At 52.4% G+C, this 60,948-nt stretch overlaps 1 protein-coding gene across 2 annotated transcripts; it reads left to right on the top strand.

The window, feature by feature from the left end:
* Window positions 1–2,211: 2,211 nt before the first annotated feature.
* Pald1 (phosphatase domain containing paladin 1) lies at window positions 2,212–60,621 on the top strand. Of its 2 annotated transcripts, none has more exons than XM_060369481.1 (20): window positions 2,212–2,338; window positions 28,292–28,505; window positions 30,902–31,004; window positions 32,261–32,440; window positions 33,079–33,243; window positions 34,027–34,187; window positions 34,333–34,408; window positions 35,131–35,282; window positions 35,528–35,627; window positions 35,834–35,938; window positions 38,897–38,992; window positions 39,323–39,451; window positions 39,858–39,974; window positions 40,055–40,210; window positions 40,456–40,638; window positions 41,577–41,717; window positions 41,909–41,980; window positions 44,895–45,035; window positions 57,970–58,125; window positions 59,149–60,621. In XM_060369481.1, exons 2-20 carry the CDS (start codon window positions 28,321–28,323, stop codon window positions 59,299–59,301), a joined length of 2,571 nt encoding a protein of 856 aa, XP_060225464.1. In that variant the 5' UTR covers window positions 2,212–2,338; window positions 28,292–28,320; the 3' UTR covers window positions 59,302–60,621. The 2 variants fall into 2 exon arrangements, with proteins under 2 accessions (XP_060225464.1, XP_060225463.1); XM_060369480.1 differs by lacking the exon at window positions 2,212–2,338 and adding an exon at window positions 2,428–2,663.
* The last annotated feature ends 327 nt before the right edge of the window (window positions 60,622–60,948 follow it).

Here is a 60,948-nt window from a genome sequence, read left to right on the forward strand (position 1 = left end):
CGCTTCCCGCTGGCATTGTAGAAGCATCTGTAGCAGTTGAAGAAGGGTCCAGACTGTCTTGGCTGGAAGAGCTGCTTTTTGGTCTTTGATTTCTGCTGGGCCTTGAAAGAATACTGAGTGTCTGCTCATGGTGCCCTAGGCTGCTCTGTGGCTTCTCTCCCTGTCTCAGGCCAAAGTGGGGTGACTTTGGTCCTCAAGGCTTGACTAGTTCTGTGGCTCTTGGGATTTCCCTTGTCCCAGCCAGGGCTGCAGAGCTTACCACTCGGAGCAGGGGCTTAGGTGGTGACTGGTAAGGCCTTCTGCTGGGGCACTATGGCTTGCACTGTCTGTGGTCTGCCCCTGAGATGTCGCCAAGTCTCTAAGCCCTGTTTCTGGGGCTCTTCCACCTAGCTGCAAGGTGCTCAGTCAGAAGGGCTGTGATTTACAGCTGTTGTTGGGGCCTCCATGCCTTCTGTTTGTTCAGCAAGAGCAGAGGTGTGTGAGAGTGAAGATGTACCAAGCATGTGCTGGTCCAAAGACAGGCCGCACACGCTCGGACCCTCCAGGCTCTGTGTGGAGAGGCAGGCGGTGTGGGTTTGTGTACGCATGTGCGAGTTTGTGTACGCATGCCCCTGTCTGAGTATTTGTGCCTTCTATACTGTGTGTTTGCACATGCCTGGCTATAGGACTGTGACTGTACACTGTTCTGAAACGCGTCCTCGGGCCTGCAGGGGAACCATTTAGGACTTGGTCAGGTGGGGCTATGGAGCTGTGACAGAGGATCGAGGAAGGACACTGTGTCCAAGGACGGAGTCTGACAGCATGCATCGCACTGTGCTTGGGTCTTGGGTCCCCAGCTCAGTGGCTCCTCAAACATCTCTCCCAAAGATGAAGAAGGTGGAGATCAGAGAGCTTAGTTTATGTTCCTCAGGCCAATCTAAGCTAAGCTTGGCTGGTGTGCTTTTTGAGTGACTTTTTGGGCTTTCTCTTTCCTCTATTCCTCAAATACCCTGGGTGGACAGAAGAGTGTCTGACATGGTGGGCAAGTCTTTCCTGGGCCTCAGTTTCCCCGTGCATTAAAGTAGGGATAGTGAGGGCTGTGGATATGGTAGAGAGCTTGCTTGCCCAGAGCACAGGAATACTTAGGTTTTGATTCCCAGCATTGTATAAGCCAGAATGGTGGCACATGCCTATAATTCCAGCGTTCAGGAGGAGGATCCAAATTTCTAGGTTAGCCATGTGGTGGTGGTTTCTCCCAGCCCTCAGAAGGCAGGGCAGGAAGATCTCTGAGAGTTTGAGGCCAGCCTGGTCTACAGAGCACAGCCCGGGCTATACAGAGAAACCCTGTCTCAAGAAAACAAAAACAAGATCTTCCAGGTTATTCATTGCTAAATATTGAACAAGGCCAATTTGGGGTATATGAGCTCCCTCCATTAAAAAAACAAACAACAACAACAACAACAACAAAAACAAAACCAAAAACAACAAAAACCCCAAGGATAGGTACCTTCTAAAATTAGGCAGATGAGACACCACCACAGAAGATGCGCTGGGTATATCTGGCCAGACCACCCTTAACGAGTTCTTTTAGGGGTAAGTCCCTCACCCTGCATGATTGTCTTCATCCTGGTCACAGTTCCCTGCGTAGCGTGCCAAGGCCTCTCTAGCTCTGACTGAGGCCAAGGCAAGTAGAGGCAGGTGAGGAAAGATCCTCAGTGTAGGGTGTGAGGGAGAGGGTAACCGGCTCCACACAACAAAAACGGTCTCCTGAGATGGAAGCAGAGGTGAACAAGTGCACGTGCGTGACCCCATGACCCGAGGTCAAGGGTCGGGTAGGTTGCTGGACCCAGAGCTCACCGGAGCCCTCAGGCCCACCACCACTTGGAGGTGTTGGGTATGGGCAGTGGGTCCCCTTCTCTTACAAAGAACGGAGCTGCAGTTTTCCTAAGCTGACAATCTGCATTTTAAGGGGTCATCCTTGGACATCTTCAGTCCCCTAACTCAAGCTGCACAGGAGAAAGGCTGATTCTGTAATCCAGGTCTGGAGAAGCAGAAAGAGGAGTGGGAGGCCAGGACTCCAGATATCCCGGGAGCTGGAGTCAGGGAGGGGGTGTGGCGCCACCGGCCTATGCTGCTTTCTCCAGCCAAGGAGGCTGGAAGCCGGCCTTGGGTATCTTCCAGAAGTTGCCAAGCCGACAAGAGAAGAGGAACTGGCTTCGAGGAGGGCAGTGTTTTCCGCCCCCGACTTTTCCTCCAGGCTGAGGGCGAGCAGACGGAGGAAGCTGATCCGGAACCAGCCTCTAGGAGCTGTGGTCGAGGGTCGGGTAGGGGGGCGGAATGCAAATCGGGAAGCGGCGGGGTGAGTGTGTCTTTAAATCCGCGCCCCCCTCCCCGTGGGCGGTGGCCGGAGCTGCGGCTGGCAGGGCAGACCGAGCTTGCCCGGGCGTAGGGGGATCCGGACTCAGGGCGGGGCTCCGGGGGTGGGGGGTTGATCCTGGGCTCCGTTGCCGCGGGCTGGCGGGGTCTGCGCAGCTTGGGTCGGCGGGAGCTGCCTCCGCCCCCGGATGGGCCGGGAGGGTGGGCGGAGCTAGCTGGAGCCCGCGCGGGGCGCGCCCGCAGCCCGCCTCGGCGCTGGCAGTCCCCGGCCGCAGAGCCCGAAGCTCCCTGGGAGCTGCGGCTGCCAGGTAAGCGCGCGTGGGCCGCGCCGAGGGCGGATCGGGGTCCCTTGGGACGGAGGCGTCCGGGCCACCCAGGCCGGCCCCGCAGCTCTCTCCCAAAAGCCGGAGCTGCTCCCGGGTCGTGCGCAGGTCGATCCCGTGCTCGGCTCTTGTACCCTAGCTTCCCTCGGAGTGGGGACAACGTGGGCTGGCGACACCCGCTCCTCACTGCCAGGCCTGCGAGTCCTCCTGGTCAGATGGGCTTCCGAAGAAGTTAGGAAACAGTCGGGTCGCGATCCGGGCATGGGGTCCCCATACTTACCTGCAGGGCCCTTGAGGCCCAAGGACAAGGGAGCAAACTCAGGGGCCTGGCAAGCACAGGCTTTGATTCGCGCTCCGTTTGGTCTCTTCTGGGTCTCCTGGGTGTGAGCGAGCGTGTGCATGCAGAGTGTGTGCGTTCATGTGCCTGTGTATGTGCGGTGTGTGGCCATCTGTCCTTTTATCAAGCTTCAGAGGACCCCCTGAAAGGGCATGGACTTGGGGGCCGACTGTTCCAGCTTCTTGCAGCGGCCAGCGTGCTCTTTTTTTGGAAAGCAGACTTGACGGGGCAAGCTTGCGGCGCCTCTGCTCTCCCAGCCAGAGTCCGGGCCAGTCCTTGGCTGCCCACAGCCAGTGACAGAGCACCTGTGCGATGTGGGCTCCGGGCCATGCACGAACAGTGTGGGAGGTGGGAGGATTTGGAAGGATTCTGTCCTCAAGTGGCTGTGCCCTGCAAGGGAAGACAAGACAGAAGCACACAGCCAGTTCTCTGATAGAGAGTTTGATACTAGCCTTGGGTTGGTAGAAAATGCCAGGAGGCTACTCAAGGGAATTGCAAAACACCAGCGCTGCAAGGGTACTTGGACTGGCTGGGAGTGTCCTGAGACTTTTACAGATAAATAGATGTGTTTCAGTGTGCTGGTTGGGCCGGTCCAACCCTCCGTGTTAGCATTACTAATCGGGACCTCTTTCCACCTCAGGGGCAGCAAGCTTAGGGCTGGAAGGGACTTCCTGTCCCGTGTGTCCACCCAACCCCAGATTTTGTTTGCTTTGGGGGTCTAAACACCCGTTTGTTTTCTCCAGTCGGATGGAGCACAGGCCTGGGGCTGCTGAGGTTGGAGCCAGCCCTACAGGAGGAAACCCTGACTTCCTTTTTGAAGAGCCTTCATCTGGGGGCAGTCGGGGAGGGTGGGAGGCATTGGCCAGACGCGGTTTCCTGTGAGGGCAGACGGGCCTGAGGTGGCCTACTAAGCTCCCTTCTCTGGTGTTGGGGAAGCCAGCGTGGGGCTTCCCACGCTGGGGCAGCTCGGACCTCCCTGTGGGACTCTGCAGTATCTGCACCTCTGCTCTGTTTCTCTCCCCATTGTCCCTGATACTCTGGGGGAGGGGGCAGTGTACCTGTGTCCAAGGCCGTGGGTGCTATTGTTTTAGTGGAGCGCCATGTGGGCGGAACATGAGCTAACATTCAGGTGTATGGTCTTGTGGGCAGACACAGGGAAGAACTGGACATATTTACCTGAGAACAGGTACAAAAGGGGGTGGACAGGTACCCCAGGATCATGTGAGGGAGCAGGTGTATGTGAGCATGTCAGGGAGTACTAGTGATAGCACTAGTACTAGTGATAGTACTGGACACTCTTATAGACAGGCGTGTGTAGTCATACTTGGCCGCAGATGTGTACTTCGGCAGACAGGTGGACCCAGTGAAGAACAGACATGAATTTGAACTGACACTTGAAGATACAAGGTTCTCAACTACCTAGGAAGACATGGAGCCAGCTGTGGATCCCCAGAGAAACACAGAGGCACCTGCCAGTCGAGGCTAAGGTCTGGCTGGCCTTTGATGCTGAGACACCCCAGGTGAATGATGCTGTGGGTCTGGCAGCTGAGCCAGTCAGCATCTTGTTCAGTGTGGAGGGACAGGTGCTCAGATCCTGGGTGGTATGGCTTCCTTCCTTCCTCATGTATCCCAGGCTAGCTTTGAACTCACTCTGTAGCCAAGGATAACCTCAGACTTCCTGATGCTCCTGCTTCTACCTCCTGGGAACTCAGGTTACAAGCATGCTTCACCACACCTAGTTTATAGGGTGCTGGGAATGGAATCCAGGGCCTCGTGCATGCTAGGCGAGCACTCTACCAACAGAGCTCCAGCCTGATTGTGGACTTATCTCTAGACCACACTGGGGACGGTTAGAGGACCCCTAAGGGCTCAGTGTTCTGTTTTACTCTGAAAGCGTGCGACCTCCTACCCGCTCATTTACGGGGCTAAGTGTCTGTCGGCCTGGGGCACCATCAGAAGCTTCTGCAGCCTTTGATGGCATTCTTTTGTGTCCCTTTTGGTCGCCCTGTGCCGCTGTGTGCTGCTTCAGCAGCTGCCTGCCCCAGAGACTGGCTCTGGGACTTTCCTGCTGAACTTACTTGAGCCCTTGAGCTTCAGGTAGTTGTCTCTGCATACCACCAGGAGATATGTGAAGGGTCTGGGATGAAAGCTATCTCTCCCTCTGGCTTGGACAGAGCAGAGTTTCCCACGTGCTGGGCTGTGCTCACGCCTCCTCTGCCCAGCCTGGCACCTCGGAGCCAGCCCTGACCCTGATACAGCTTGACACCACATGCTCTTGTGACCTTCCACAGTTACTTAATGCCTCAGTTGCCTCATCTTTAACCTCAGCTCCCGGGAGGGCTAAATGGGAGACAATTCATGGAAAGTTAGTGACTTTCCATCAGTCAACAAGGGTACGACCAGGACTGGCCTGAGTCACTTTGGCAGCCAGGTACTTGGCCGGGAGCCTGGGCAAGTTGGGCATGTAGGCACTGGGCACCTTTTTGTTGAAAGTGGCAGCCCCCTCTGTCTTCTCTCTCTCTCTCTCTCTCTCTCTCTCTCTCTCTGCCCATAGCCCCCCCTCAACCTGGGGTCCTCTGAAAGGGTCAGGAAGTGGCAGGCTGGGCTTGTGGAAGCTTGGGCCTTCTGCCTGCTGGGCCTCTGGGAGGCGAGCCAGTGGTTCGCTAAGAATAGGCCCAAATCATGGCTGTGGCCTCCCGGTGGGCAGCTTGGCCTCTCCCTGGCCCAGAGCAAGGCACTGGGAGACAGGCTTTGCATGTTTCCTGTGGCCAGCATGGCACAGGGATGGGCCTGGGGGCTGGGAGCTGCAGGCACTTGCCTGCCAGCTGGCTCTGCCACTTTGCAAAAGCCTTTGTCTGGAGGCCGGGACTTGGGAAAGGAAAAGGGAATGAGCAATATAGTTTGTCGCTTGCAGGTCTCCCCCCACCCCCCACAGCGTGTCCTGACAGTTCCAACCCTGAGTGGCTTCCCTTGACTTGAAGAATATGGTTCTGTAGCAGCCCACCAGCTCTGAATTCCTGTCCTAGCTCTGTGACCCGAACGAGCACACCTAACTTCTCTGTGCCTTAATTTCCCTATGTAACAGTGTAGGAAGAGGGATTCCCCTGTAAGACTGTCATAGGAATGTTAGGTAGTTGTGAATGGACTGGCTGGAGACTGGCTCACAGGATGTGCTAGGGAGACAATGGCTGCTGTAGCCATCATCACGATCACATTTTCTGGCAGGGTCACTGGTGACACCAGAGAAGTCCGAGTTGCACCATGTTGAAAGGGGACAAGGACTGAACGTCATTTTGATTTGGGTTCTTCAGTGTGGGTTCCGTGTGAAGTGTGGAGGTTGTAGTGGTCATATGGGTCAGTTAGGAAAGTCGGGTCCCGTGCAAGAACCAGGGTCTATGCTCCATCACTAAAACCCACTAAGTGCTGGCTGCGGTCACGTGCAGTGCTAGGGAAATGGGGACAAGGCGATTCCCGGGGCTTGCTGGCCAGCCTGCCTAGCCAAACTGCTGAGAAGAAGGTTCTGTGAGACACTGTCTCAAAAAACATAAAAGAGTGATTCAGGAAGACATCCAGCCTCAACCTCCAGCCTTCACGTATGGCACCCACGTGCACATACACAGATGAAGTACAGGTGTCTAACCAGAGGTCTGTCGGCTAGGAGACAAGCAGGACACACACATCTGCCTGTGGTTGGAGCTTCGGACACAGTTTGCCTGGGTAGTCAGTCGGTCACGTAGGCTTCGAAAAGGCTGGATGGCTTATTCCAGCAGCAGGTCGGGTGGGGCAGAGGGGGGATGCCAACGGCTGTTCCTGTAGTACTTGTGACTCTCTGTGGCTCAGTCTGGCCTGGAGCAGGGGCAGCTCTGTGCCATAGCTGTGGGGCGTTTGGGCTTTGGGAACTGGGTTGACTAATGGGAGAGAGTCTGCTGGCTCTCAGCAGTTCCCAAAGAAGAGAGGACTTGGAAATGGATGGCTGTGACTCCCCAGAGAAAGGGCCTCCTCGGGGAGAGTGTGGAGCGTCCTGAGATGGCCTGGAACGCTTGTTTCACTTCTTGGTGGCACCTCTCTCCAGGCTGTGCCTCCTGGGCTTCCTCTCCCCAAGTAGAGGACACAGACTGGGGTGTTTTGGAAGATCCTCTTTGGAAGGTGCAGAGGGGAGTTTTCCCTTTTCCTTTTCCTGGACTGAGAATGCCATGACTGAGTTAACCCCTCTCTTGCTGGTCACTAAGGGGTCAGTGGATGTGTGCCCTTGGACTGATGCTGGTAGTGGCAGTGCCCTCCATCTTTGGACCCCTTTTGTTCCTTCCCAGGCGTGGTCACCCACCAGGGCCTCACTCTGGTGGTAGGACCTGAAGACCTTCAAGCCAGCCATGGTAAGGTGTGTGCGCTGGCCTTGCTCTGGCTTCCAGTTTTCTGCCTGTCCCCATGGCCATGGGACCTGTGGGGGACCTGCGTAGGGGGCTCCTGGACCTTTGGAGCTTCCTGTGTGGCTTGGCCTGACTCCCCAACGACTTGTCAGCAAGCTTAGGGTTCCTGATGCCCATGGCAGAGAGCCATCTCAGGACAGCAGCTACTGGGCTGTAGAGAAGTGTGGGGCAGGCCTGTCCCCTGGGGGCTCTGATGGGCCTCAGCTTGGGTGGTGGTCTAGTCTGCCTGCTCTGAATACACGGGCTCATCTGCAGAATGGGTGGGAAAATTTTCTCTGCCTGCCATTTTAGCACGCATGTGAACGCAGAGTTCAGAAGATAACTCGGAAACCATTCCTTGGGTGTTCTCCCTCGGGCAACACTCACCTTGTTTTTGAAACAGGATGTTTTACTGGCCTGGAGTTTCCAGAGTAGGCTAGCTAGGCTGGCTGGCCAAGGATCTGCCTCTCCAGCCTTTGGATAACAGTCACATACTGCCAAGCTCAGCTTTTTTACCTGGCTTCTGAGGATCAAATTCAATTCCTTGTGCTTGCAAGGAGAGTGATTTATCAACTGAGCCGCCCTCCCCCGCCCTCCCCCTGCCCCCTCCCCCCACCCCCCCCCACGCCTACCCAGTCTGATCTTATCTTTTGTGTTTGTATTTACAGCCTCATCTCCAGTGAGTATATGGATATTTGGGTCATGGGGTGTGTGTGGGTGTGGGTGTGGGTGTGGGTGTGGGTGTGGGTGTGGGTGTGGGTGTCTCACAGGACAACCGGGATGTTGGTCTTTGGATAGGCCTCTCTATTGCCTGGCAGCACCCTTCTCACAGGAAGAGCTCTGGGTTGCTCGGTGTGCATTACTGGGTATGGCTTTTACATGGGCTCTGGGGATTCGAACTTAGGCCCAACAACTTTAGCAACTGAGTTATCCCTCTGGCCTCTTTTTTTTTTGAGGCAGAATCTCACTTTTATTGCCCAGGCTAGCTTGGAATTTATTTGTTGTCTATCCAGGTTGACTTCAAACATTTGGCAATCATCCTACCTCAGTCTTCAAGACCTGGGATTACAGGCATGTGCTTTGCCAGAAACAACTAAATAGAATAAAAAATTAGCCAGGCTCGGTGGTACATGTCTGTGATTCCAGCACTCAGGGAGGCAGAGCAGGCAGATCGCTGTGAGTTCGAGGCCAGCCTGGTCTACAGAGTCAAGGATACACAGAGAAACCCTGTGTAAAAACCACACACACATAAACATATATATATTTCCTGATTAGTCAGTTCTTTTTTAGTGTCTTTCCTCGAACCTGAAAATGAACCATTTTAGGATAAGTGAGGTGGATCAATGGCTTGGTTAGGTTCTTGCTCCAGGCCTGACCAGGCTTTAGAATAGAAGCATTTGACCTATACACACTGCCTGGTGGTGATTCATCCTGGGGTGGTTAAGTTGAAAGTGATGGTCTGTGTGGATGTGTCCTCTAGCCAGCAGCTAAAAGCAGGGTTCCTGCCCCATTTCTTATCTCTGTGAGGTATTACTAGAAGGAATATAGCCCTGCGGAGGGCAATTGTTGGTGTTTAGAAGAGCCTTGAGGTCTTTGAGGAGAAAGAGCAGGTGCTGAGTTTCCTGGAAGCCCCAGAGCCTGCTTGCTTAGCCAGCTCTTTGCTGGGAGCGATTGGTTGGAGCCACAGCACAGGAATGCTTTCTGACATGTGTGTGGGTGGAGGGCTGGGCCTGCCTGCACCTCTGTGGGAAGGGGCTCTTTCTAGCAGGGGTGTCACCACCAAATCCCTGACAGTCAGTTCTGGGGACTCTGAATCTCATTGGTCACGCTTCGCCCTTGACACTGTCCTAGATGGTAAACACCACCCTCCCCCTCTGGCTGTGCAGCCTTAACGTTTCCTTAGTTTGATAATTCAGTGTAGTGTCTTAACACTATTGCGGGAAGTGACTTTCAGGCAGGAGTCCTGGGTTGAAGTAACCATCTGGTGTAACCACCTACTTACTTGACAGGGTCAATTTGGAATTTAGGGACACCAAGGGGGGCATGGGAGGGAGCTCTCACTGAGAAACCCCACAGGCTGGCACTGCTTAACCTGCGTCATTAAAATACTATCCATCCTTCCTTCCTTTCTTCCTTCTTTCCTCCCTTCCTTCCTTTTGACAATGTCTTGCTATATAACTCTTTGAACTCTGTGAAGCTCAAGCTAGCCCAAAACTTACTTAGAATACAAGATTTGACCTGCACACACTGCATGGTGGTGATTCGTCCCGGGGCGGTTAGGTTGAAAGTGATGTTTGGATGTGCCCCCCAGCCATCAGCTAAAAAGCAGGGTGCCTGCCCCACTTCTTATAAAACCCTTCTGCTTCAGCCTCCTGAGTGCTGAGATTTTAAGCATGTGCTACCACAGCTGGCTTGGGAGTAGCTCACATGTCATTCAGTTCATCCTTGAGGTGTTCAGTTCAGTAGCTTCTACTCAGTATATTCCTCTATAGTGCACCTGTCACCTGTCAGACGGCATTTTTACAACCCCCCAAAGACACCCTGTACTATTTATAGAGTCTCCTCACCCCAGTCCTTGAGTTTGTGCTCTGTCTCTATATTTTCTGATCCTGGACATTTCATATAACTGTGTGTGTGTTTGTAGATTGATTTTTTTTTTAACTTGTGACACAGAGTCTGATATTTATCAGGTTGGTTTTGGGTTACTGTGTAGCAGAGGGTGACCTTGAACTCCCTGTTCTCCAGCTTTCACTTTTCAAGTGCTGGGATTACAGGCAGATACCATCTTGTCCAGTTTTTGCTGCACCGGGGCTTCACACATGCTAAGTAAACATTCTACTGACAAGATAGAAACATCCCATCCCCAGATTCCTTTTCTTTTTAGAATTTATTTTATGTACGTGGGTGCTCTGTTTTCAAGTATACCAGAAGAGGGCACCAGATCTCATAATAGATGGTGTGAGCTACCATCTGGTTGCTGGGAATTGAACTCAGGACCTCTAGAGGAGGAGCCAGTGCTCTTAGCAGCTAAGCCGTCTTTCCAGCACCCAGGTTCCTTTTCAAAGAGATTCCTTCTTCAAAGAGATAGGAAAGAACTTGGTGGTTCACTTTACAATAGGAGTAACTTGCATATGTGTAGCAGACCTAAGCTCCTGAAAATTCAGTTTTCTTTAAGCAGGAAACAAACATGAGGTGCTTTGAGTGGGGCTCAGTGGTAGAGTACTTGCCTGTTATGCATAAAGCCTTGGGTTCCATCCCTAGCACTATCAAAAAGCAAACACCTATAAAAGCAGGAATAGGAAGGACACTGGAAAGCCGGCCACCTGCTGTGAGCACGGCTGGGGAGGGGAAGTGGGCCAGCCGCTCCCAGAGGTTGCCCTTGCTGGGTGGCTGGCAGAGCACTGAGACCCTCGCCTCTCCTGCCCCTGCCCCTGTTACGTGGGCAGACTATGCATATCAGAGGCTTGGGACTTAAGCCCAATTGCCTGTGAACGCCTCTGCACGTCTTTCTCACTAGGTCACCCTGGATGCCTGGCAGGCTAGTGTGTTGGCTTGCCGATACGGACAGAATAATGGCACTATTGAAGTTGTACGTAGCGCTGCTTCAGCCCACTTGTGGGAGTCGGGATTTGGCACGGCAGCCATGGATTTGCCCAGGACACGCAGGTGTTCTCCACCCCATTGTTGTCCAGCCTGCTTTGCCCTCCCAGTCAGGCACGGCCATGCTTCCCCACTCCATGTTCTGACAAGAGCCACAGTCTTTCTTTGTGTTGTGTGTGCTACTGTCATGTGGCCTCGTGGAGAAGGAACTGGGCTGTAAACATGGAGACAAACCCCAGCCCAGATTGCTGGGACTGGGAGGTAGTCCTTATAATGGGGGTGATTTTTTAAGAATGTATATGAGGTTTTACAGGTGTATGTCTTCGCACCATGTGTGTTTGTGGTGCTCCTCGGGGTCAGAAAGGGCACTGGGTCCATAGAACTGGAGTTACCGAAGGTTGAGAGCTGCCATATGAGTGCTGGAAACCAAACCTGGGTCCTCTGCAAGAGCAGCCACACATTGCGTCCCCTTATTCCTTCCTTATGCGAGTCTTGTTTCTGAATTTGGGCGTTGGAATAAAGCTTGCTGTCTTGAGTCTTCACAGGGCTGGGAGTGCTTACCTCTCTAGGGAGATGCCTAGGAGTGAGTTGCTGGAATCCTCATTTTACCAAGAAGGAAGCTGAGGAGCTTCCAGAGGGCCTGCAACAGGAAGTGAAGTGTCACTCAGTCTGACTTTCTGGTCTTCTCCACTTCCACCCTGGCTGCAACTTCCAGCTCAAGCTGGAATGGGGGAGGGGACTGTGCTTCTGGGTCTTGTGGTAATAGACATATCCTCTCAGCAGTAGCCACCTTCTTCCTCCTCCTCTGTCCCCATCCCTGGTCCCAGCAGGGCAGGTGGTCAGGCTTCAGTTTGCCTCTCTCTCCATTTGTCTGCCTGCCTGCCTGCTTTCAGCAGGCTCTGGTATAGCTCAGGCTGGACTCAGACTCAGTATGTAGCAGAGGCTGGCCTTGAATTCCTCATTCTTCTCCTGTCTGTAGCTCCCCGTTCTGGTCCACCATGCCTGGAATATGCTGTGTGAAGGAATGAGCCAAGGTTTGGGGTATGCTAGGCAAACACCTTGCCAACTGTGCAGGGTGCCACGTCCCCAGCCCTTCTAGAACAGTCTCATCTTCTCAAACAGCACCGTGGCCATTAGACACCATCTCTTCAGTCCCTGGAGCCAGTGTCCTGCTTCCTGGCTCTTCCTGGACTGCTATAGGGATGGCAGGAAGTGGAGCCACACAGGGCTCCTCCTCAAGTTTCTGGTTTATTCAAACAGCACAGTGTCCTCATGGTTCCTCCACGCAGCAGCACCTGCCAGAATTTCCTTCCTTTTGGGCCATAATTGTTCTCCTTGTTTTCCTTATTAGTCTTGTTGTGTAGCCCAGGCTGGCCTTGAACTTTTCTGCCTCCATGTAGCTATTCTTTTAATTTTTAAAAAAAATATTTATTTTTATTTTATGTGAACAAGCATATTTATGTGTTGTATGTGTGCCACTGCACACAAAGTCCAGAAGAGGGCATCAGATCCCCTGAAACTGGAGTTACAGGTGGTTGTAAGCCATCATGTGTGTGCTGGGAACCAAACCCAGGTCCTCTGGAAGAGCAGCCAGTGCTCTTAATGGCCGAGACATCTCTCCAGCCTGGTGTAATTATTCTTTTGAGCACCTCACATTTGAGGACTGAGTGAGGAGCCAGCCTTAGGAAAGAAGATGACGGCTGCTGTTATTTATCAGATGCCACCTCTTCCTCGTGTGTTGTTATCCAAAGGAGAGAGAGCCTGGCTCAGAGAAGTTCATAATATAGCCAAGGTCACATTGCTGAGCAGGCTTGGACGCCAGGCTACCTGAGTGCATAGCCTAGGCGTTGTATTCCTGACGCCAGGTCCCTGCCTGGAATCCTTCTTGTCACCTCTGCCATCTTTTTGTGGAGCAAACTGATGCCCAGGGGGAGACAGACCTGTCTTTCCAGGCCCAGGTGCCCCTTACCTGATGCAGCTGCTATGGGAATTCCTTCTGTGAAGCATCCCCAGAGCCGGGAAGGGGTCTGCAGGCAGCGGCTGGCCCTTGGAGCCCCCAGCGCCAGGCTAGCAGGGAAGCCCAGCTCAGAGTGGCTGCAATGCAGGATGTCCCTCTTGGCAGGACTTTCCCTGAACAAACAGTGCCAGGAGCTCCAGGATGGTGAGGACAGATAAACAGGAAGAGGAGAAACCAAACCCCATCTTCCCGTGCAGCCTGGCGCCTCTCCCTGCTGCTCTCTTGGCCTAAAGTTCGGAAGGCCAGGCAGAGGCCTGGGGGCTGGGCTTAGCCTGTCGGTAGTACAGTTTATTCTGGTGAGTGGGGTGAGCCTGGCAGTCCAGTCTGAATTTGGTGCCAGTATTCTTTGTCTGCGTTTGGTGGCCAGTGGGGTACGGGGACCAGCAGCCAAGCAACAGGTGTATGTGGAATGCTAGCTTGGGTATCTCAGCCTGGCTAGCAGCATCGTTATTGAAATTTTTTATTATTTCTTTTTATGTGTATTAGTCAGTGTTCTCTGGATTAAGAGAACTGATAGAATGAATCTGTATCTATATCTTTATATAAAGGGGGTTTGTTAGAATTGCCTATGGGCTTCGGTCTGGCTAGCCTTCCCACACAAAGTCCAAAAATCCAGTAGGTGTTAAGTCCATGAGGCTGGATATCTCAGCTGGTTATCAGTATGCCTTGAAATTCTGAAGAAATAGGCTCTATTGCCCAAGTCAAAAGAATGCAGTTGCCAGCAAGAGTGATGTCAAACAGACAAAATGCGAATCTTTCCTTCCCTATGTCTTTTTATGTGGGCTGCCACTGCAAGTTGTGGCCCAGATTTAGGGTGGGTCTTCTGACCCTGAATGATTCAATCAAGAAAAACTCTCATAGGTGTGCCCAGCTGCTTAGGTCTCAGTTAATTCCAGATGTAGTTGACAACCAAAAATGGCCATCACAGTATGGGTGCTTTGCCTGAGTGTATGCCTGTGTACTGCATGCTTGCTGGACCCCTGGGAGGCCAGAAGAGAGCCTTAGATCACCTGGGACTGGAGTTTCAGACTGGGCTGACATGTGGGTGCTGGCAATTGAATCCTGGTCCTCGGAGCCATCTCTCCAGCCCCAGGCAGCATTATTTTTGTCTGACAGACTCTAGCCCAGAAGGATAGAGTGCTTCATTTAGTCAAGGCTGCAAGGTGCTGGGGAGGAGGCTGGAGTCTAGGGGCTTGTCCCCCAGTGCCCTGATCTGGTTCGTATAGACCTAGCCTGGGCTGCTGTTGCTATGGGAATTCCTTTCTCTTCTCTTAGTGCTGGTGGGGTGGTAGCATGAAGGATCCACCCCTCAGGATCCTTGTTAGGGTGCCTTTCCACATGCTTCCTCCTGTGCATGGCCTACGGCTGACTCAGGCTGTGGCCATGCCTCCATACTATCGCCGAGTCTGGGCAGCACATTTACAGAATCACACCTGACACTTTGGTACAATTCCCCAGGCACTTGGGGTCCCTCTCCCACCCTCTATTTTAGTCCCAGGTACCATATGGTTCCTAGTAGGCCCTGCATAGCACTGAACATTGTTTCTTCTGGAAACCACTGTTGGGATTCAGACCTGGGACAAGCTGCTGTTGCCTATTTAACATACCAAATCACGCCTGGCCTCCAGGTACTCCCAGCATTCTTCAGTCCCTACCTGAACTTTCCAGCCCAGTGGGGGGCTTCCTCTCCTTCAGAGGCTCTTCACTATATAACCCAGACATTTCTGTCGTCCCCCCTCCCTGCATCAGCATCATATTCTCCTCCTTTCATCCTCTCTTCCCTTCTCTGCCTCCCTGTCTTCAAGGCAACTTCCCTGGCTGGTTCCTTGGGACTGGTAAAGCCGCCTGAGACCTGCCCCGAGTAAACTTGCCTTTATACTTTAATTTGGCTTGAATTGGCTCATTCTACCTGTCAACAACATCAGTATTTTTCTTTCCAGGCTCTATTCCCTTGCCTTCTCTGGCATAGATGATGTCTCCTGCAGCTCAGGGTAGAGGGAGAGGTGCTGGAATCTCTGGCTCGCTACTGTTGGCCAGTCTTTCCCTCAGTTCCCTCACTGGTGTGGGGAGAGGAGAAAGCCTGCATTTTCTGGTTCTGGCTTGGGTGGAGCTGACCAGGACTTGGAGGGTTAAGTCCCTTCCGTGCTAGAGGCGGAAGCAAAGAGGACAGAGTGTGAAATGAAGTCACTTTCCTGCCCAGGAGCTGCCCTGTGGCTGGCTGTTGCAGTAACTCCTGTTTCCTCCTCAGTTCCGTGTGCCCACACACTCTCAGCTCCCATGACCCCGTGGGTCACTAGCAGGTGGGGGCTCCTGATGGAATGCTGGCCTGTCTTTCATCCGGCAAGTTCACTTCCTGTCTAAATAAGCCGTCCACCTTTCCTGCCTGGAATTCCACCAGTGGAGTTCAAGGAAGTTGTGTGACTGTGGTCCAGGCCTGCACTCACAGGCCAGTGGTGTGAAGTGAGGAAGCTACATGGCTGCCCTTGGGGCCCATTTCTTCTGGGGAGCCTTGGCTCCCTGTGTGAACAAGAGTGCTTGCTGACCTGGACAGGACAGCACAGAATGACCTCATTCAACCTTTACTACCCTGCAGGAAATGGGGTGCAGAGAAGCAAGGCCGTGGCCAGGCCTCTGGAGCAGGACTAAGCTGGCAGGGAACCCAAGTCCTGACTTCAGGGTCCTGGTTTTTTCTACAGGAACACGTTCATGAGTCCGTCCACGGTATTTGAGGGCGGACCTGCTTCTTGAAGGAGCTAGCCTCTCTTTGGTGATAAATTTGCACCATGGCTGATCACCCCAACGGCCTTACTGTACACGGGTTATGTCTGTGGTGGGAGAAAAAGAGACCAGAAGTGTAACTCTATGGAGGCTTCATTCCCAAGTACCACAAAACAAACAAAACCAACAACCACAAAAAAGCAACCAGCCAACCAAAAACCCTCAAAAAATCAGAGAAGACAAAAAGTAATTGGAAAGATGAGAAAAATCACCTGGAGCCCCCAGAGACTGTACTCACTGTACTCATTTTTGAACAGTTTCCTTGCAGGCATGTGTTGTGTATGCACTCCTGGCTGGAGTGAATTGTTTCAGTTTTTCAAGGCCCTTATATGTCTGGCTCAGGAGAAGCCAGAATGCCCAGAAGTCCATTTCTGCCTCTGTGGTCAACCGTTTGGTTCCAGTGTGTGGAGAAGGCTCATCGGCCCATGCATTCATGGTGGAAAGGGATGTTTTAGTTGCCTGGGGACGGCTTTCTTTGACTAGCATATTAGCCGCAGTAGATTCTGTTTATTTTAGATAGGGCCTCACTATGTAGTGCTGGTGACCTGGAACTCAGTAGGCAGACCAGGCTGGCCTGAATCAGAGATTCTGCCTGCATGTTTCTTAAGCCCTGAGAGTCACAGCAAGGTTAGAGGGCAACTTTCCTGACTTTCTCTACCTTCTGGCTCCTGGGAACCCAACTTAGGTCTTCTGGCTTGGTGTCAGGTGCCTCTACTCAATGGACCAGCCATCTCCTTGGCCCAGGAGCAGATTGTTAGAAGTAAGCAGAGAGTCTGGAAACAGTAGAGATTGCTGTTACATTCGGAATGGCTCTTCTGAGACTTTGTTACATCAGGTACAGGCCATTGGGGAAATACCCTCTTGCTAATAAGGAAGACAGGATACCACCACCCACCCAAGCACCAGGTGGGGTCTCTCTGCGACTTCAAACTCAAGAGCAATCCACCTGCATTTACCCCCTGAGTGCTGGGATTAAAGGCGTGCACCATTATACCTGGCAGATCATGTCGTCCAGGCTGGTCTTGAATTCTCTGTGAAGCCAAGGATGGCCTTGAACTTCTGGTCCTCCTGGCTCCACCTTGCAAGTTCCAGGCTTGTACCACCGTGCCCAAATTTATGTGGGTGCTGGGATTGAATGCAGGGCCTTATTCGTACTAGGTAAGCATTCTACTGATTGAGCCACACCCCCAGCCACCCGTTGGTTACTGTTACTATTGAATGTATCCCCTGAGTAATCTTTCTGCTTTGAGAACCTGTACATTCATGGCGCCTGGTGCAGGTTTTTCCCACTGAAAGCTCTGACTTTACAAGTGGCCACAAATGTGTTCACTTCTCTTCTTTTTGAGAATTATGCTGTTTTCTCTCAAGTGAAAATGCACTTTTTGGGGGTTGGAGAGTGACTCAGAAGCAAAGAGCACTGGCTGTTCTTCTAAAGATCCTGAGTTCAATTCCCAGCTTCTACATGGTGGCTCACAACCATCATAACCATCTATGAGATGTGGTGCCCTCTTCTAGCGTGTAGGCATACATGCAGACAAAACACTGTATAAATAAATAAATAGAAAGAAAGAAAATACACTTTTTGGACCAAAAAGGCCAGCTTAACTGTGGCTCATAACCAGCTCTGGTACAATGTTCTTCCAGGCCCCTCTTACACTGGGGTGGGCAGCTGAACTGGGTGGCTCCAGGTAGCTTTCACCGCCTCACTGAAGGCACTCTTAGACGATATGGAGTGTATTTCGTCACGGTGAGCTCGTGCCTGTGGAGAACATGGGCCAGCCTACGTGCCACAGGCACTGTGTTCCTCATCCCAGCTAAAACTGCACCTGTGTTGTCTTGATACTTCTTACCAGAGTCTCCTATGAGTCCAACCTTTTGTTCTGTAAAAAAATCTTCCCAGCTTTATTCATTCAAGTGACCCCTTGATGTCATGCTCTGGCCAGGCCCTGAAGGCTAGCCCCAACCCCTGTCTACAGACTTGGAGACTCTGTGGGGGAGGGCAGGTCTGGATGGGAGGAGAGGGGGTGGGGCTGGGCAGGAAGATGTGGAATGAGTGAGAGCAAGACTGAGAGTGAGGCCAGCTGGAGAGAGGTCCTATGCCTTCCAGACTGGCTGGGCCTGCCGGCGGAGAGGCCACCCACCAGCGACTGGGATTTCCTGCCTTGTAGTAGGATGTTCCTCTGCTCCGTGTCTGTGACTGATGATCTACAAAGGCTTGCTGCCGTTGCTGTTCCTAGGACAGTGAATAGTGTATTGTGCCAAAGTCTTGGGTTCTGGGAGCCACAGGCAGGAGGAGGCATTTGGGCCAGCTCAGGGAAGTTCTTCCTCTATTCTCTTCCTGGACTCCTTTTGATAGGCATCTGTTCTCGACACCTGCTGGAAACAGGTGTGCATCCTATAACAGGGCCTTCCCTGGTCCTGGTCAGGCAAGCACATAACCAGAGCTGTGCAGGGGACGGACGGGTGGTTTGGAGATTCCTGGTCCCATCCCATTGTTTTCGAGGGTGCGAGGGTCTCTGTAAGCAGAACACAGTGGAGTCTCTGGTGCACCTTTGGCTCTAATTCTAAGACACATGTTGGTTCCTGAGGGGATTCTGCCTCTACTATGAGTGTTCACAGACACGCGTGTTTGTGCTTGTGTTTGGAGCTGAGGGGCAAGGCCTGGGAAGGAAGGGTCCAGTCTGAGCCCTTACTCTCGGTATAGACCTGAAAGTGTGTGTGTATATGTGTACACACGTGTGAGTATGTTTATGCATGTGTGTTGTGTGCAGGTGGGTTTGGAGACTGGCTTAAACCTTGGGTATTTTTCTTCAGGCACTGTCTACTGGTAATAGTTAAAAATATTGAATTATGTGTGTCCATGTCTATGTTTGTATGTGTTTGTATGTTTGAGTCTGTGTGTGTCTCCGTGTATATGTCTGTGTGTTTGTCTGTGTATATATTTGTGTGTGTATGAGTGTGAGACTGAACCATCTTCTCAGCACTCTCTGCCCACCCACCCTGAACGTTTTATGATTCCACTCCAGTCCTTTGGTCCCCTAGCAGGGGAACCCTGTATCATGGTGACTTCCCTTTATTTGTTCTGAAGCTGGGGCAGATGTTTCCTGCAGCTGGCCACTCACTCAGCCACTGTCCTCAAGATGGATCAGCCTATTTTTAGCTCTATTGTTAAGGCCTGAGCATCTGCTTCCAGCAGCATGTGGGAGGCTGTGGAAAGGGCACTCCTCTGCCCAGCATGCTCTCTGCCTCCTGGCAGTCCAAGGAGGCAGATTCTCTGTGTCTCATGAGAAGCTAAGTACCTTCTCAGACAGTGAACTGTACACCTGTTTGTTCTACCGGCTGAATGGGACAATAGCCTTCTTCCTCATAGGGCTTGGGAGTGACAAGGATGTGAAATTCACCCAGGAAGAGACGTTTTGGAACTACATGTGTCGGGGGTTCAAGTCTGTGGGCTGCTGTGCCTGTCGCCACCAAGTTGACCTGTGTGGGGTTGGGGCTGTGGGCTGAGGAGGCTTGTTACAGGTGCTGGAGCATGGGCTGAGAGTGGTAAGGCTTGGGGCATGTCTGGTGGGTATAGGTGGAGGGGGTGAGAGTAGGGGTAGCACTCGTTGTGTGGAACCCAGGAATGTCACAGCACAGAAGCAAGGAAGAGCCTGTGTCCTAGGAGCTCTGCTCTGTGTAGGACTGTGAATGCGCTCCAACACCAGATTTTGAGATTTTCTTTTCGTATTCTTTTTCTTTTTCTTTTTTTTCCTTTGGTAACTAAAGTGCATAGTTCTGGACAGTGCACTTTATAGATGACAGCCTGTGTCCCAGTGTCACAATATATGTCTGCATTCTCTCACAACTACAAGCCTCAGGTTGGACACCCCTATGCAGCCCATGACAATTCTTCATCCATTGTGGCCCAGAGAAGCCAAAAAGATTGGCCATCTCTGCTAGAGTCTCTTTCCATGAGGGTCTGTGGAGCAGTTCTGGGGATAGAGGCTCTGCAGCTCTGCCCTGAGCCAGAAGCCAGTTCAATGGCTCCCCATTTGTTTGGCTGAATACTGACTGCGCTGTCAGCAAGTGTTGATTTGCCTGAATGATTCAGCTGGCGGGTGATCAAAGGCCACCCATCTGGTCCATATCCTCACTGTAAAGGCAAAGATGGCCCACAGAGGAGACTAGGCTGACTCCAAGGCCTGGCAGGAGGTTAGGGCTGAGGGACCAACAGGATGGCTTAGTGAGTAACGCCATCTCTGCCAGCACCCACTGTGGAAGGAGAGAACCAGCCCCCCGACTTATTGTCTTCCAGGAAAGCACCCCCCCAAAAAAAATAAGTTTTAAAAAAGTTTAGTTGGATGTGGTGATACACATTTTTGATCCTAGGTAGAGTTCAAGCCCAGCCTGCTCTACGTAGAAATTTCCAGATGAGCCAGGCAGTGTTGGCTCACGACTTTAATCCCAGCATTTGGGAGGCAGAGGAAGGTAGAGCTCTGTGAGTTCAAGGTCTAAAGTGAATTCCAGGACAGCCAGAGCTATACAGAGAAACCCTGTCTCTTAAAAACAAACAATAACAAAAAGAAATAAATTTCTAGGCCAGCCCAGGCTACATAGTAGGACCCTATCTGAATAAAACAAACAAAGAAACAAACAGATATTTAACAAATAAATAAAACTGGGGCTGGAGAGATGGCTCAGATGTTAAGAGCACTACCTGTTCTTCCAGAGGTCCTGAGTTCAATTCCCAGCAACCACATGGTGGCTCACAATCATCTATAATGAGATCTGGTGCCCTCTTCCTCTTCAGGTGTGCAGACGTATGTGCAGGCAGAACACTGTGTACGTGACAAATAAATAAATCTTAAACATAAATAAATAAATAAGAGCAAGTCAAGGCTGAGATAAACTATGGGGTTTCTCCTGGGGAAACTCAGTGTGGTTTTGCCTAGAATCTTGGACTGGGGGAGGAATTGTGTATCATTTTATTATTTTATTTATTTATTTATTTTGAAACAGGGTCTTATATAGCCCAAGCTAGCCTTGAACTTGGTATGAGTCGAGGAGCACCCTGAACTGATCCTCCTTGCCTCCGTCTCCCAAGTGCTGGGATTACAGTGCACCACCACACCCTGTTTACGTGGTGCTGAGTGTGGAAGCCTTGGGCGTGCTAGGCGAGCACTCTGCTGCTGCTCCAGGCCTGGAAGGGGGTGAGTTTAGGTTAGAGGCCATGGGGATGGCAGGAATGGGAACAGACTCTGGGGTCCCTGCACGGTTGCTAGAGTCAAAGTGGAGCTTGAGTGTAAGTTGCTTCTGAGCCCTCAGGAAAGCGGGCAGGGGTTGCTCTCAAAGAAAGGATGGGTTTCTGCTGACCCTGAAGAATCTAGACTGTCTTCGCCCTGCCCTCTGAGGTCTCCAAGGTGTTTACTCATTCCAGTTCTCACAGGGGCTGTAGAGGACAGAAGCCAGGGAACAGCTGTTTCTCTGGAGTCTTTGGCTCTTCTGGGAAACTGTACCAGTTTCCATCTGGAGCAGAGCAGCTTGGCTGGGGCCCTCTCTCTCCCTGATGACCTCTTCTTGCCTTGTGGGGATTCTCATGGCTTACAAGGGCTCCTGGAGGGACAGAGAGGCACTCACTGAGCTCCTCTGCCTTCAGGAGAGCAGAGGCCAGGCTTTTGTCTGTAGAGGGGGATGTGATACCTGTTCAGAACTTCCTAGACCCTGCAGCTGGAGGCAGAGGTTATCCGATAGGTTCGTGTCTGTTTCCCAAGACCCTGGTGGGAGAGAGATCACGTGCTCTTGTGATCACCCACTGATGCCCTCCACTTCATACCTTGAGAACAGACTGAGTCTACAGCGTGGCCTGCCCACCACCAAGGACCGTTGAGGTTCCTCTCTTGCAAGGGAGGAAACTTTCATTCCTGTGACCATCTGGTCCGTGGTCACTGAGGGTCCAGCCTAAAAATAACAGGGCGCATTAGTCAGGATTAGACCTGTCTGTAAGTCATAGGAAGAGCCAAGTAACAGGAGTTTATACAAGATGGAAGTTTATTTCTCTGTCCCTATCCAGAGATAGGCTTTGGAGATCAGGCACGCCGTGATGGCTCTGCTCCATGGTTTCTCTCAGGATCTTGGATGGCCACTGTTCCTAGGTGCAGCTTTGTGAGCTCTAGGCTCAGCCAGGCTGCAGAATGTCTGCTGTCACATCTGTGTCCCAGGCCACAGGATAGAAGAAAGGAGGAAAAGCTCTCATGTGGGAGGACTCCGGAACTCAGCATGTGAGGCTGCCTCTCACATCCTGTTAGTGAGAATTTAGTCTCATGGGCCAACTATGTATAGTAAAGCTCCTGGTCCCGGGTAGTGTTATGCTTAGGTAGTCGCCCCTGCCCTTCCTGGGAAAGTAAGGCATTATGGGCATTTAAAATAATTTAAAGCCAGGCAGTAGTGGCACATGGCTTTAATCCCAGCACTCGGGAGGCAGGTGGATCTCTGTGAATTCGAGGCCAGCCAGGTTTACAGAGTGAGTTCCAGGACAGCCATGGCTACACAGAGAAACCCTGTCTTGAAAAACAGACCAAAAAAAAAAAAATCTCAAAAATATTAACTATTGGGTTGGGGATTTAGCTCAGTGTTAGAGCACTTGCATAGCAAGCCCAAGGCCCTGGGTTCAGTCCTCAGCTCTGGAACAACAACAACAACAGAAAATATTAACTATTTACCAGAGAAAGAGAGAGAGAGAGAGAGAGAGAGAGCAGGAACTGTGCACACAGACAGCATACCCGTGAAGGTGAGAATAGGATCCTCTTCTACCGTATGGATCCTGGAGCTGAAACTCTGGTCCTCAGGCTTCGCAGCAGGTGCATTTATCCATTGAGCCATCTCACCAGCCCTTTTTTATTAAACTTAAGGATGGTTCTAGGTTGAGAACCTGGGTGAGAAGCTCAGGATGTGAAGGGTCTTCCTTGAGGACCAAAGAGCCACATGCCATCATAGTTCAGGCCAAGAAGGAGGACTCTAGCTGACCATAAACTTAAAAGAAGGTTTTTTGTTTGTTTGTTTTTGTTTTGATTTTAGATTTATTTATTTTGTTTTATGTGTGTGAGAGTTTTGCTTTCATGAATGCATAGTGTGCCCCCAGAGGTCAGAATACCCACAGAGGTATTGGATCCTTTGGAACTTGAGTTTCAGATGGTTGTGAGCCACCATGTGGGTTCTGGGAACTGAACCTGGGTCTTCTGCAAGGACAGTAAGTGCTTTTAACCACTGGTCTCTCTCTCTAGCCCCTGACCATAACTGTTTCTTTGTTTGTTTGGAGACAGCCCTGACTCTCCTGGAACTCACTCTATAGACCAGGCTAGCCTCAAACTCAGTGATCCATCTGCCTTTGCCTTTTTGAGATTAAAGGCCTATGCCACCATCACTCTGAGACCATGAACTTTTGATCCTTCTGCCTCCATTGACAGGTGTGTCCCACCATGCCTGGTTTATGCAGTGCTGGGGGTAGAACCCACAGCTTTCACGGGGCTCTAGGCTCAACCCCAAGCACCATAAAACAACACAAAAACAAAACAAAAAGACAAGTTAGGAAGTAGTAGGGGCTCTCTCCTTCCCAACCCTCTGAACATTTTACTTAGTTTTCAGTGGATACTGTTTTGGTTTTAAAGACGAATAGGAAAAGGTATTCAAGGGACCCAAGTGGGGACACAAGCTCAGGCCAGACAGAACACGATTCGTCATCTGGGAAGTCCCTCTGTGCCTGCTCCATTGGTGCTCTGTAAGCGCTCAGGCACCTTGCTCACCTCCTAGGCTCCCTTGCTGGTTGTAGGAAAGTCCACTGGGCTGTAGCAGTGGCCTTTCGTAGGGGTATGAGGGGGAACAGAGCTGGAGGAGCAGGTGCAGTAGGGGAGGTGCCATGACCTGTACCCAGCCTTGGAACTTGTACTGTAACTACACTTAAAAAAAAAAATCATTCCTGAAGGAACCATGTTAGGAGTGGGCAATTTATAGACAACGGACAAGTGAAAAAGAAAACCTGGGCTCTGGCTTCGCTGTTGGCGTGGAAACAAGGCTCCAGTGTTTTGTGTCTGCTTGTTGCCAAATGCCAGCCTTGGCTCCACGACAGTGCCTGGCCTGGTGGGGTAGGTGGTGATAGAGACACTGCCCTGCCTGCTCTGAGCTGATTCTTCTGGGGCAGTTTTGTCTTCTGCTCCTACTTTGAGGCAAGCCCCTGATCCCTGAGCCAGGAAAGATGCAGGATGGTTTCTGGGAACAGAGAGACTTTTGTGCTTTTGTGATGCTCTGCAAGGCCTGTGGGAATTGGGAGGCAGAGGCCTGTGTGTATCTGGGAGGCTTCCTGTAGGAGCTGGGCATCTGTTGGGTCGAGTGTGTTGTGAGAGGGGCTCCTCCCACCCTGGTTGCAGGTGCTGAGTGCACGGTGCTCACTGATGCTCAGTTAGCTTTGCGGATGTCTGCTGGCCAGCTGCTGTCCTGCAAAAGGCAGGGCAGCTCTGCCCTCCGAAGGTGCCATTGAGGCCCGTGCAGCCGCCAGCCCTTATACCTTGTTTTCTTTGGGATCCTGTTCTTGCCTTTCTCGATTGCACTCCATTGCCGTGTGCTGCCACAAGGTACTCTCTGGGGCCTGATTTATGTTTGTGGCTGTTAGGGCGATGCGTCTTTGGCTGTGCCGCCATTGCTGAGTGCATCCCCACTCTGTCTGTTAGCTGATGGACAATAGTAGTGGTCTCAGAAACTGGCCATGTGAGATGAACGTTAGTCACATGAGTCCTGAGGCAATGGTGGAGCCGTCCCCAAACTTGTTCTCCGCTAGAGCCTTGTAAGTGGAAATGCTGAGTCACATGGTGGCCGTGCGCATACCTTGGTGGGAAACTTCAGGGCTTCTGGACTTGGGGTGGCTCATGATTTTCACCCCAGGACTGGATGGGGGTTGGGGAGCTGAGGTAGGAGATTACCCCGAGTTTCCCTGGACTACATAATGAGTTTCTGGCCAGCCGGAGCTACATAACAAGACCTTGTCTCAATAAATACATAAATATCAATCAAACAAACAAACAGAACTGTTCTTTTTGAAGTAGCTGCAGCGCTTGGCTTGACCAGCTGTGAGAGCCTGGGAATTCTAGGGCCTTGATTATTTAGTCTTTAAAAATTTGTCTCTGAAGATGAATGAGCATGGTCATCTCACGTCCTCATGCCTCTTGCCCATCTTTAAGCAGCTCTTTCATGTGTGTAAACTTTATATTGAGCCATGGGACTTAGTACCTCTTTGGCAGGTCAGGATTAAAGAGGATGACACATGATAAATTTCTGGCTGTCAGGAGATCCACCTATTGGCGTCCCTCAACTACATACTTCTGCTGTTCCACTGGCACAGAAACAACAGTGCCAACTCACCACTCACTGAAACCACTGAGTCTGTGGACCAGAACGAACCTTTTCTCGTTGTCAGTTGGTTATGTTATCCTAATGCATAGCAAGTTGTTTACATACCTAGGCTAATAGATTCCCTCAATAGCCTTGTTTCCTGCCCACCCTCCAGTCCTCCACTTCCAAGCCGACCTACCAGCGGGAGCCCACCCACAGCCCTGCCATGCTGACCACTGTGGTCAGCAGTGATAGAATTACCAGTAGCACTGACATTAGCAACCTTCAAACCCTCTGTGTCACTGTGTAACAGGAACCCAGAGGAGGAAACTGAGCTGTCTGAGGCTCCCAGCTCTTGCTGGAGGAATGAAGGCTCCTAAGCTGCAAGGCGGATTAGGTGGAGAGAGGTTTTTGGGTGAGGGCTAGTTGTGAGAATCCTGGGCTTGCTCCCTGCCTACATATCTTCAAGGGTCATTCAGTTTTTAAAGGATGCGGCTCACCCTAGCTACTTGTTCTGCCAGCTGTGCCCATCTGTATTGTCTGCTGGCTGCCCTCGCAGGCTGCCAGCTGGGGCCTGCCATTGTCTATGAGCCCAAGGCAAGGAGTACAGGCAGAAGGTGGTGGGGTAGAGCCTGTCCTGTGGGAATGGGCCTGGGCTTGGCCTGCGGCAGCTGGGGCCAGCAGTGGACTCAGGCCTGTTTCCCTCCTATGTGTCCTTTTCTTGGAGCTGTTCTCACTCACATTCCTCTGGCCCAGGCTGCTGGGAGGAGGCCTGGGAAACTCTGGTGTTGAGCCTGGCAGCTGGAGAGGCTGGTGACAGCGGGAGAGTTTTCTCATCAGTCAGGGTCCACTGAGAAGGCCCGCTTTGTGAGCTGCCTGCTCTCTTATTTATAATTGTAAAGGTTCGTTCTTTGTACCTTTGAGGGGTTGGGGATGGAGCCAGTGAAATGGGCTCTTACACACAGGTGTGGGCAGTCACCAGGGCTGTCATGAGGCCCCTGTTTTCAAAGATGATGAAGATAGAGAAGAGGGGAGCTCTTTTGTATGGGACAGGAACCGTCAGTAGTTGAAGAAGTTTCTAGCAGGGCAGAGGAGATGGTCAGTTTCTCTTTGAATGCCCAGGACAAGAGGTAGCTCTGTGGATGGAGCCCCTGTATTCTGGGGAAGGAGCCCCTGTATGGGGAGTCTACATGAGCACTGGGAGCACTAAGTCAGGCCCAGGGACTGTAGACTGACTTGGCCTGGCTTTGCACTGACCCATCAGCCCACTGTTCTCATCTCTGGGTGCTGCTGCAGTGATACAGGGTGTGAGGGCGGGGGTTTGGTGGGGGTGTGGTCAGGAGCAGACAGCACCCATGATTTGCAGCTAAATGTTTTAGGCTACATAGTGGGCTATCTCCCAAGGGTAAAAGGAAACGGGGAGCTACCAGAATTCACCCCCATAGTGACATCTGTGCCATGTGTGGGGCCTGTGGCCACTGAGTTCCTAGACACACCCATGAAGCTGTGGCAGTGGTGGTGCATGCCTTCAATCCCAGAGGCAGAGGCAGGTGGATTTTTGAGTAAGAAGCCAGCCTGGTCTACAGAGTGAGTCCAGTACAGCCAGGACTACACAGAGAAACCCAGTCTCAAAAACCTCAAAACACACCAGCCAACCAAACAAGCAAAAACAAACAAACAAACAAACAAAAACAACAACAAAACCCTCCCATGATCCCCTCTGCCATATCTGCCACTTTCCATGTGGGACACCTAACCTTGTTCTTCCTAGCAGGCCCCAATCCTTACGCCATTCTCCAGCTCTTCCACTGGATCCTGATATGTTCCTTCACTTGCTTTAAATAGGTTTTGACTTTAACCTCAGGCTGCTGAGACCTTCCAGTCCAGGATGCTTAGCGCTCCTTGGGTGGGGAAGCTCTGCCCCCTTTCCCAGAACTGTGGCTGCTCTTTTCTTTGAATGCTTCATCTGATGGGAGCTCACCTGATGTCTCTGGCCTCCTTGTATGAAACTCGTGAATAGAGTGTTTTCCTGTGTGTCTGCTTTAGTGGAATGACATGGAGGAGAGGAGCATGGCCTCCGTGCAAGGGGCACATGTGAGCCCGGCGGCCCATTCCTTTCCAAGCCCTCTCTACCCAGTCATTTCTTGCTGTCTGAGCCTGGAAGTCCTGAACATGACCTCTGGGTGGCTAAACCTTCCTGACTGTACCCTGTGTTAGTTACCAGTGCTCTGTGGCTGAGCTGTGCCTCAGTCCCTCAGCCTTTCTTTCTCCTCCTCCTCTTCTTCCTCATCTTCCTCCTCCTCTTCTTCGTCTTCTTTAATGATTTATTTATTTATTATTTATACAGCATTCTACCTGCACGTGTGCCTGCACACCAGAGAGGGCACCAGATCTCATTACAGATGGTTATAAGCCACTATGTGGTTCCTGGGAATTGAACTCAGGACCTTTGGAAGAACAGCCAGTGTTCTTAACCTCAAAGCCATCCCTCCAGCCCAGCCTTTCTTCTTCTTAAAAAAATTATTTTCCTGAACATGTTCAGGTTTTTAGATTTTTTTTAAATTTATTTTTATGTATGTGGGTATTTTGCCTACATGTCTGTGTAAGATGTGTATATGGTGCCTACAGAGGCCAGAAGAGGGCTCCAGGTCCCCTGGGACTGTAGTTAGACATGTGAGCTGCCATGCAGGTGCTGGGAATTGAACCCCGGTCCTCTGGATGAGCAGCCAGTGCTCTTAATCTCTCTAGCCCTTCTTAGTGGCCAGCACAGCCTGCTCTCCCCTCCACTGTCTGGGGTCCTGGCTTGGTTTCCCAGGCTTATTTCCTTCCTCCTCTGCTTGACTCCAGCCTGCTTCCATTTCCTCCTTAAAGCACACAGGGGGCATAGGTGGTCCCAGGAGGGGACCCTGGGAGAAACCCCTCTAAGCAGCTGGAGCTGCTCGTTAGGTTTTTCTGTACGGAACTCTCCCACAGCGTCAGCAGAGCCAGCCATGAAGGCAGATGCCCCAGAGTTTATGTCTACAGCCATGGGGGGAATTGCTTCTTCCTGAGGGGCCAGGCTCCCTCGCTTTGACTTTCTCCTGCCCCTCTGAACTGTGTCACTTCTCACCTGCAGGTCTCGGGTCCTGAGGCCACTGGCGGACTATGGGTACAACAGCAAGCACAGCACAGCAGACAGTCTCGGCTGGCACCTCTCTGGAGGGCCTGCAAGGCAGCAGCACCATGGATGGCAGGCATTCACTCAGTGTGCAGTCCTTCCACACCACAGGCTTGCACAACAGCAAGGCCAAGTCCATCATCCCCAACAAGGTGGCCCCCGTTGTGATCACGTGAGTATGGGGGGGCATGCGGTCATGTTCCTGGAAGACATGGCCTTTGGGGGAAAACCTGCGTGCACTGAATGCTCACAGACTGCTTCCAGTTTTGTAGATAAAAGCACCGCGCCTTACCCAGCAAGGTTAAGCAGTATTTCTGGAATCACACAGCAAGCTGGTCGTAGGGCTGTGTCTCTTGTGAGTCTCTGGGCTCATGTTGCTTAGCCATGTGCATGGAGTACCACGTGGTACTGCAGAAGCCCGGAGAATAAAGAGTGGACAAAGAAACCTCCTTTTTGATCGTTATCATTATTATTGTCGTTGTTTTAAAGACAGGGTCTCACTAGGTAGCCTTAGCTGGCTTGCCATGTAGACCAGGCTGTCCTCGAAATCTCAGAGATCCACCTGCCAAGTGCTGGGATTAAAGGCATGCATCATGAGGCCCCACAGATCTAGGCTTTTCTCCAAGGCCGTAGGCTGGAAAACTGGGGACTCCTCTTCCATGCTTCGGTTGGGGCCTTCAGGAGGAGCAGGAGTTTTCTCCTGTTAGAATGCTTTCGGCCACCCCAACACGTAAGCATCCAGGAAGGCCAGGAAGAATGGACATCTGTGTGTGGAGTGGTACCCTACATCTGTCTCCTGGGGAGCTGGAGCCTTGTTCTTCTCATCATACCTGTCCATTGTGCTTCCTCATCTCTGGGCCTTTCTGGAATGCAGGAAGGGGGACACGGTGCTCTAAGAGGCCTCACGCAGGAGTTCGGCAGAGATCTGAGAGATGGGCCTGCATTGTAAAGAAGGTCGAGGGCGGAATAATCGATCAGCCTTCAAGCCCTGGGGCTAAAGGCAGAAAAGAAATGTCATGAGAAAGTGACTTGACAGACGGTGAAAGTCAGTTGGGTTGCTGGGTTTCATAGTGGCTTTTAATCCCGGCACTTCGGAGACAGTAAGTTTGAGGCCAGCTGGTCAAACATAGTTAATTCCAGGACAGGCAGGGCTGCATAGTGAGAACCTGTCTCAAAAAACAAAACAAAATAAAACAACAAAACCAACCAACCAATCAAACAAACAAAAAAGAAAAAAAAAAGAAAGAAAGGCAGCCAGTTTAGGCATTGAAGCCAGCCTTGGGGAAAAAGCAGCTTTGGGGCCTGGGTCTGTCTTCTTCTCCCCTCTCTGGGCCTCACTTTCCTCATCAGCATAAATAGAGATGACAGGGAAAATATGGAGCAAGGTGGTGTGGCTCAGTTACTGGCCACCTGAAAACGTTCAGTAGGAACAGGCCGCACTTGGAGCCCTCCTTGGGTTGCAGAGTGTTTGAGGTGGAAGGGAGGGACCTTACGGACCATCCAGCGAGGCACCAGCTTACTGCATCATGCAGGCCAAATCTGGCCCATCACCTGCTGATGTGAATAAAGTTTTATTGGTCCTCCATTAGGCCCATCCACTTGTACATCAACTACGGATACCTGGTGCTTTGTTGGCAGAATCGCCAGGCTGTAACAGAGTCTACAGGGTTCACGGAGCTGGAAAAGTTTTCTTTCTGCCCTTTGCAGGAAAGGTTTGCAGAGCCCTGATCACAGCAGATAGATATGAAAACTGAGTTAGACAGGAAGCTGGGTTTCAGGGAGGCAGAGCGTGGGCCACTGTGATGTGTCAGCAAGGTAGAGGCCCCTTGCTTGTGCAGCCGTCCTCCACCCCACCCATTTTGCCCACTACTTTCCTACCGGCAGCTGTTTTGTTTGGTGCCCCAGCAGGAGAGCCTGAGCTCTGGCAGGTGGCTTTCATGCACTGAGCAGTGTAGCTTTGGGTCTTGAGTACACAGGCATCCTGCTTCAGTGATTGTGCCTTTACCTGGCTTTACTGTCTACACAGATCACCGTGGATTTGTTAAACAGTCAGGCCTATCGTGGGTCCGAGGAATTGAACACCTGTAAACAGCCAAGGAACCAATTCACCCTTCAGATATTGTGGGCTGAATTGCACTGGACTCTGGGACTGGAAGCGGGGGGACTGTTCCCATCACAGCCTCAGGCTCGCCCAGTGTTTTGCCTCGATTCATCACCGCTTGCCTCTGTCTTTTCAGAGGACTGTTCTATCTGCCATGGGGGCGGGAGGGGAAGCCAAAGACAGACTAGAAGGCATAATGGCCCAGAATTTGCCCCACCTCATTTCCTCACATCTCATTGGTTAGAGCTTAATCACAGGAACTCAGCTAGCTGCAAGGGAGTCTGAGGAGTGTAGTTTGCAGCGGGGTAGCTCAGTTCTCTGTTTCTGCCCTGATGGTCTATGAATGAGGACGAAGGGGCCGCTGCATGGGTGGGGGTGAGATGTCTTTGCTGTGGGTTTTCTGGTGACAATGTAAAGGACCAACAAAGGTTGTCTGATTGACTCAGTTTTCACTGTGCCTCTGGCAGGTACAATTGCAAGGAAGAGTTCCAGATCCATGAAGAGCTGCTCAAGGCCCATTACAGGATGGGCAGGCTCTCAGATGCCACCCCTGAGCACTATCTAGTGCAGGTGAGGGCAGCTCCGCCCACCCCACCCTGCCCTCCTTACCCCTTCTATGTCTCCTCTTCGACCTTCTCTCACTCTACCTTTGTCTCTCAGTCCTTCTTTGGAACTCAGGGACTTTTTCATACTCTTAGGCAAGTGTTCTACCATTGAACCATATCCCCAGTTCCTCACTGATGGTTCTAGGCAAGTAAGTTCTGCTGAGCCATGCCCCAGCCCCTCAGTTCTTCTTAACCACCCATGGAGTCCACTCTCTCCTCTCCTCTCCGTGGGGGTCCTGGCCCCAGACTCGTGCTCCCCATCCCTTTCCTGTCTAGTATTTTCCATTTTCTTCTAATGCAGTGGTTCTCAACCTCCCTAAATGCTGTGACCCTTTAATATAGCACCTCATGTTGTGGTGACCCAACCATAAAAATAATTTTCATTGCTACTTACATAACTGTAATTTTGCTACTGTAGTTTTGGAGATAGAGATTTGCCAACGGGGTCGCCACCTACCATTCTTAGATTCTAAGAGTCTAAAACTCCACATTTTAGAATTTCAGAACTTACTGGGCTTAGCTTCTTTTTTTTTTCCCCTCCCCCCGTGCTCCCTGGGGGTAAAACATCCACAGACCTGCTGCTTTAAAGTGTTTGGTACTGTTGTCCCATGATCAGGTTTGAGAGCAGTGTAGGAAGGGCTAGACGCTGGGTGATTGACTGGCTGGCTGCGATGGTCATTGTGGGGCTTTCTGGCATGTCTGGGTGTACAGGTCTCACTCCTTGTCTGTCAAGCAGGGGTCATAGGAGATGACCCAAGGCTCTGGTTTGCCGCCTAGGATTGAACTCTTGTCCAGCTAGTATCCTGTTTTTCTCTTGTTGCTCATTGTGTGTCATTTTACTCAAGTCTGGAGTCCTTAGAACTGGTGAGGCTCCAAGGAGGAGCTGGCTTAGTTGTCTTCTGTCTCAGTCCTGACATGACCCTCTTTCTATGAGCCTCACTGAGAGCTCAAGGTGTCTTGTCCTCCAGGGGAGCTGCAAGGCCCCCTTTGGAGCCAGCTTTGGCCGCAGTTCCGATATCTGCTCTCTTCAAGGCCACCTTCTAGGTGAAGCTCTCTCTGGTTCTTTTGAACCAAACACTGTTGCCATCACAGATGTCTGTCCCATGAAACTGCCAGAACTTGAAGGCAGCTCCCTCCCTATTCCCTGGAGACCAGGGCAGAGTTTTGCCTGAGGTGAAACCCTTGGGTCCTTGATTGATCTGCTGTGGTTCTCTTTGTCAGGGTCGCTACTTCCTGGTACGTGATATCACTGAGAAGATGGACATGCTGGGCACCTTGGGGAGCTGTGGGGCTCCCAACTTCCGGCAGGTGCAGGGCGGGCTCCCTGTGTTTGGCATGGGACAGCCCAGCCTCTTGGGGTTCAGGAGGGTCCTGCAGAAACTCCAGAAGGATGGGTACAAGGTGAGCTTGCTATGTCTCAGGCTGTCCCTCCGCAGCAAGAGGTGACATCCGAGGCGCTGGAGTGGGCCGGAGAGGGGAGTGTGGCCTGGGTTAGGCAGAAACTGGAGAGTGTTTATTGCTTTGTCCTGTTGGGGGAATGCCTAAGGTCAGAAGCCTCTTGTATACCCCACTCTTGAGAGCCTCAGAGGAAGTGAAAGGTGACAAGAGAGCCGTTTTCCAACTTCAGGTGCCACAAGATGGTCTAGCTCAGTCTTTCTTCAGCTGGTCTTTATCAGGCAACTGGTTTACCCAGAACTCTATGCTGGGCATTGTGGGCCCATGGAAAGGACCAGAATGATTCTGCCTGGGTGATGGATAGACTACCCAGAGAGAAAAGACAGACCTGCTGACATATCAATAGGTTAAAATGCAACAGAGCTTGCTCCGGGGAGAGGAGAGTGGATTCGTGCTGATTGAGGGGAGTTGGGGGCAGGTGGCAATAGAGGGAACTTACAGTTTCTTTAGGATTCCTATTATAGGGACTGGTCCTCCCCTTCCCCCTGGATGAGGGAGGAACCATCTGGGCAAAGGCATAGAAGCTGGAAGTTGGACAGGGGATGGTGTCCATGCAGGATGGGGCAATGGCTTCCTTTTGCCAGGAGTGCATCACCTTCTGTGTGCGGGAGGAGCCTGTGCTGTTCTTGCGGGCTGAGGAGGACTTTGTGTCCTACACACCTCGAGACAAGGAGAGTCTTCATGAGAACCTCAGGGGCCCTGGGCCTGGGGTCAAGGCTGAGAGTCTGGAGCTGGCCATCCGGAAAGAGGTGAGGGCCTGGCAGTCATGAGAACTTTTCTCCCTAGCTGGCCTCTTAGTGTCTGAGCTGAGACCCCAGCCTGCAGCCCAGCATTTCAGCCATCATTGGCCCACACTCCCTAGTTTTTGTGCCCTGCTTGGGTGAGTGGTTGGCTGAAAACATGCCCCCTTGTTCCCAGCTGGCCTATTTCTGCTCCTCTCCTACCCTGCTTCTCCTTCACTCCCCTGTCCTGGTTTAGGGAGGGGTAAGAAGAGCTCTAGGGTAGAAGGCCCATGGCTGAAGTTTGGCTGTTCACTTATCTTGTGGGGCCCTGAGGAGTCAAGTTTTTTGGGCCCCTCTCTCTGAGTCCAGGGCCTCCTCTTCTCTCCCATGGCACAGAAGCTTGGTGGGGGCTCCGAGATAGCTGACATACCACAGAGGCATGTGAATGGAATGTGGGGTCACAGTGCTTCAAAGACAGATGCATGTGGGGAGGTCCAGGCCTTGCTGGGGACCAGCCTGACCCTGCCTCTCTCACTTCTGCTTTAGCTGGCTGAGCCTCACCCTGCCCTGGCATTCGGGTGGCTTAGTGCATTTCTGCTGCCCACTGGGCCGAGCCCTCCGGCCATCCTGCAGAGAGGTCATGGTTGGCCCATGCGGGTCTGGCTGTCCTCAGACAGGGCAGAGTCCCCCTGGCCTGTGGTTCCCTCCTAGAGGAAAAGAAATCTATGTGAAGCTTCTGTGTGGCCCAGTCACCAGACCTGGCCTAGGAAACTCGGGTCCTGTCCCTCTGACTCCTGCGTCAACCTCTAGATCCACGACTTTGCCCAGCTGAGAGAGAACGTGTACCACGTGTACCACAACACGGACGACCTGCGTGGGGAGCCGCACACTGTGGCCATCCGAGGTGAGGACGATGTGCACGTGACCGAGGAGGTGTTTAAGCGGCCGCTGTTCCTGCAGCCCACCTACAGGTACCTGGAGCTGATGTCCTCTGTGGCTCTCCAGCTGCTACCTCAGTTTCCCCATCTGCACATCAGGCCTGTGCTTGGGAATGAGGTCTTGAGCTGCTATTCAGGGTCGTTGCCTGGCTTATGGGCTACCCTCTGTTCCTGGCAGATACCATCGTCTCCCCCTGCCAGAGCAAGGGGCCCCCCTGGAAGCCCAGTTTGATGCCTTTGTCAGCGTCCTCAGGGTAAGTGGAACCCAGGGGGATTCTGGGAGTGGCAGGTAGGAACAGGTGCCACTAGTTGGTCTCCTTGGAGATGCTTAGGGTGGGTGTGACCTCTGGCCATCTGTGGAAGGTACGATCCATGCTGTGTATGGGGTCCGGTATGTTGGGGTGTGGTGTGGTGGGTGTGTCCTTATGTGTGTAGACGCAGCATGTTCTCTAATGCCATAGTCCAGCATTAATGTCTGGAGGGCCCAGCTCTCGCCACGGCCCGGCTGCACACTCGCCGTGTGGTGTTGGAGACCTTTCCTCCTCTCTAGGCCTTTCCTTCCTTCCTTCTGTCTTCAGTTAAGCTTGAGATTCTTGCTCCACAGATTTGATATTTACTGGGTACGGGGCGGGAGTGGGGGGGTGAGAGGTCTTTCTGTCCCAACCCATGTCAGGATAGTGCCTTAATTTGTACTATATGGGGAGAGGTCAGGTCAATGTAGAGCCAGGACTCTCTGAGTAGTGCCTACTCCAGGCCCGTGGTTCCTGGCCCGTTCTCTGAGTTCCCCTGAGGCGGGGCAGGGGCAGGACTTGAGGCCCAGGAGCAGATGGATCTGTGTGTGAGCCTGACATCAGAGATTGTGCTGCTTGTCTGACCCCAGCTTGCTACAGATGTCATAAGCCTGACTGGATGCCGCAGCCTCAGGATTTTCCCATGACACTATTGCCTGATAGTCTTTTTACGTTCCCTCCTGCAGGAGACCCCCAGCCTTCTGCGACTCCGAGATAGCCACGGGCTTCCTCCTGCCCTCTTGTTCAGCTGCCAGTCAGGTGTGGGAAGGACCAACCTGGGCATGGTCCTAGGTACCCTTGTGCTGTTCCACTACAGTAGAACCACTTCCCAGCCAGAGTGAGTGGCCAGGGTCCTGACAGCCAAAGGGTTGGAAGGACGGGAAGAGGAGAGGGGGAGGCCACCTCCGGACCACTCCGGGATGATGGGGCCACTTCTGGAAGACTGGGCATTGCTGCCTCTTTTGCCACAGCTTTGCTTGGTGCTCTGGAGAGAGGCACTGGACCCTTCTGGGTTTTCATTCCCCCAGTGGCAGAGGGCTGTGTGGTGGTCCCTCATCACACTCCTGACTCTCACCTTGTCAGGGATGCCTCCTTGCTGACCAAACCCCTGCCCATGGAGCAGTTTCATGTGATCCAGGGCTTCATCTGCAAGGTGCCCCAGGGGAAGAGGATGGTAGAGGAGGTGAGTGAGGGGCTGGGCCAGGATGGTGGAGGTCGCAGTGGTGGTGGCAGTGGGAGATGGTTGCTCTTGTCACTGATGTGTGTGTGTGTGTGTGTGTGTGTGTGTGTGTGTGTGTGTGTAGGGTCTCCCCCTGCCCCTTCTCTCTCTCTCTCTGACAATCTTCTTCTCTGTCTCTCTCATTCCCTGTCCTCCTGCTCTGGTTCTAGGTGGATCAAGCTATCACTGCCTGTGCAGAATTGCATGACCTGAAGGAAGAGGTCCTAAAGAACCAGAGGAAGCTTGAAGGCATCAGGCCGGAGAGCCCAGAGCAGGTGAGGCCAGGAGGAACATGCTGGACTCTGCCGGAGATTGGGGTTTTTCAGTCTGATTGCTTCTCCATCAGTACAGTAGTTTCTGAAGGGGGTGGGGTGGGCAGCTGGGCCAGCGGGAAGGATGAGGAAGAGGGAAGTTTATTTTTTTCCGAGCAGGTCCCTTTGCTGCAGAATAAACAGGACGGACAGAGGGGCCTGCTGAGACTTCTGGACACAAACATTTCCCAGATGATCACATTGGTCAGCTTCACATTATGATAATGAAAAACCTAGGACACAGTTGGCTTGTAAAAGAAAAGGCCAGGGGTGGTGCAGGCTTCTACACCCCACACTGCTGAGGTGGGAGAACTGCGGGCTCAGGTGGAGCCTGGGGTGCAGGCTGTGTTCCAGGTCGGCAGAGAGAGAAGGGGTAGTGAGGGGAGGGAGGAAGGACAGGAGAGGAAAGTTCTCCAAGTCAATGCCTAGGATTCTTTGGTGCTGTTCTTCTGGCTAGCACATTATTTGTGGCATGAATTTTGGGACAGCACTTCTCAGATCATGGCCAGAGGACAAGCAGGAAGAGGCAGCCTGCATCCTTTGCCCTTTTAGGGTACATATCCAGTGACCCGAAGAACTTCTGCCCAGCCTCACCTCTTAAGGAACCTGTCACCTACCAATAGTGTCATTCCAGGACCCAGCCTTTGTTTGGTATTTTTTGGGGGGTGGGCTGGGGTGGGTTGGGGTGGGGTGTGGTTTGAGACAGGGTTCAGAGTTTCTGCGTAGCCTTGGCTGTCCTGGAACTGGCTCTGTAGACCAGGTTGGCCTTGAACTCACAAAGATCCGCCTGCCTCTGCTACCTGAGTGCTGGGATTAAAGGCGTGTACCACCACTGCCTGGCTGCAGGACCCAAGGGTCCTTTAATTCAGGGGTCTCTGGGGGACTTTTAGGATCCATACAGGAACTCTTTCTGCAAAGGAAACTTCTGGAGCTTCCATGGAAGGAGCAGGCTTTGTCCCTTCCACAGGTCCAGGAGGAGTGCTGGGCTGGCTCACAGCTCCTGTCCTGAGCTCTGGGGAGGAGAGGGGGTGACAGTGTTTGTGTACCGTGTATGGAAAAAAATCTAAGGCCTTACAACCTTTTCTTTCTTTAACACCCAAAACAAAGCCGTTGAGAGCTGTGTTTCATGATGGGAAACTGAGAAATGGGAAACAGGAAAAGCGAAGGCACCTTGCGCCAGCAGCTCCCCAAGCATATGGGCCTCTCCTCAACTGTGGACGGTTCTCTATGTAGCCACCCACACTTCTAGTTTTAAAGTGAATCCCGGGATTTTGTCATTGAGAAGATTTTTAATGGTTCTTTTGTGTAGACTCATGACCAGGTCAACCTTCGTGGGCCTGGTGAGTGAGAGCTGGGGGCTCCCGACTGAGCTGCCTGGTCACAGTCACAGTCCTGATGGGGACATGGGTATCCGCTGCGCACCTTCATTGCCCCGTTTGTCAGGTAGGGCAGTGGTGACAAGTAGCTGGTAGGGCTGTTGGGGGTCAGGTGACGAAAGGTGATGGAACGCTTAGGAGAGATCTGAGTGTCACCTGTTGCTGTCAGCAGACAGGTCCCAGTTGTTGACACATGAGCTGCTTCTCAGGAAACTACCCTGTCGTACTGAAATTGCTTCTCTCTGGAGCCTCTTCATCTTCCTTTATCTGGATCCCCTTCTGGTATCTGCAGCGGGGATGTCAAAGCCCAGGACCATCCGTTAGTCCAGACCAGGGGTTGGGGACATCGGAGCTTGGGGTCCAGAGCTCATGCTGCATCTTTGTTTCACTGGCACAGTCTTGCGGTTGACTGATGGCAGAGCTATTCCTGTTGCCATGGTAACACAGAGGGGTGTGACTGAGACTGAGACCCCATCCACCCACCCACCCAGCGTACGCACTCCCTGGCTTTCTACAGCAAAAGCGGTGCAGGCTCTTGGAGGTGTAGATTCCCAAAGGTGGGTGTGGGGCAGGGCCTAACGTTACTTTGTAGGCTCTGAGCCTTTTCTCAGGTCATTCGACTCAGATCTCAGTGGTCTTCTAGGTCACTCACTTAGGTCAACTGTGACACTTGAGGGTCAAGCGGTGGGACTCCTGGGCTCTCTGTGATGCGCTACTGCCTGGAGGAGGCTGGCTGGGATTAGGGGAGAGGGAGTCCTACCGTTTGCTATCTCTTGTCTCTCTACAGGGTAATAGTGCCCTGGAGTATCACTTCTGTGTGTTTCCTGGTTCTTAAAGGAGGACCTCCCTCAAGAAAGAGAAAGAAAGCTAGGTGTGGTGGCGCACGCCTGTGGTCCCAGCACTCTGGGAGGCACAGGCAGGCAGATTGCTGTGAGTTTTAGGCCAGCCTGGTCTACAAAGTGACTCCAGGACAGTCAAGTCTGCACAGAGAAACCCTGTTTTCAAAAAACCAAACCAAAAAAACAAACAAAAAGAGAAAGGGAAAGGAGCTGGGTGGTGGTGGCAAACACTTTTAATCCCAGTACTTGGGAGGCAGAGGCAGGCGGATCTCCGAGGGCATGAGGCCAGCCTGGTCTACAGAGCCAAGTTCCAGGACAGCAAGGGCTACACAAAGAAACCCTGTCTCAAAAAACAAAAAACAAAACAAACAAGAAAGGGATGTGTGTGCCGGTTTCTTCAACACAGGGGAAATGGAACATGACATAGGGAGTGGCCATCCTGTTTACTCCTCACCCTTGACCCCTGGCCCAGGGCTGGGAACCGGCCTGGAGAGGCAGCATCTGCACCAGAGCCACCCACTTGTCACTACAGAGTTCCATTCTGCAGATGAGCCGTGGCAAATGGGATAGACACGTGGAAGGACTTCCAGCCTGGCAGAACTGTCATGGAGCTAGGGAGAGTGCCTTCTGGGGATTTCTACTCTTCTAGACAAGAGGACAGCTTCATGTCTAACACCCGGTTTCTTCCTTCCCCTCTCTGTGCTCAGGGTAGTGGTAGCCATCATGCTGTCCAGCAGAAGGCGCTGTGGAGCCTGGAGCTGTACTTCTATCTGATCCTATTTAACTACTATCTGCATGAGCAGGTGGGGCTGAGGGAGTGGCGCTCCTCCCGCCCTAGCAACAGATCGGTCCAGGGGTTGGGGGGGAATAGACTGAGATTGTGTGTGTTGGTCCCTGAGGAAGGTTGGGAGGGGCAGAAAGGAAGGGGTCCAGGTGAGTGTTATTGCTGCCCCGCCCCATTTCTCCTTTCCCTTCCCAACTCAGACCTAGGCTCAGGGCAGCAAACACCTGCTTGTTCTCCCCCCTGGACCACAACGATACCTTTTGGGGCGCCCTTTTTTTGACTAGGCAGGGAGGGCTCAGGATGGTCCCACACCCCTCAATGCCCCGTCTCTCTTGGCCTCGGGCTGCAGTACCCCCTGGCCTTTGCCCTCAGTTTCAGTCGATGGCTGTGTACCCACCCTGAGCTGTATCGTCTGCCGGTGATGCTGAGTTCAGTAGGGCCCGTGGTTCCTGGGGACCTCATTGCCAAGGGCTCCCTGGTGAGTGGCAGTGTATCCTTGGAGTGGGCTGGGTTGGCTGGTCCCTGGCTCACAGAGTTCTGGATCTCCTGTAGGGCTGGGGAGGTATTGCCAGGGGGCTGGCAGGCTTCAGTGTGAGCCGAGTATGCCATGCTCGGGTACCGTGCTTTGGCCACAGTCCTAGCACTTCTCCTTAGTCTCAAAGCCCAGAGCTTTGACACAGTCAGACTGGACTGTTGGACATCCAACTGGAGCCTCTCTGGAGGTGTGCCCCATCACATTCTTGCCGGGACACCAACAAGACTGTAGGTGTCCAGCCATGCATGCCTTGCATCCCGCAGGACACTGTCCCCTCCACCCCGCTTTTCTCACTGAGGCTGGATGTGGCTGGTGACAGTGGGCTTCAGGCTTGGTATCCTCCCTACAGGAAGCAGATGATCTTGTTTCCCCGGATGCACTCAGCACCGTCAGAGAGATGGACGTAGCCAACTTCCGGCGTGTACCTCGAATGCCTATCTATGGTACCGCCCAGCCCAGTGCCAAGGTGCCCGTTCCCAGGCCCAGGTCCAAACATGGGGGCAGGGGAAAGGCTAGCCCTGGTCCTGATGGCCCCTCGTCCTGCAGGCCCTAGGCAGCATTCTGGCCTACCTGTCTGATGCCAAGAGGAAGCTACGGCAGGTGGTCTGGATCAACCTGAGGGAGGAGGTTGTATTGGAGTGTGACGGTCGCATGCACAGCCTGTGGCCCCCCGGGCCAACCCTGGCCCCTGAGCAGCTGGAGGTGAGGTTTCTGGCTTTCTGCATGTCTTCATGGGAGCAAGGGGGCCCCGCTCTCCTGTTGTATGGATGGAGGAGCTGAGGCTTAGGAGGGGACCACTGTTCCCAGCCTTCTGTTCCTGTGCCCCCATGTCCCCATACCCCTGTGGCTTTTCTGCCTCTGGGATGGTTCTGACTCATGGCTCCATCAGGCTCCTGCCTCTCAGGCCTGTCTCAGTGGCCTCCACCCTCTGTCCTGCTCCTGTCCAGGCCCTGGAGGCCCAGCTGAAGGCCCACCTGAGTGCTCCAGCCCCCAACACCAAGAGCCCTACCACCCCCAGGTTCCAGAAGTGCCTGACCACGCAGGAGGTCTTCAGCCAGCACCAGGGGGCTTGCCTGGGCCTTACCTACCACCGGATTCCTGTGCCAGACTTCTGCGCCCCCCAGGAGGAGGTGAGGGGCCAGGCCTCTGGGGGCCAGATCTTTCTTCCTCTTCTCTGGCCTGGGAAAAGCGGCTGCACTCCATAATGGAGCCAGGAGATTGTCTAATGGGGTCCACATGTGGCCTCAGAAGCACATTCCAACCCTTAACACATTTGTGTGGTTATGTGCATGCGTGAGCATCCATTCACTGTGTAATCTACCTGCATTTGCTTTGTGTCGTGGGGCTGGTCTGTGTGTGTCCTGTGTTGCAGGCATTGTATGTTGCAGGGAAGGACGTGTGCTCACCTGTCTGTTGGAGGAATATATGATGCATGGTTTCCTGGTGGTGTGGGATGTAGGCTCCCGTGGGGTTCATAGCGTCTGTCTCATGCTTGTGGGCTGTGTGGTTGAGGTGGTGTTCACGTGGCAGCTGTAGGTCTGTGACCTGTGTGTTTGCAGTGGTCGGTGTGGTTTGTTTTTCAGGTGCTTGTTGGTGTATCTGTGGGCTGTGTGTGCCTGGCCTGTGTGGCCTGTGGATGTCGCTTGACAGTTTCCTTTTGCTGAGCTTTCTGTGGCCTCATAGCTGGTGAGGTGCTGCCCCCTACTGGCTGCTCCCTAAGTGCTCAAATGGGCTCAGGCAGGACACAGCACTGAGCTGAAAAGCACCAGTGCATGACCCACCAGGTGGAGGGTTGGCATATCGAGTCCCAGAAACGTGTTGTATCTGCTCATATGTCTAGTCCTGGATGCTGGGATGGGGACAGTTTTGGCTGCGCACAAAATGTAGCTGTTAACACATGTGCTCTTGTGTGTAACCTTGTGAGCTGTGTCTGCACAGGTCAAGGTTATGTGTATGATGGGGCACATGAGGATAGAAACCTAGGGTTACCATCTGGATGTGGGTCCACACTGTGAGTCTGGACAGCCACTGGCACCCCTGGACTCACACTGTGGTTTTGTCACCCCAGGACTTTGACCGGCTGCTTGAGGCCCTGCAGACCGCTCTCACCAAGGACCCAGGCACAGGCTTCGTCTTCAGCTGCCTTAGTGGCCAGGGCCGGACCACAACTGCCATGGTGGTAGCTGTGCTGGCCTGCTGGCACATTGAGGTAGGTGTGGCCTTCTGTGTGAAGTCAGAGGTCATCCCAGGCAGGGGTGGGTACTGGCTATGTCGAGTGTGAAGGGTCAGAGGTCATGCCTAATACCATCTATCAGTCCTCACAAACCCTCATCAGGGTTCTAGGTGTGGGAAGGGGCTAAAAATAAGGAGAGGCTCCAGCTCAGCCCTGTCATCCCTTAGGGCTGCCCTGAAGTGGGCGAGGAGGAGCTAGTGAGTGTGCCTGATGCCAAGTTCACCAAGGGTGAGTTTCAGGTGAGTATGTCCCTGGCTCCCTGGGAATGCTGTGCAGGCTGGAATCTTGTGTCCTGCTGGCAGCTCAGCCAGCTCAGAACAGCTTGACCCTTGAGCCTCTGCTAATAGCCATAGTAGATGGGGGCTGGACATGTCTCTACCAGGGTAAGTATTCATGATATTGTTGATAACTACCTCATAGTTTACTTGAGACTCAGCTGTGGTTGGTGCCCCATGTAAGGCTGTAACCTCCTCTGCTCTGGCCAGCCCCCTGCTTCAGTTAATGTTAGGGCAGCCATTAACATTTCGGAACCAGTCATGTGTACAATACACTTGTCCCCTGTCATGTGTCATCTCAGACACGTGACATCTCTTTCCACACTTGCCCATAGCTGGCCACCGTCACGGTGGGTTTCTGTCTACCTGGGAACTGTGCCACAAGCTTGCCATTTGCCCTCCTGGCAGTCCTGCTGCCCTGACCTCTGTGAGAGAGGTCAAGAAATGCCAATCACATGTACCCCCAGGCTTTGGATATGCTCCTCTTTGGACAACTTCTTTTTTCCTGTTATAGTTGTTACTCACTCTTTTTTTACTTTTCTTATTGTGACAAAAATAATACTAACAGACATCAAACTCTAGGCCGCCTGGTCTATGTAGCAACTCTGAGGCCAGCTAGGGCTACACAATGAAACTTTGTTTCAAATAAATAAATGAGTGTAGCTCAGTGGTGGAATGTTTGCCTGACCTATTCAAGGCCCTGGACTGGATCCCTACCCCTGCAATAAAAACGACGAAAGCAGAAGAAACCAGGGGCTTAGCTGGAGTGCTGCTGAGCATGTGCGAAGTCCAGGGCTTAAGTCCAGCATCACATTCCCTGAGTGGGAGTTGTGGCTCATGCCCGTAATCCAGCGCTTGGGTGGGAGAGGTTAGGAGAATTAGGAGTTCAAGGTCATTCTCTGCTACACGGTGAGTTTGGAAAATGCCTGGAACATGTAAGCGCCCGTCTCAAAAAGCTGGGGGAGGCAGCAGTTAGATGGCTCCGTAGGTAGAATGCTTGGCCAAGAGTTAAAAGATAAAGAGTAAGCTGAATCTTGAAAGGGACCTCACCCGTGCTTTTGATATACTCTGAGCATGTCGTGCTGTTAGTGCTTCCTCTGGTTTACTGGAATTGTCTCCCTGGCTCTCCTTCTCAGAACTGTGTGTGTGCTTTCTGCTGTAGGAGGCTGGCTTGCCTAGTTCTGCTGTTAATGTGCCCTGAAAGACTGAGAATTCCCTTATGGGTATCTGTTTCATTAAAATGTGACTGTGATAGGTAGAGGTGACAGCTTGGAGGTTTAGTACTTGATACACACTTTTTTGTTTTTGTTTTTTGAGACAGGGTTTCTCTGTGTAGACCAGGCTGGCCTCAAACTCACAGAGATCCCCCTTGCCTTTGCCTCTCAGATTACATGCGTGTGCCACCGCACCTGGTTGTTTTTTTTTTTTTTTTTTTTCTTTTCTTTTAGACAGGTTTCACCATATAGCTCTGGCTGTCCTGGGACTTACTCTTTGGACCAGGCTGGCCTCAAACTCACAGAAATGCACCTACCTCTGCCTTCCAAGTGCTGGGATTAAGTGCTGCCACCATTGCCCTGCTAAGACATTATTTTTAACTATGTGGACCTGTGTGTCTCTGTAACGGTCTGTCCACATGAGTGCAGTTGCTTGTGGATGCCAGAAGAGGGCGCTGAGTCCCCAGAACTGTAGGTAGAGGCTGTTGTAAGGCACCTATGCAGTAAAACTCAGGTCCTCTCTAAGAGCAGTTCACATTTTTAATGGCTGAGTTTACCCAGGGTCTCTTTACCCTGATAGCCTCTTTTAAGAAGTCTCATGCTCTACCAGCTGAGCTAGCTGGGTGGTGATGATAGCCTCTTTTTTTAAAAGAAAAAATTTTTTTGTGTGTACACTTAGGTGGGAGGTCAGGATAGACTTTGGGTGTGAGCCCTTAGCTGGCCACCCATTTTATTTGGTTTGTTTTTGTTTCGTTTGAGTCAGGGTCTCCCTGGCCTGGGGCTCTTCACTTCAGCTAGATTGGCTGCCTGGCTCTACCTGTCTCTGCTTTCTGCCCTCTGCCTGGCCTTTTATGTGGGTACTGGGGATAAAACTCAGTTCTTCAACCCTGAGCAGCAAGTACATGACCAGCTGAACTGTCTCCGCAGAACCTGATGGTCTCTTCAGGATAGAAAGTCAATTAAATGACCAAAAAAGATGTACATATGTAGCTTCTCATTTAAAAAAAAATGCATACATTAAGAATTGCCAGGCAGTGTGGTGCACGCCTTTAAATCTCAGCACTGGGGAGGCAGAGGCAGGTGGATATCTGTGACTTTGAGGCCAGCCTGGTTTACAAAGTGAGTCCAGGACAGCCAGGTCCACACAAAGAAACCCTGACTCAAAAACAACAACAAACAAAAGAATGGTGGGTACAAGTGTTTGTTGCACAAGTATGGGGACTGAGTCCCAGCAGCCAGACCTGTGTAAAAGCCAGGTGTGGTCCTTCGCACCTGTGACCCCAGCACTGTGTGGCAGACACAGAGGCTCCCTGGGGCTCGCTGGAGGCCAGCCTAGATCCAGGCTAGATCAGTGAAAGACCCTGTCTCAGAGGTGAGAGGGAGAGCAGGACACGCGATGTCCCCCAGTGGCCTGTACACACATGCCCTCATAGCTCACACACACATTCACACACGTCACACATGCCTACACATATCTCATCTGCACAGAGGGTAATGTATGCATTGAGATGTGCCTGTGTGGACCCTCTTGCTTATGAATGGAAAAAAATGTGGTTGTGTGGTATCTGTGGGCTGCCACATCCCTTTACTGCCCTGGGCCGGAGAAGCAGCTAGGGGGGCTCAGGCTGAGGCTCCCCCTTTGCTCACCCCTCTTCTGGCTCCAGGTGGTGATGAAGGTGGTCCAGCTGCTGCCTGATGGCCACCACGTGAAGAAGGAGGTGGATGCGGCCTTGGACACTGTCAGCGAGACCATGACACCCATGCACTACCACCTGCGGGAGATCATTATCTGCACCTACCGGCAGGTGAGCCCTGCCCACCCGGGCTCCTGGGCTGTGCTTCCCATGGCGAGGCTGAGGGGGCGAGGTTGGTGGTGCAGGCCTGAGGTGGCAGCAAGTCCTGGGGGCCCTTCCTTGGTTTTGTTTTGGTTTGGTTCTTGGTCTGGGACTTTCCCACTTGTTAGAAAGGAGCGTGTGGACCTGGGAACAGAAACGGCAGCAGCCCAAACCACTCCCACCCAAGCTACCCCTGGGATAACATACGTGTTAGAAACCCGCTGTGGGAGGCACACCCGCGACCCCTGTGGGATGGGGCACGAGTCTGGTGTGTGATCCTGGGGTCCCAGAGCCAGCGCCAGGCGGGTGGCAGTGTGAGTGACAGTGGGCGGAGATGCAGCTCAGTACTGCATGGTACGGCTGCTGTAGCCCCAGCACAGGTGTGTGTACACCATTTGGGGTCTGGGTCTGGTTTCCATTTAGGTTTAACTTTTTTCTGCTCAGATAAATTTTATTTTACGTATATTTACAATTTATAATTTTAACCTACATGTATTTACGTGTTTTAATTATATATATTTACATGCGTTTTGCGTATCTTTTACATTCTATATTACTTTTATTGTGTATATGTACTTGTATGTACACAGTGTGAGTGTGGGGGTCAGGGATAACTTGTAGGAGTTGCTTCTTCCCTCCCACCGTGTGGGAATGGACTTAGGTGGTCAGCCTTGGTGCCAGTCACCTTTACCCACTGAGCCATATTGCCAGCCCTCCCAGCTTATTTTTTATTGACTTACTAAATTGTAAAAATAAGGTCTCCAGAGTTGTTCAGGTTTAACATATGAATCTGGGGCCTTCAGCTATTTAGAAAGAATGTGCCCTTGAGTGTGGCTGGGTCTCCAGTGTTCCCTTCTCTGCCTCAGAAGGGCCTGAGGGCTGGGCAGGTGGTGGTTTGCAGCTTTGGGACTCTGGAGTGTGGGAATTGGGCTGGTCACGGGGCGAGCTGCCTGGTAGCCGGTGGCAGTGTATGCCATGGCTGGGTGAGTTTCAGGGCAGCTTCTGCTCGTGGCTTGTAGAGAAGGCTGTGTCAGGCTACTTGTTCAGCCTCAAGCTGGGAACGCATGATAAGAGTGATTCAGAACAGCCTGGGCTGGGGGCATGGAGTCAGATCCTGACAGGGTAGGTCCCAGTTTGGCGGTATGCAGGGGCTATGGGATAAGACTGGGAAAAGACCAGGCTAGAGGCTGCCATGCATGGGGAGGAGATGGTGGACCAGGAGCTTCCAAAATGGACTTGGCACACTTCGGAAAACACAATGCCCTTGTGATCAGGCTCCCATCTCCAGGTTCCTTTGAGTTAGTTGCCTTTGAGTCTTGAACTGTCTTAGGGTTTCTATTGCTGTGATAAAACACCATGATAAAGCAACTCTGGGAGGAGAAAGGCTTCATTTCACCTTAGAGCTATAGTTCATCGTCCAGGGGAGTCTGGGAAGCAACTCAAGGCAGGGCCCTGGGGGCAGCAGCTGAGGCAGGCATGGAAGAACACTGCTTACTGACTTGCTTCTCATGGTTTGCTCAGCCCCTGGGTAGCTTCACCCACAGTGAGCTGGGCCCTCCCTTGTCAATCATCAATCTACCAGGCCAGCTTGCCCGTAGGTGGAGGTGGTTCTGGTGGAGGTATTTTCTCGTTTGAGGTCTCCTCTTCTTAAATGACACTGGCTTGAGTCAAGCTGGCATAAAACCAGCCAGCACACATTCACTGCCACTCTTTGGAAACCCCCTTCAGCGCCCTGGAGCTGAGGCCTCTGGGGTCCTAGGCAGTGGAAAGGTTTCGGAAACATGGGCCAGGCCCTCTTAGAGCTCCTTTCTCTCCATCCCAACTCCGAAGCTCCCCGGACCTCGCTTCCTTGGGACTCAGAACCTGGATGTCCACTCTAAGGACAGAGAGAGCAGGCAGCATGGGGGGCCTGGGCTGCAGGAGAAGCTAGGAGTTGGCCTCAAGCAGCCCAAAAAGGAGCCCCTGCAGGCCTCAGGGGCCGCGAGGGCAAAGGCCAGGAGGCCTGAGGGTTCACAGAGGGTTTTTGGTAGCATAGTGTTGTCAGCACTCAGCAGAAGTGAGATTGGATGGTAGCTGGCTTTACTCCTGGGCAGTGGGGTGGCAGGGATGGGGGTGGGAGGGAGAGTTGTATTTTAGGGACAGCAGCTCTGGCTGCCTTCACAGTGGAGTGTCTAATGGAGGAAGCTGAGCAAGTGAGGCCTCCTCCCCACCTCCCTACCTCCCCACCAGGACGCCCTTGCATTTCCAAGGCCAAGTTGGTGCTGACCTTTACCTGCCTTAGATGTAACCCGGATCCCAATCCAGGGTCCTTCAGGGGGCCAGAAACTAGATGTAGTTATTCACCGGTGTGGCCACCAGGCGGTCTCAGTGAGCTAAGTTAGGGCAAAATACTCCCCATCACCTTCCCATCGAACCCAGGGCCTCACTGGTGTTCAGTGCTGTGCCACTGAACTACACTGTGTGTGTGTGTGTGTGTGTGTGTGTGTATTTTTCAAGATATTTTCTTTACTGCTAGTGTGTGTGTGTGATGGGAGGGGATGCATGTCATAGCAAGAGTGTGAGGGTCAGAGGTTCTCCCCTTCCTCCCATATGTGGGATCTAGGGATTGAATTTGGGTCATCAGGGCTTATACAGCAAATTTACTGGCTCCTCCTACCTTGTTTTGAGATGGGGTCTTTCGTTGGCTAGATGGCCCTGAGCATCCAGGGATTCTCCTGATCTTGCTATGTAGAACAGGCTAGCCTCCAACTCACAGAGCTCTACTTGACTCTGCTTCCTGAGTGCTGGGATTAAAGGCATGTGCTACCTGAAGAAGAAGCCGCTCCTTTCTTGCTGTAGGAATGCTAGAAATATGGGCAAGAGCTGCTCTATCTGGCTTTCTCTGGGTTCTGGAGATCCAAACTCAGGACTTCACACTTGTGTGCCTTCGCATATGAGCCATCTCCCCAGCCCCATAGGACAAGGTCTTAAAGGTACCATAGAGCAGGGGGCCGTGAGACTCTCAGGGGCTTTCACCTGCTGGCAAGAGGTGAGCATGAAGCTTTTGGCATCTGGGGTGTGAGTCCCCTCCTGAGTCCAGCTCAGTTTGCTTTGTGCCCAGTGTGTGGGTCTAGCTTTTAAAATTCACCTGGGTGAGTCCAGGTTGCAGCCAAGGCTGACAGCCCCCTCTGATGAGCTGCGGTCTCCTGCCTCAGTGCCTCAGATTCCCCCGCAGGCTTGACAGATTACGGGGGCTGTCCCAGAGTTTTGGATGTTTCACAGCTCTGAGACGCAGTACTCACGGCGTGGAATTGGAAGGACACGGAGCCTGGGCCACCTTACTCTGTTGTAACCAAACTTATGGAGATGCAGTTTTACACACTGCCTGATGTTTACAATACACTGGTCCATGGTTGCCACTGCAACACGGATGTTAGAGCGTGGTCAGGACCTCAGAAAGAAGCCTCTCGGCCTTGGCAGTTGGTCCTCAGCCACCTACAGCTCCATGTTTCCTGTTGAGTCTTTCTGGATGTACTTGTCTGTTTGCGTTTTTGCAAAGACAGCAGTGTGTCTAACAAGTCTCATAATAATGGAATGATGCATAGCAATGGAATGGTGTGTGTAATGCATCTCATAATAACGTAGTGATGTATTGTACTTATTTTTGTGTTGTGGATGTCTTCTTTTCTTTTTTCTTTCTGGATGGCTTGGAATTCACTATGTAGACCAGCTTGGCCTTGAACTCAGAGATAGATCCACCTGCCTCTGCCTCCCGAGTCCTAAGATTAAAGGCATGAGTCCTGGCCCTGGCTCTTCCATTCATTTTGAGACAGGATTTCCCATATCCTGGGCTGGCTTCGAATTCCACATGTAGCTGAGAATGACCTTGATGTACTGATCCTCCTGTCTCTGCTTCCCGAATATTGGGTTACAGGGGTGCACTGTTATACCCGCTTTATGCGGTGCTGGGGGTGAAACCTACGGTTTTGTACAAGCAATGCAAGTACTCTACCAACAAAGCCAGTGCACAAGCCCTTCAGGCGCTCTTGGTTATCCTGACACTATGCTGTTGTATGGTGGGGGGAGGGGAGAGCAAACCCAGTCTGGTTTTGGTTCTGTTCTCACTCATACCACAACCATCCCCAGAGACCATTGTGAGCTCAGCTTTTGGAAACTTGGGTGTTCCCTCCATTAGAACGAAGGGCAGTGCTTCCTCCAGGGTCCACTGCAAGTCTCGGTGTGGAACGGCCTGAGCTCACGGTGGGCTGAGCTGTTCCCTGAGCGGTCCCAGATGCTCGGCTCAGAAGCTCCGTGCTCAGGTCAGCTCAGGCCAGCTCAGGCCATGTGCAAGAGGGGTTCCAGCCATCTCTACACATTGAGAGTGTGTGTTTCTGAACTGTGAGAAGTCACACTTTCTTGGCCCTGTGAAAACACCCGTGATCAGAGTGGACAGTGGGATCGGCACTTTTCAATGGCCACAGAGCCAGGTTCTGTGATAGAGGCAAGGAGCCAGAACAGATCATCTTGGCCAACAGGTGGAAGAGGGGGATGTGGATGGGGAGGAAGTTGAGCTCAGGTGAAGGATAGGCTTTTCTGCCCCCACCTGCACGGCTGAAACATGCTGCTCCCAGGGGCCAGTGTTTGGAAGCCCTCAGCGACTATAGCACTGGACAGGGCCAGAGCCTAGTAAGTCTCAGCAGAGGGGAGGCCCCTGAGCATGCGTCCTAGGACCCGGTGACGTCTAACATTCTCCGCCCTCACTGTCCAGTGTGTGTTTACAGATGAGGCCGTGCTGCGTGTCATGGTAGGGCAGGCCACACAAGGTCCTGTGTGAGTTAGCAGAGTGGGGATGGGAGGCTTCACTCCAGTCTCACGGCCCTCCCTAACCTACATTGTGTTTGAGCTCAGGATCTCGAGATGTCTCTGGGGGAGGCTTTACTCCTGGGGAGTAAGATGGCAGGGATGGGGGTGGGACCCATCCTAGAGGCATTTCTCTCCCAACTCACCCCACGAACGGACTCTTAGAAACCACCTGGCACTCAGGTCGTAGCTTCAGGCTCTTAAGGTTTGGCTAAGCCCCTGCCCCCTGGTTTCAAACCAGAGGTCCTCAGCTGGTCTCTGCTGGGTGCTGGCAAGCTTCACACAGAGTGGGCTGTGTGCGGGGGTGGGGGGTGCTGCTCAGCTCTGGGTGGAAATGGGCCCAGACTCCATCTGGGCTGTACCTCCTCCATCAGCCTCACTGCCTGGGAATGTCCCAGTTGACATTCCATCCATTTCAAGTTTTCCCAGCAGAACACAACGATCTTGAGACTACAGAGATCCCAACAGCATGTGGCAGCCTGGCTTCTGCTCCTCACCCTTGTCAACCAGTCTTTGACCTACATGTTAATCAGAAGCCGTTAAGAACACATGGCTGGCATTTGGCATTGGTGCTAATTATCGGCAATAAAAGTGACCCCAGGTCGAAGAGAAGCAGGAGAATGGGAAGCCCCTGCTCTCATGGAAAGAGCATTCTGGGTGTGCGCCTCCATGTGTGACATGAGCACGAACGTCAAGGAAGTCTGTGCTTCTTAGAGCTTCTTAGAGCTGCAGAATATAAATGGTCTGGGGGTGCAGAGGGGTTTCCAGGGCCTGCTGAGCCATGGGACATGAATTTTAGTTTTCTCATTCTGATCTTTGTACATGTGCGCTCACCTTTCCTTATAGGTGGGATTGTGTCCGTGTGTCTGAGGCTGGGCCCACCTGGTCCATGTTCACTTCTTACCTGTCCTTTGTTGAGTCAGACCAAGGAGAAGGCTGTGCCAGCCTGGGTTCTAGCAAGGTGAAGAAAGGCACATGGATGCCTGTCTTGGCTCCTGGGCAGTTCCTGGTGAGAGCTGAGGGCCCTTCGTACCATTGTGGCTGATGTTGTGTGGTATATGCCAAGTGGTAGCACACAAGGCCTTCTGGGACAGTCTTGTTTTTTTTTTTCTGCCTCCACCTGCCTCAGTTGCCTGGTTTTGTAGACAAAGCTTAGCAAAACCTCCCTATTTTCCAGGGCAACTATGAGGCTGTGTCTAGGTCTGGTTGCCGTGTGTGTATGTGTGTATGTGTGTGTGTGTGTGTGTGTGTGTGTGTGTGTGTGTGTTTTGTTTTGCTTTGAGACAGGGTCTCTTTATATAGCCTTGGCTATCCTGAAACTCACTTTGTAGACCAGGCTGGCCTTGAACTCAGAGACCCACCTGCCTTTCTGCCTCCCAAGTGCTGGGATTACAGGTGTGCACACCACTGCTGGGCTGTTCTCAGGGGCTTTTAAGAACTGCCTCAAGGGCTGGCCAGATGGCTCCGTGAATCTGATCCCCTGGACTGTGGAAGGAGATGACAGACTGCCTCCAGCTGACTTCTGCACACGTGCACGTGCACACAAACAAACATAAAAAAAAAAAAAACAAAGCCAAAACCCTGCCTCCCACAAAAAGAGAAAAGGAAAGACAGAAAGACAGTCTCTTGAGATGAGCCACTTCATGAGGTTGGCGTGGACTTGAGGCGACGGGGATCAGTACGAGAAGTCCAGGGCCTACTGAAGTATCCCAACATGGCCGCCAGCCCACAGGTTGACCTGTCCTTGAATCAGTTGTTTCCTCTTGGACTTAGAAAGGGAAAGTATTTATGGCAGAAAGCAAGGTCAGGCTCTAGAGAAAGTCCTGCTAAAAGCATTAATGCCAGTGGGGCCTTGGCTTTGGCTGGCGACAGTCCTTCTTACTGTTCGTATTTAAAACAGTCTACGGCCGTCTGTCTTCCGTCCAGGCTGAGTTTGAGAAAAATCTGAGGCAAAGCTGGCTGCAGACGCCCTTTGCTCTCCACAGATTGCTTTGCAGAAACCACACTGCTTTTCCTTTCTGAGAACTTAGACCCTGTTCATTCCAGTCCTCAGAGAGGTAAGGAAGCCAGGGAGGGTTTTACTAGACCCATTCATCTGAGGAAGAAACTGAGGCCCGTGGAAGATTTGTGCCTGGCTGGGAGCAGGATCAGATTTTATCTTCCACTTTCTTATATTCCTATTCCTTTAAGATGGCACTCAGGACCCAGGGGACAGTTTCATGGTAACAGTAAGAGGACGGGTTGTGGTGGAAGCCATTTGGAATAGGCTCCAGAAGCAGGAGCTGCCAGGAGGCAGGAAGATCAGCTCAGTACCCCAAGGACTAAGCTCTTTTCCTAAGAGAAGCAGAAAGTGAGATGGCTCAGGCGCTGAGGCCCTGGGGGGGTCTCTCTCAGCCTCTCTAAGGCTCAGGCCAACGCTGTCCCGGTTGTCCCTGGACGCTGTCCCAGTCATCCCTGGAGACCTCATTCCAGTAGGTAATGGGTCTCCAGGGCCCAGATCCTGCAATTAGAGTAGACTTGCAATGCCTTTTAGTTATCATATAAGATGTGACAGGAGAAGGGCTGCTTCCTTAGGCCTAGCTCAGAACAGAGTCAGTGAACTGGTGTAGCTGCTGAGTAGAGTTTGTGTGTGAGTGTATGTGAGTGTCAGTGTGTTCATAAGTGTGTTTTTGTTATGTATGTAGGGCCCCTGTCAGCAGCTGAGTCCTCATTTCCCTTCCCACTGCTAGCTGGGCTGGAAGCCTTTTGGCCCTACAAGGGACTTTGCTGCTGTGCCTGGCATGGTCTCTGTGTACCACTGGAGTTAGAGAGGTCCCAGGGGCAATTTCAACATCTCCTGGCTCTGGCATTATCTCATTGAGCCTCTGTGCTTTTGTTTCCAGAGAGCAGCTACCACTGGGCATGCCTGGTTCATTGCACAGGCCCATTCCTACAGCCCAGCTCCCAGGACGCTGCCGGACACGGCAGGGCTCTGCATTGTCTTATTTAGTGAGTGGGAGGTAGATGGCAGGAGGACTAAATCTTTGCATAAAAAGGAAAATCTGCCTGTTTGCTCTATCCTCTTAGCCCATTGGGATGGTCTTCCAGGACAAGGTATCCCTCTCCAATTATGGGAAGGGGTCTGGAAGTCACACAGGAACTGTCACTGGAATGCAGTGGCTGGGAGCAGTTGGTGTGGGGGGGGCGCAGCATCTGGAAGTGGGTTGAAAGGGAGCCTGTGGGATTTCCTGGTTGAGATGTAAGTCAGGGAAGGGAGAATCGAATGTGGAGCCAGAGTTTAGGCCCTGCAGTTAGAAGGAGGTGGTTGCCCCTATGATGGCAAACTTATGGTATATCAGTTTGAGGGGCTTTCAGGAGACTGTTAGGACATGGGTGATGAATTGGGGACTGGAGATGTCTACTGGAGTGTTGTGTAGGCACCTGTATGAAGCGTGTGTGTGTGTGTGTGTGTGTGTGTGTGTGTGTATTCCCAGCATGTGTATGTGTGTGAGAGAGAGTGAGTTAGCATGTATCTAGAATCTAGGCTTCAGGAGGAGACTACTGGGTCCATGGTGCTCACTGGCTAGTCGCTTGCTGCATCCCAAGCTCTAATGGAGACCTTTCGGGGTGGGAGTGAGGGACCAAGAGGCAGAGAACTGGTGACAATCCTGGACTTCAGAGTTGTTTGGGAAGGCAGGTCCCACCTGGGTGAAGCAATTAGAAACCTTAAGGTTTCAGACTTAGAGCAGAGGAGGCTGAGGGAGGGGAGATTGTGAGACTTGGAGCAGTGGGAAAGCAGGGCTTGGCCTAAGCCTGGGGGGACAAGCTGACTGGGCTTGGCCAGGTGGAGGGGAAGGGCCATTCGGGCAGAGGGTAGGTGAGAGCGTAGAGGCTTAGTCTCACAGTTACTCCTCGTGGCTCATCAAAGAGCTTTCAGACTTAATTGACAGAGCTAGATCTACATCCATGCTAGACGGGCCAGAAGTAGGAGAAGCCTGCAGCCCCCACATCCCTGGCATCTCTCCTGGGCCCTGGTTATTTTAGGTTTCAGTCCCAAGGCCCAGGAAGCCTTTGTCCAGCTTCACGGCAGTTAATAACAGCCTGTCCTGCTGGACCATTTAAAAACAGCTTGACTATTTTTATGCACAGGAGGCGTCCGGGTTCTCCCTCCCAGAACTGTGTCAGTATAGAGTGCTTTTAAGGAAACTTGGCTGTGACAGGCAGAGGGGCCATGGTCTCAAATCACAGCCCTGTGGCCAGAGGCAGGATGTGTCCATGGACCTCTGGGGGTGTCAGGCGGTCATCTTCACACAGCATCTGAATTTAGAGATAATTCTACCCTTGGTGGTAGGACTGGAAAGCCTCCCTCTGCCCTTCACCGGATGTGCCTCAGACCTCATCCTTGCTAGTGTCTTGGCACAGTGCTGGTGTGGTGCGGCCAGGTGAGAGCGGAGCTTTCTCCTGAACCTTGGGTGAAGCAGTTTAAAGTGGCTTTTCCAAGGAGCACTGTCAGTGACTCCTGTCCTTCTGAAAACACCCTGGGATCCAGGAGACAGAGAGGAGAAGCAGGCTGAGGCATGGGAGCTACGTGACACAAGTGGTGGGGCACACTCACCACAAACAGGGACAAACAGGGCTTCACTGTGTTGGCCATATGCTTTACTTCTAAGTCAGTATGAATAGAGACATGTCTCTATATACAAGTCAATGTATGTGCTTTACTTCTAAGTCAATATATATTCTCTATAAGTCAACATATTATGCTTTACTTTTAAGTCTATATATTTAAGTTTATATATATATATATAAAAGACAATATATATGTGCTTTGCTTTTAAGTTAATATATATATATTTTTCTTTTATCTGCTACCTAGTTTCTAAGCAAAATTGTATTTATTTATTTATTTATTTGAGCACACAATGTTAATCCTTGACAAAATCATCAGTGCTCCAACTCTCCTTCAGGCAGCCTCTCTGGCCCTTTGTCTGTTGGACCCTCTTGTCTTGGCTTCTCCCAAGCTCTGAGCCTGTGTCTTAGCTTCTCTTCCTGTTTCTGTGATAAAATCATCAGTGCTCCAACTCTCCTTCAGGCAGCCTCTCTGGCCCTTTGTCTGTTGGACCCTCTTGTCTTGGCTTCTCCCAAGCTCTGAGCCTGTGTCTTAGCTTCTCTTCCTGTTTCTGTGATAAGATTCCCTGACAAAGGCAGTTAAGAGAGAAAGAGCCTAACTGGCTCACAGTTCCAGGGGACAGTCTACCGCCATGGGGACTGCAGGATTTAAAGCAACTGGTCACACACCACCCACAGTCAAGGCCAGAGAGTACTGGCTTAATCCATGACAATGCTCAGCTGGCTCTTCTTTTCATTCATTCCAGGGCCCAGTCCATGATCTGGTGCCACCAACAATCAGGGTGGGTTTCCCAACCTCAGTTAATTCAAGTAAGAGATTCCCTCACCCCACACGCCGGGGTGACCGTCTTCCTCTGGGACTCCTTCCCATGGCTGTGTGGGCAGCACATCTATAGTAGGTAGAGGAGGAGGCTGGGGTATGGAAGCAGGCCTGCCTACAGGAGAGCCTGGCTGTGTGCCCCAGATGTCGTGAGTGCCTCTGGCATGTTTCTCTACCGAGAACCTTGAAAGCATTCCCTTTTAATGTCTCCTTTCTCTTGAACACGAATCTCCCGCAGCGTCTTCCTCCAACAGGCTACTTGCTTACCAAACCGTCAATGACTTCCAATGCTGAGTCCCATGGTGCCCATCTTTGGCCCTGAGTGACCCCAGGCACCTCACAGGCCAACCTAATGTAGACAGTTCCTCACTGAGGCTTCTTTTCCAGGAGATTCTTTGTCACATCAAGTCCTTAACAACCAAAACAAACCAGCCTGTCTTCCCGTTTCTAACCTGACTGCCCATACTGGCCCCTCTTCTGCTCTGGGGGACACGCCTCCCTCCTGATCCCTGGCTGCCTCCCTGGTGCCCACTGCCTCTTCTTCCGCCTTGAAGGTTCCTTTCCTCTTATTGACCTTCCCCCTCCCTCTTGACATAGCCACCTCACTGCTTTGTAGTTACTGGAGTGTCCCAGGGGACAGGCAGGTGGGACTGCGCTTTGTGGCTTCAGAGCTGGTCAGTCAGTTGGGGCAGTGTGGTTCACAGGTGCCTTCTCACTGGTTTTCTGAAATGTGGAGGCCAGGAGGCTAATGGCTAAACTGCAGCCAGCTTATGAATCTTGCTGTCTCCCTGGGAGCCAGGGCCCTGTCCCCAAGCCCTTTCTAGTACATCCTGCTGTCTCTTCTCTCCTCTGCTTCCCTCCTGAGGGTCTTCATTTACTAGCTGCCTCCCCTCACATACCCCCAAAGCAGAACTGTTACTGTGCAGGCTCTTTCCAGTTGTGAATGTTAGGGCACCAGGCCATGTCACGCCTGGGGCAGGGAAGGGGGAGACCCTGGAGTTTTCCCAGAGTATGTAGGCCAGCGCTGTGTGTGTTCATGGAAAGGCTTCCATCTGTGGCCCAGCTGTTGGGAGAATGGCCCTCTCTGGTCCCTTGGGGCTCACTATGCCCTCCCACAGATAGTGCTGTCATTTGAAGAACCCCCCGCCCTCACCCCACCCCTAGGGCCACACTATTTTTCTAGATCAGAGAGCTGTTGCGGGCCTGGGTGGAGGTCCAAGGGAGGTGAGGACGGGCTAGTACACGCCGGGTGACCTTCTTCCTCTGGGACTCCTTCCCGTGGCTGTGTGGGCAGCACATCTATAGTAGGTAGAGGAGGAGGCTGGGGTATGGAAGCAGGCCTGCCTACAGGAGAGCCTGGCTGTGTGCCCCAGATGTCGTGAGTGCCTCTGGCATGTTTCTCTAGCGAGAACCTTGAAAGCATTCCCTTTTAATGTCTCCTTTCTCTTGAACACGAATCTCCCGCAGCATCTTCCTCCAACAGGCTACTTGCTTACCAAACCGTCAATGACTTCCAATGCTGAGTCCCATGGTGCCCATCTTTGGCCCTGAGTGACCCCAGTGCCCAGACCCCACCTCTCTGAGACCCTCATTGGCCGATCTGGAGTGAACCTAGGGGCTTGAATTTTTAAGGTTCCATGTGATTCTCAAGAGTAGTGAGGCTGTGAACCCCAGTGTAGGATTAGTGTCCTGCTGGTAGCATCCTTTTTTTCTCTCAGGCTAGGAGGCTACAGCTCCCACATATATTTGCCACTGTCTTTATTGCTGTCCCCACAGGGTAAACATGCTCGCTATCAGGTCTGTAAAGTCCTCACTGCCACCTGGACTCCCATCTTCCCTAGGGAACTTCCCATCCATCAGCTTTGCCGTCTCCTTTTCTCTAGCTTGTGACCTGGTGCTATTTCCAGAGAAGATGCTTGGGGGTGGGGGAGCACACCAAAGTCAGAGGCTCCATACTCCACCCACCTAGACTTCCTTCCCTTCTGCTTTAGGTGGCCTTTTCCTGAACCTTGGAGAGGAGTGAGGGTGGCCCTTTAAGGGCTGAGCGTCCATCCCTGTCACTGCAGATCCAGAACCATGGGGAAATAGGCAAGGAAGTCAGATGGGGGCAGGTGGGGTCAGACACTTAGGTGGGCTTTCTCCCCTTTCCAGTCGGAAAGGAGCTGATCCACTGTGAGCCCAGGCTGAGGAGAAGGTGGTAGCAGCTGCCTCTTCAAGCCAGAGCTCTATGACCCTGGTCCCCTGCCAGGCCATGATTAGAGCCTTATATGCCTCCACAGGGATGCTAGGGGGTTGGGAGAGAGAAGACAGCCCCAGGAGACCGGGGGCCATGTTGACAGGAATTGGCAGTAGGATCCTGTCTAGAGAACCATGAGTGGGCATTTCACCCTCTATACCTCAGACCCCAGCTTTCCAGCAGACAGCCTGGCTTTAGAACAGCCTTGTCTTCAGGGGAAAGTAGAGGCTTTTCCTCTCAGTGGGTTTGAGACCCCCTCACAGGAGCTGGTGGGTCCTATGGGTCTCCTCTGTGACCAGGCCAGGCTGCTGCCACTAAAATCGCTCTGCTGGGTGCTTAGGCAGTGTGTGTGTCTGTGTCTGTCTGTCTGAGTGTCTGATGACACCATCCTTGTCCTACAGGCAAAGGCCACCAAAGAGGTACAGGAAGCTCGGAGGCTGCAGCTTCGGAGCCTGCAGTTCTTGGAGCGGTACATCTACCTGATCCTCTTTAACGCCTACCTCCACCTGGAGAAGGCTGGCTCCTGGCAGAGGCCCTTCAGCACCTGGATGCGGGAGGTGAGAAAGGATGCTGAGATGGGCAGGCCTGGGGGTGATGGGCTCACAAGGTGGCCGTATCTTTGCTCCTGGTCCCTGAGTATGCTCTGTAAGGACCTGGTTGACAGGCTTCCCCACGGTATGGGGGAGTCCTGCTCTCCTCGGAGATGGAGATTGTGTCTCACTAGGTAGACAGCTGGTAAATACAACAGCTGAATCCATGCATGCGTGGAGGAGGGAGATGGGGGTGAGAAGGGCACCTGCCAGGAGCTTGCTCTGTATGTCTCATGGCCAGCACTGCCTGGATGCCTGGACACTTTGGTCCATTATTGTGTCCAACTGCCATCTGTCCCCTATGAAGGCCAAAGGCAAGTTTGTGTCCTGATTCTGTCTCCTTCCACCATGGCCTTGGACAAGGTGGCTAGCCTTGTGCCACTACAGCAGTGTCAGTGGTGTTGGCGTCATCCGGGAAGGTGGTGGTGACTCAGTGACATGTGTGTAGTGCCTCAGCAAGAGCCAGGCGTACTTTAGGTAAGAGGGATCTGTGCAGAGGTTCAGGGACTTTTTTATGGTTGTCATGGGAGCTGGTTGTTGGCTCCTCTTTCCCTGGGACCTCTGTGATCCCTCATTGCCTGGACTTTAAATCCTACCCGGCACCTGCTGGTTGAGAGGTCTCTTTCCTCCCAGGAAAGCAGCCTGTAATTACTCCTCAGCCAGGAAGCTGGCCCTGTCGACAGCATCGTCCATCACCATTCTAATATGGATCCAGGTCCACAGTTAGCTACCAGGATGCGAGTGGGTGGAAAGCTGGAGCCAGGACCTCAGCTGGAGCGGGTATAGGACAGTTGCAAGGGCTCAGGACTGGATGGAGGCACATTCAGAGCTATAGGGAACAGAACCAGGTAGCCGCTCAGCTGGCTTAAGGCAGCCCTGGCTCCCAGACTCACCTGAATGCTTAAGAACTCAGAAAAAGGGTGGCCTGGGGACAGTGGGCCTGACGGTGCCTCCTCGCCTGAAGCTTTGCCCCATCTCTGCCCTCTCCAGGTGGCAGCCAAAGCTGGCATCTACGAGATTCTCAACCAGCTGGGCTTCCCTGAGCTGGAGAACACAGAGGACCAGCCCCTGGCAAGGCTCCGCCACCGCTGGCAGGAGCAGAGCCGAGACCCAGAGCCCTGTGATGCTGGGGACTTCCTGTAGGCCTTCCTCTTGCTCCTTGCCAGGCGGGCTGGGGGCCTGAGGTTCTCATTGCTTCAGATGGATACTTGCCGGCTTCCTGAAGATTCTGAGGGCCTGAGAGCTTTTGGAAAGAGGTTTCTGTAGGATGTGTACACAGCACAGCTGTTCTCTGTAAACCCTTGGGGTGTGTAATGGACTCTGGCAAGGCCCAGCAAGTGTACCTCACAAACCAGCTGGCGCACAGCCTTCAGGGAGCTCGCTATCCAAACAGTCACCATCACTGTCCCCTTCTCACTATTGGTCACCAGACTGCCTAGGTGGGCAGCAGGCTGGGCATATTTTCACTCCCTTCCTCTGGCTAGCTTGCTCTTGCTTCTCACTCTTTCAGCCTGAGCAGTTGCCTGAGGGCGGTGAGGAGGATGGTGAGCTGGGCAGGTCTGTGTTAAAGGCGGCTCTGTCGCCAGCCTGGAAGCCTGTGAACATGGCTCTGCCACTCCCACCCTTCTTTCCCCATTTCCTTCCCTAAGCTGGCAGAGGTGAATGTTTCCCGGTTGGAAACATCAGGAAAAGGGCTTGTGGAGGCCACTGAGGCAGTGAAGAAGCAGGTCTATTAGAAACCCTATTGGCAGGATCTAGGGTGACTCGCAGGAGAGACTTGTGAATAGCAGAGGGTGAGACAGGGTCTTGGTGGCTTGCTGGGCCTCAGATTCCAGGTCCACTCTTGCCAGGATCCCCGAGTGCTTTCCTGGGATGCCACTGAGCAGTTTCGTTCACACAGCGGAAGATGGGGATAGAAGGCCTTGTTCGGTGAGTCTTAGCTGAGATTGCAGTTTGTGGCAACCAGTGCTTGAACACCCAGGAGCCTGGCTACCTGCTTCACTCTTTGAGGGACAGGGTTGAGTCTCTGGGCTCCTGTCCTTCAGTGGAAAGGGCCTGTCAGCTGTTCGCTGTGATATTTGAAGAGGCCGAAGGTGTTTCCAGCCTGGAGGAGTGGTGACCCTCTTAGCTGAATTCTTTTGCAAGCTGCTGTATATCTGTTCACAGCTTCTCAGGTTTGCTGGTGTCTGTTTTATGCATGTCAGTTTTTTTCAAAAAAGGTCTAGCCAAGGAGTCAGAGACCAGAGAGAAATCCTTCACACTATCATGGTTGACACTGACTTGGAGGTATGCTGGGACCAGTGGCAGATTGCTCTGCCTCAGTTTCCCTGTCTGTAAAATGGGAGAATAATACTTATTCTACTACCTACCTCACAGGGGTGTTGTGAGGAATCCTTTATGTTTTTTTTTTTTGTTTTGTTTTGTACAGAGCTTTTGAGCATTAAAAACTGTGTAAACATGCAATTTGCTGCTTCGCTGATTGATCTTTAGTGTGAGGCAGACATTACAGAAGCCACTCAAATAAAGCAGTCCCCTGTTCCTTCAGGGGAAGGGTGGATGCAGGGTGAATGGAAAGTTCTCATTACCAGCACTCCTGATGTTCAGAGGCTGCGTGTCAAAGGCATCACCGCCTCCCTCTATGCCATCAGTCACAGCTTACTGTCTCATATTGGATGTCTGAGGTGGTCATGCTGATCCCTGCTTGAATAAACAACACTGTCAGCCATCGACCAAGAAAATGTACCACAGGCTTGCCCTCAGGCCAATCTAGGTCTTAGCAGGGAGGAGGGG

This window comes from Meriones unguiculatus, chromosome 16 (genome assembly GCF_030254825.1).
Source record: "Meriones unguiculatus strain TT.TT164.6M chromosome 16, Bangor_MerUng_6.1, whole genome shotgun sequence".
Lineage (NCBI taxonomy): Eukaryota > Metazoa > Chordata > Mammalia > Rodentia > Muridae > Meriones > Meriones unguiculatus.

Coding starts and splice junctions, on each gene's coding strand:
- Pald1 (XM_060369481.1), top strand. CDS start 28,321: ATGGGTACAACAGCAAGCACAGCACAGCAGACAGTCTCGGCTGGCACC. Junction 35,939..38,896: donor GGCCGGAGAGCCCAGAGCAG/GTGAGGCCAGGA, acceptor CTCTGTGCTCAG/GGTAGTGGTAGCCATCATGC. Junction 38,993..39,322: donor ACTACTATCTGCATGAGCAG/GTGGGGCTGAGG, acceptor CTCGGGCTGCAG/TACCCCCTGGCCTTTGCCCT.